Raw genomic sequence first — 72,089 nt, 5'->3', positions numbered from 1 at the left:
TTATGATTGTATGGCTTGCTTTGTCTTGGTTGAGAAGGCCATTTATTTCTTCATATACTTCATCACTGTGTCATCTTTATGGCTTGTGGTTGGCATGTTTCTGTTGGTTTGATAATTTGATGATCATCTGTGCCACTCTATTAGATGTGCTCTTATAGCTTAAGACATTAGCTGTGAGGTCTTTTCTTATGATGAATCCTACTCTAGCGCCAAGCGCCACCCTTTTCTGTGCCTCTGTAGTATATTGTATTCCCGCTTTGAAGATCATATAAAGCTTCTCCTTTTCGTCTTACTTCGATGAGTCCAATGATGTCCCATTTTATGTTGTCTAGTTCGCACAATCGATCATTCATTCATATTTTCATTCATATTTTATTTCCATAAAAATCAAAGACATTACATAAAAAATAATATATATAAACACGATACATATGGAGGAAAAGGCTGGAAGACCAAAAAGGCCTGAAAGTTAGCCTTTCCCTGAAATCAAATGAAATTAACAAAATAAATCAACATTACATAACATAACCAAAAGACAAGGGAAGGGGGGTGCTCACGGAAAAGATTAATTATATTTAGAGATCAGTTTTGTTTTGAATTGATTACGGAAATGTTTAACAGATTTTGAAGCTTTCAGACTTTTATCTAAAGAATTCCAAAGAATGGGACCTCTTGTACGTATGGCATGATCAGAAAAGACTTTCTTATTTTTGGTTAGATTTAGGTTATTTACATATCGTGTCTTGTAGTTATGTATGTCAGAACGTTTGGTAAAATAATTATCAAATGAACAGGGCAGCTCATCACTAAGATCAATTCATTTCAGGTTTAAGGATGCCACAAATAATTGGTTCCACTAATGTAGTAATAGTAATATAAAATCCCAAACCCATAGCGCCATGCACTACTTAAGATTAAAAAATTTAAAATAAAAGTATAATATTCTTTTTTTTATTTCATACCTATTCGTATACGTATTGGATATAACGGGATACATAGAGAAGTTGAAGGTAATATCTTCTGGAGGTACATTGTTGCCACTTAAGTTGAGAGTGACTGTATATATGATATGTCTGGTAACTGACCATGAGCAGGCCTCGTATATCGACTAAAATGCCAAATGTTACGTTAAAAACGGAAATCCGATTTTTATGATCATTGTTTTTTATTTGCGGATTTAGAGTCTCACTAATGGTATTCCTTTGACAACTACGTACCTTGACATAATCCGGGGGGTAAGTTTGGTTTTGGTAGGGACGTGCCGCTGATAATTTGAAAGTGGACCCATAAATATACCAATTTTTCAAGAAATTTGGACCCATTGATATACCAAAAGTCACAATTTTTGGCCGAATTTAACCCAAATTGTCTTAGCTTTTACAAATTTTCCCAAAATTTTGGCTAGATTAAGGAAAAATTGGGCTATTTTCCGAAAAAATTGAGAACATTTTGAAAAAAGGACCCATTCATATACCAAAATAGGCTTTGAAAAAGGGGTCATTGATATACCGAAAGGCTGACAATGCTACCCATATTTGCGAACCCAACAATAAGACCGTCACATAACATTCATGTCACTCCAATGGGGCAATGTGGAACGAATTATAAAACACAGTAGATGTGCGGTACTTAAAATACTAGACCACAAAAGAACTTTTCGTAAAAGCATTGATTATGTGTCTGGCGGGTTACTTTAAGGTTAACAACTATTTTAAACTGTTGCGATTTGGTAGTTCACAGCACACACCGACATCGCCTGGCTAATAATTATTTGGTGCAGCAGTGACATTAAAATGAATACACGGGATCGATACACGTGAATTGCTATGCACGATTTTGATATCAGACGAAAATCTTCGGATACTGAGTTAGAAAATATCTCCCGTAAATGAATTTTTCTCAAGAAACCAGATGTGGTCTCATACACTTTAAAATACGTGTTGAACAGATATTATAGTCGTTAGCGTGCGCTTTGAAAATTGGCCGTGCGCTTTGAACTCAAAATTTGACCAAGACTCTCAATTTTATATTGCGTTGGTCTTGTATGGACTACAGCGCGCAGCAGGCTATAGCGGCACTCACTCAAGTGGAGAGAGTATAACCAATGACCGCAATGTCGTATACAAGCTTGCTCACAGAGCGAGAAATCAATTACCCCGTCTATGTCAGTAGCCTTAGTCAGGTCACTTCGCTAATAATATGCATCTCATAAGGTCCGAATAAAATGGTCATGGGTGGCTGTGGATTCAACCTACCATGGCGATTTCTACTATGAAGATATCGGGGCGATGTCACTGTGCAGCATCTTGCGAATGGCAGTGAGCTTTGGCAAAAATTGCATTGATCATTTCATAGCGAGCGTGCAGAAGAATTTAAATATCACAGATATACTTTTTAGGTCCTGTGGTTCTTGAGTTATGTTGTAAAGAGGGCTGAAATAACAACCCAGCAAACACAAAAACGTTTTTAAAACGTTTTAAATAAGTTATATTTTGGCTTTTGGTTTAGGTAAAAACGTTTTAATAACATTAAAATGTCGGGTTATATACATTTTTGTAAAGGTCATGATAACGTTTTAAAACGTTTTGTATGAAAACACACTACAACAATATTTTTAAATGTTTTCAAAAAATGTTATTGTAAACTATTTTTGCAAACATTTGTGCCAAATATTGTGTCAATACTTAAATAACATTATGATAACATATTTGAACCCCGGAAACACAGAAATGTTCTTAAAATGTTATATTCAAAACCTTTTAATAACATTTAAATGTCGGGTTATATAAAGGTCATGAAAACGTTTTTAAAACGTTATTGAAACTATTTTGGGCAAACATTTTTCGCAAAATATTTTTTCAACCCCAAAATAACATTCTGTTTAGAATGTTTTGTATCAAGTTTTCAAGAATGTTTTTGGAATGTTATTAAAACGTTTTTATACCCTTTATATAACCCGACATTTAAACGTTTTCTGTAAAACATTTTTGTTTGCTGAGCAGTAGATTTTCAAAAAATGTTTTTTAAGTTTATGAAAACGTTTTATACTCTTAATATACCCTTTATATAACCCGACATTTAAACGTTTTCTGACAACCTTTTATAACCATTTGCGAATGATGTCGAAAACGTTTTGTGTTTGCTGGGAACACTATCGTAAAACGCACATAACTCATTAACAATAATAAATCAAGCAGGTTTTCAAACTATTTAATTTGTAGAATGAACTTTTACCAATCATCAAGGTGTTGTTTTTCACTAATATATTGATTTAGATAGTGAAAATGGAATTTTTGTTGTTGCTTCGACCAATAATACCTAGTCTACCTTTAAGGCTACTTTACACAATCTATTTTACCAATGGAGCCGCATTTTTCCCATTGCGGTTCCACTTCCACGTGCATTTTACGCCAGTGTACCTTCAGTAAAATAATATAACCATATATCAAAATAAGGAATACTTGACAGGCCACAGGTTTAAAGTTACTATACACAAGTAGTTATGCGTTACTACAACACACAGGCCTGACTATCAACATAAGATTGTGCAAATATTTAATATGAAAGTGTGTGAATATGATAATATTTCATATCCAGTGCCATATTTCGACTGCTCAACTGCCCTGTGAACATTTGTCATTTCACGCAGTATATTGTACTCATAAACACATGGTAGCTACACATGGCAGCTATAATTGCACTTAACCACTTCTGGCACTGAACAGTCGATTTGTTCGGCACTATAACTATTGAAGGACTTTGTAACAATACCTGCATAAAAGCGTAGAAGGACATAAACACCAATAGCCAAACAGGTTTATTGATTCTTTGCAGACATTCTGGCTTCCATCCACACCATCCATATCGATGATCAACGTTGTCAGTAGTGTCTTCTCCACCAGGTGGCTTCACCGTTCCATTGTCACCAGCTTCAGAAGCTTTGTCCTTTCCAGATACTGTCCGAATCTGTGGATCACCACCATCAGAGTTTTGATTTTGTTTAGAATCCTGGTTAACACGTGTTCCTTCCATAATGTATAGAATGATACAAATTAATGAACATATGTTCTTATTTCCTTGACGACAAGGCTACGGCGGCGAAGTCACGTTTTTCAGATGATGCTCAATATCTACTGCAATAGTGATTGCTACATGCGTGTATAATGTAGGCATAAACATTCCAAATTTCAGTTAATACACTTTCAACCTTGAACACAAAATACCATGTCAATGGCTTCCAAGATTTCAAGAAGTATTAATAATTTTCAAGCCTTTTATTTCACTAGTTCAAAAGAATGTCATGCTTTGTTTGCGCTGACACAGTGCGATCAGCAGACTGAAAACAAACGCAGTACGTAACGTACCCGCATTGCCGTCATTTAGCCGAATGAGTGACTTTTTACCTCGTTTCTCTCAGAGTCAGGACCAGTGACAAAGTAAATGCATATGCAGTTCAAACAAACTTTTTGAGGTTGTATTGTTGTTGTTCAGCGATCTGCAAAAAAATAAGACAGAGTCACCGTGTTGTTGACACTGAACGTATATATAACTTCATTTATATAATAAAAAGACAACATAGGAAAAAAAACCAATAAAATATTATGGTTAGCAGTGATTTGGTAAGAGGTGTAAATGTATACAATTATTGTAGTGCTAGTGGCATGGCCACTGAAAACCAACATCATCATCATAGCGACAAGCTTTGTGCTTTGTTTATTCTAAAGTTTTAAAACTTAAAAAAAAAAAATTATTTTAAATTTTCAGTCGTTTACTGTAGTGTTCTCGACTGTAGCTTATAATAATTAAAGCCAGCATAGATGCATCATCTGACATGCAATGAAATCTGGGGAAATCGTATGACGGGTTTTGAACAATAACTCTAAAAAACACGCACTTGTGCCAATGTAGCTATGCATTTACAAAATTAGGATCTGCAGCACATCTATGGGTTATTTTAAGATTGCCGCCTTGTATCCAACAGATTAGTAGGTCTATTATATAACGCAGGCACACTTGACCTACAAAAAAGTACAATATTATATAACGCAGGCAGGCCGCAGACTTGACCTACAAAAAGTACAAATCATATATTACGGTATAAAAATCATATTCTATTTGTATTGTCTTCAAAAATTTTATAGTATTAATAGAGTGTTGTCTCAGGTCACCGCGCGCGAAGATTCTTTCGGAGGTATTGGAGGCATTTTTTAGTTAATGCGAAATATGGCCGTGAATCATACGAACCGGACGAGAGAAAAGCCGGCTCCAAAATGCAATAAAGAAATAAATTGCTTATTTCGCATAGCCGGATAGCCCTGGAAAAAATCACACTTTTTGGGCGAAAATCGCGAAGCGATTTTCGTCCTTATTGCGATGGGTTTTGGCATACTTATTTCCTCACAGCGTTGCAGAATAAAAATAAAATAATCGTGCTGTCTATGTAATCAGGAAACTACAGAGGCGATAGTGTACATTTAAATTTGTCATTACTACTTCATGTTGATATTCAAACAGTGCTATAAAGTTGTCTTACCAAGGAATGTGTTTGTATTAAAAGAAATAATTGTTTTACAACTTGGATGAACTAGAATTACTTTTATGCAAATCCGAAAATTGCAACAGATATTTTTCATTTCTTTAAGATTTAGCGGTATTGCCAGATTGTACGTACAGTTGGGCTACATAGCCTCATTATAGTTTTATTGATACTGGCAAAATACTTGCCTGTATGTGCTTGTTGTACTGCTATAGCGTATAGAATCTGTTAATGATACCACACAGTCAATTAATTTATGTCAACATGACGTTTTCACGAGGATGTGTTTATATAACTGAATCATTTATACAAACACAACCTTGAGTAAATTAAAGAGAGTACTTAAGGGATCTGGAATGGGCGTTTCGATAGTATTTTTTGTGGGACATGAGAGCACATCAGACATATGGAATTGCATTCCTAATACGAAGAATGCCCGGGAAGAATGTCTTTCTGATATCAAATAATTTTCATTTTTTGAAAATCACGATGTAATAGGCCTACAAAGTTTATGACAAATTATTAAAATTTGATATTTTTCATATTTTGATATATAACAGTCCTCGAAGTAAATTTTATAAATCTAATGACATATTCTTAAAGTGTATGTAGCTGGGAGGAAAAGCCGATCAATTGAAAAATTTTGACCTTTCATATTGAAAATATGGATTTTTTCCCCAAAATGACCTAATTTTTTTTTTTTTTGTTAAAAGATCCATATCTTCAATACGTAAGGTCAACATTTTTAATTGATCGTCGGCTTTTTCATCCCACCTACATACACTTTAAGTAAAAATCATCATTTGCGAATTTCAAAAAATCAAAATTATTTTATATCAAAAGGACATTCTTCGTATTCAGAATGCAATTCAACATGTCTGATGTGCTCTAATGTCCCACAATAAATACTGTCCAAACGTTCATACCCCATCCCTTAAATGGGGAAACTTAGGCAGGCGATAAAGCGAAAATATATTTACTTTAGCACTGAGCCCTGTGCAATACAAATCGCCCGGACTTATTTGCTCAGACCATGAGTGTTTGCTTATTGACCAATTACCAGGAGAAAAGTCAATAACTGGTTGCCCTTTATCTGCTAACTTGGAATGGTTGAACCTGGTATGGTGGTATACAGTTGTATACGTTGAAGTCAATGTTCAATAAATGCCAAATGTTGCTAGCAGTAAAATAATTAAATAGGCCTACTGCCTGCAATGACAATAAAAATGTTTTTATTTATTTATTTATAACATTCGGCCGAAGCCAGGCTAATCCCAATAGTGCTCAGAGGCTACTAAATTTAAGGGACGCCATCCGGATATGACGGGACAGGGATATGGGAAGAGGTCCGATTTTAGGTGCAGGAGGAAAACCGGAGCACCCGGAGAAAAACCTGCGAGGACGAGCATGGACCGGCAACCAAACTCACATGTGGCGCCGCGGGGAATTGAACCCGGGCCACAGTGGTGAGAAGCGAGTGAGAAGACCACTACACTATGTCGTCATGCATAGATCTTAAGGTGGTATTTGCGGCATATTCTAGAAATTAATAAATGGCTGAGACAAAACCGTTTGTCTTTCAGAAGATTTTAAGGTATGTAATTTGAAAATAAATTATTTGAGTTTGATTTGTTATATTAGTATGTCTAATTCGTTTTAGGCCTAAATTTTTCATTAATAGTAAACTCTTTATAATATAGATATTTTATTACTTTCAGAAGATTTTATTTTCATTTTGATTTTGAGTTAATAGTATGATCGCCACATCTCTAACTTAAAAGACGGAAAATAAAGTACTAGTTTTAATAACCAGAGTGACATAAAAAGTAGAAATACAATGCATGGGGAGGTACATTATTGGCATTCAACATGTTCAAAATAAAAGAATTTTATGCAGAGGGTAAACTTGTTCAACTGATAAATAAATTTTGTAGATGTCAGCATGAAATTATTTTTAGGTATAAATACTTTCGTTAACGAATAACCGGAGCAACATGAAAAGTAGAAATATGGGGGAGACTCACTATTGGCATTCAACAGAATGAACTAATGGATGTTTTCATTCAAGTGCAAATTATGTTAGCTTAAGGCGATTTAATACCCTGATTTTTATCAGTACCCATCTTCTTTTTTTTTTGTTGCAAATTTATAAAGTATATAAATATGTTCATCATCTCATGTCCTGAACTTATCAAATATCTCTACATACAAAGTGGTTTTAAACCATTTTAGAAAATCATTTTAGCCCTATATATTTTTTTTGTTTACTGTATCCTGGTAACTGAGATGTGTGTTTCATAACAAACCATAATTTATTCTATTGAACATGTCCAAGTAGAATACATGAATAGAATACATTAAATCCTTTGTTATACTATCTATAGAAATATACTCACTGATTATAACACTGAATAAATTAAATAGGCCTAAATAATCTCTTCCACATAGACAATTTAATACTACACCATGTATGTATCTTCTATAATATGTTGTTAGGAAAAGAGATTAAAAAAGGCTATAAGATCATCAAAGGTCAGGTTATAGGTCAATTGGTTCAGGTCAAATTCAGGCATCAATTTTGAATACATGTGATAGTCTGTGATATCATACATGTCATAATGAGGCATCAATTTTGATATTTTGTCTGTTACTGGATATATAATGGAAATATGTGAGGTGTAGTGGATATACTAAAATACCTTGGGATGTAAATGGTGAGTACAATTTAGATTGCCTAGTTGAGTTGGATTGGGCAAATAAATATAAAATAGTTACCAAAATCACAAAAATGAAGCTTACGGAAAACGACCTAATATGGTGGTATAGGTGACAAAAAATACAATCTTTTTCAACATTGCTGTAGTGTGGTTGTGGTAACCTGTTACCTATGGCTTAATTAAGTTTCAGTGACATAGTGTTGCAAGTTCAAAATACAAAATATAGCTCGACATTGAAAATAGAAGCATTTTAACCGGTTCGTTTTTTGATAGTTGTGGAGCACCAAGTTCATGAAGTCATAAAAGAAATCAGGGACCACTTATTCCCATTTTACATATCAACATTATTTCCCTAATGTGTGAACAACACATATCCAAAATTTTAACGAAATCCGTTGATAGTAAGCTTTCCAAAATGAAGTGAATTTAAATCATCAGTGATGTACCTCCTTTTGGCTTCTATCTTCAAAAGCATGTAAGCTACATTGATACCGATGCCACCAATAAAACGAGAAGATTTTTCTTCACAAAATGCAAAAAAATGCAAAAAAAAATCAATGGGTGTAGTTCCCCCTTAAACTTAATAATTGACAAGAATCTATTCATTTTTTTAATCAAATTTGATTCTTTTCTTGTCATTTTGATGAGAATATCCGATTCATTTTGAAGAGAAATATGTTCATTTTGCAGGGAAATCTGTTATATCCCCACCCGAATAGCTCCTCATGTCAAAAGTTTCTATTCAAAAATAATTAGATCTTTTTAAGAGTGTAGCCATAATATTCATATTATTTTTAACATGCATAGAGCACTTCCAAAATGCCTCAAATACCATCTTAATGCGAGAGCTTTTAAAAAACAACTGGTTTGGAGATTATGGCAGCGAACGAGGAAGGAAAAACAATATTTTTGAAAATGTGATTTTTCACTAATCACACTGATTTAGCCATGTCAAATCGGTATAGACTACATTTACACTTTATTTAGTATTCATTGAAATATTTAAACAGATTTAATGTAACACAAAAAGTCGGGTCAAGTAGGGTATGAAAAGTCGGGTATATGAGAAGTAGGGTCACCAATTGTACCAACCCCATTAAGACATAGATGTAACAAATTGTTATACGTTTATGAACATTAATAAATAGATGTATAGAGGATGTTACGCTTATGAACATGATTTTCAATAACAATGTTGCTAGTATGTCAACAAATGAAAGTTCTGTAATTTGTTGAAATTCTTCAATGCTAAATTATTTTGAATGTCATCAAATTGTAAATCTCTAGTCACATTTTCGATGTATTAACAACTAGCTATGTAGCAAAGACGTTAACTTCATGTACAAAACATTAACGCTCTTATTTTGTAAACATTGCATACCCATAGCTACATTAATCAACAATAAATGTTCTGTAATTGTTCCTTATCCTTCATTTCTATTAGACTTTCAGTGTATTAGCAAGTAGATGGCCCACCTTTTGCCAGTAAATAGGCTGTCATGAATTATCCAGTGTATTTTTATTATACGTGCCCGGTCTTATCACTTGGTACACAATAGCTCACCAATCTGAAAGCCTGCTTTAATCACAATGGTCAGAATTAAATAGCCAAAATGATTAGACAAATAGGCTACACTGTCCATACACTGAGTACAGTCTCATTGCAAGATCATAGGCTAAGTACCGTAGTCCTTGTCATTTGAGGTACGTAAAAACATACTCATTATGATCGATGCGAATTATATAGAAACAGTTCAAACAATAAAATAACTACACCTTTATCTTGACACTTCCTCATTTGTTCGCCCTGTTCCTTTTTAAAGGAATTTTTATTCCATTTGCTCCTGAGAAAAACTTTCAAAAACATTATCTAGCTTTTCCTCGTATAAGTTGTTGAATTGTTCTTGACAGTGTGCATTGTGCACTTTAGTACAGTTTTTGTTTTGACGGCAGCTGACCTGGTCTATTGACAAAAAAACCTGACTTTTTCCAAGACTTTCCAAGGTTTTTCTGGCTTTTCCTCGTAAGAAGTAGTTAAAATTATTCTTGGTGCCTTGTGCACATATTAACTATAGTATTTGGTACGGCTTATTTATTGTGTTTCCCGGTTGTGTTTGTTCTGATGGTGGCTTCTGACCTGGTCTGTTTCATGGCAATTTACCTTTATTATACACAACACAAAAGAAATTTGGGAGAAAAAAACTGTAGCAATTACTTACGCAGCTTTACGCTGTCTGAATTCAGTAGGTGACAGGCCCGTGACCAGGGAGGCGACCCAAAAAGTCCCATTTGCGAGCTCAAATTTTGAAAAAAAGTCCACTTTTTCAAAATCCAACAGTCCACCTTTTCAGCCCCTTTCAGCCCCCATCCTTTATAAATCCTGGTTACGAGCCTGCTAGGTGAAGATGGTATAGCCTACCAATGATATTTCTGGTTTTGTTTTTTTGGAAGGAGTTATACGCATACAGTAAGCCAAAAAATTAAGGTACCAGTTATGTACACCCCTTGTATATCCTAAACAAAGACATACAAATAAATATATGTCATAATTGGAACCAGCAGCCAATAGCTGCATCTTTTAGCTCGAATTTAAGACCTCATTTGTTGAAAATGTTCAAGAAATAAAGATATGACAATCAAAAAACCCAAGGAAGATGCCAATTTAAAAGTTGCAGTTTGCTCCATTGCGTGCCCTATTGATTTGCACACAATGCGTTCACGAACAAGTGCAACTTTTGATTTCGTTTCTTTATTAGGTTTTAGACCACCGATTCTTTAATTCTCAACCAATTTCAACAATGAGGTCTTAAATCAGAGCTTAAGAGTACATGTATTGGCTGCTTGTTTTAATTTTGACACATTTTTCGTTATTTAGGATATATAGGGGGTGAACAAAACTGGTACCTTAATTGTTTGGCTTACTGTAATCTGAGACTAGTGTACGTTTGCTGAAAATACAAGTGATCGAAATTTAGCAATTTATTTTGGATAAATTATGTTGGAGGTTCATCTGCTTTCGGAGTTTCGTAATTCTTCAGCACTTTCATACTTGTTAAATTTTCACATGAATAAACATATATGACAATATTTACAGATTTCTTCGTTCCTTTTTTAGCCATTTCTACTCACTTCAATCATGTCAATACGCTTTATATTAACAGTGCCTTTATTAAATCTACGTTCATGGTTCAATGAAACACAGTTATGCAAATATTATTTCAACTCAAAAGTAATCACTGATTGTATGAATTGAGCTAAACTAACGAAAATATGTTTTAAACAAATTAAAGAAAAACGTCATTACTTAAAAGTGACCTTTCTCTATCCAGGTAACCACTGGCCGCCGAAAGAATTGCAATATCGTTGAAAAAAGAAGACTATTACGCTATTAAACTGTATATTTATCCAATATCTTGCCGATTTCACATTTCGTACTATTATACCCGCTATTATACTATGTCAATGTTCTTTGCATGATACCGTTACATGGGATGGAAGGTGTCACCTGCGACGATATCAAGCGCGTGTTCCAGTGCTTACAATGGCAAAAAGGCGGGAATCCGTATGAGAGGCGAAGAAGCGTTACCACACAGAATGTCCAGATGCCCTTCAAGTGGTCGACTTTAGTTTCATTTTTGCAAGGTATGGGAGAATGATTCATGAAAGCTCATGAATGCGTCTTGTGGAAGAAATTACCAGCCTTTTCAAAAGATAAAGGGCCCTCGGAGTCTGGGGGACACCGGCGAAATAAAGGTCACATTGCAACCCTGGCCCATACTGGCACCGGCTGACCACACCAAAAAGCATTGTACATGTATTGTGTGTTCAATACGTGTATAAATGCCTGTCTTTCATGCAGACCCACGTGACCTTATTTTTGTAATTGAATATATCCTGAGTTCACCAACCCTTGCAAGACAGTTCAAGATGCCGGACATCTTTGACTGTTATTTTCGTCACAGCACCACTCGAAACCTCTCCCGCAACCAGTTTTCCTGATCCCTTGCAGAAACTAATAAAACTACTGCGACCATTTTAAAGCCATAAACATTTTGTGACAAAAAAATCGTCTCTGCGTTCAAACAGATTTCCATTATTCCGCCATTATACATGTTATAGCGGCTACATGTTTGTTTGTTTAACCGGCCGGTCCGGGCGGACACACACTTGGGTCCAGTCCTGATGAGACCAGGCTCAAGCAAAATGTAGTGATACCGGCATGCTATTGATTAGCGGGATCTTACTTACCTATAGTTTGCATGTTTGAAAAATGTCTTCTTTTTCTCAGCGATGTTGCTATACTTTTGGCCAGTGTGTGTACTATACCGCATTAATGCTGTATTCGATTTACATTATGGATATAAATATATCATATTGTTTTTAAATAACATCCAACTTTAAAAATTATGACAGAGAACTGCATGATTGATAACTTTTAGTGTGCGTTTGTCGTGGACGCATGCAAAATGCATGATGCGTCCTACACTTTTCATTCATTCAACATTGTTAAATAGTCATTGTATAATGTAATATGCATATACCGCATTTGCATTAGCGGCAAAACGCAAGTTATTGAACGGACTTTAAAAACAATAAGCTCTTACATCAGTGCAGCATGGGCGTACATAGTTGAGTTATATTGCTTTATTTATCGGTATTTTTCTATACTGCAGGTGGCGTAATACAGTGCGTTTTTACAAATGGACCGTCATTATACAAACAATATAAACCAAATATATAAAGTACATTAAATCCAATCTACTTACCAAGAGAGCCACCATGGAGGAGTCCGTGAAGCTCAAGGTAGAACAATAGCGTTTAATGAAAATGCAATTTTTTTTAAATTTAAGTCAGCAATAATTTAAACCATTTTGCAGCCGAGTGATGTGCAGCTGTATTAGCATCTGCATCTGCTATTCATAGTTTGCTCTCGCATCGCCTGGTATGTTACCATGGTTACTTAACAAATATAGCTAGCAACCGACCTTGAACTTGAAGTTCCTTATATAATCAATGCTGGCAATGTACACATAATGATAGTAAAAAGGACATTTTAAGGACTAAGGAAAGCTAAGGAAAATATCCATAAAGAATAACCATTTCCGTATCAATATTATGACTTGGTGCAGGACTATGTTGATGATAACGATAATGATGAGGATGCACCATACCCCCACAAACACACCCCAACCCACCCCTAAACACACCCCTACACTACACCCACCCACCACACACACGCATGCAATTCACAAGTTAATATACATGTATGGTTTATCGTGTTCGGTATACCTGTAGACGGAAAGACTACCTTGAAATCTAAATTGCCGGTAGTTGGTCCCTATTAGTACATTTTATACTGTCCAACTGCGGATTACACAAGTTTGTGTTTTGAACAGGTCCAGGGTGGTCCAGGGTGCATGATCGACACAATCGGGGTTTTCATTCTTTGTGAGGAATGTGTCATACGCGAATCAAAAATAATTTTGATGCAATATGGAAGAAACTGCAATATTTTGGTGATTTTTTGGTCAAATATTGACCACAATTGATTTTACATGGGATTTTTGTCAAATTTGTAAGATTGAAGATAAAATAAGATTGAAATTTGATTGAAAAAAAGATAGAAAAAAAGTTGAAATTTGTCATAATAATAAAATTTTATTGATTTGAATGTTTGTATCAAGAAGTTTAAGGGACCGTTCACAAACACTTGTTAGGAGGGCCTGGTGCAAAAAGGGGGCCCTGAAAATTTTAGACCCTCCTAAGGGGCCCTGAAAAAAATGACCACAAATTTTCCTAGGAAAATTGAGTTTATATGCATGCTTTCTATGGGTTGACCCATAATTTTCATGTCAAAAAGGGGGGCCCTGAAATTTTTGAGATATGTAAAGGGGGGGGTCGAAAAATTTTCGCGATGAAATTTTTTTGCATCAGGTCCCCCTAACAAGTGTTTTTGAACGGTCCCTAATAACGACACCTTTCTGAGAGCAATGATTTTTGAACTTCAGAAATATGGCCTCTTGATATGAAAGTTCAACAGATTGAAATGCATGTTGTTTACAGTTTTTGCAATTTATAGCTTTATTGGTATTAATTCATCATTTTTATTGTTTTCTCGATTATAAAGGTATAAAATTTATGTTCTTGATATTACATTGTACTACAATATTTTTTTTTATTGTTGCTGTTGTTGAGGGAGTGTTTTATTTGGGGGGGTGGAAACATTCTATGTAAAATGAACTTTTAGGATTATAAATTGTGATAAAATCCCCCAAAAAATGCATTTCTCCCAAAATATTGCATCAAGATATTAAGATGCAATTTTTTCATGTGACATATTGAATATCTGTTTTAATAATTAGCATTTTTGGTAAAAAAAGGGGGGTGGGAATCACAAAAACTGCATGTTCCAACCCAAATATCTCAGCTCACGTCACTTTTCAGAAATGCCAGCCGGGTTAATCAGAAAGATGAGACTCTTATGGTTAATTTTAAATAAAAAAACCGTTAACCGATTCTGTAAAGTAAATTATGAGGTTTTTACTCAGTTTGTAGTCATTCTGAGTTATATCTGTTTTAATGATGCACTTTTAGGTTAAATTGAGCGTTTCTAAAGTGGATGGCATAGTTACCCAGCAAACACAAAAACGTTTTAAAAACGTTTTAAATAAGTTATATTTTGGCTTTTGGTTTAGGTAAAAACGTTTTAATATAAAGGTCATGATAACGTTTTAAAACGTTTTGTATGAAAACACACTACAACAATATTTTTAAATGTTTTCAAAAAATGTTATTGTAAACTATTTTTACAAACATTTTTGCCAAATATTGTGTCAATACTTAAATAACATTATGTTAAAATGCTTGAACCCAGCAAACACAGAAATGTTCTTAAAATGTTTTTTCAAAACCTTTTAATAACATTTAAATGTCGGGTTATACAAAGGTCATGAAGACGTTTTTAAAACGTTATTGAAAATATTTTGGGCAAACATTTTTCGCAAAATATTTCAACCCCAAAATAACATTCTGTTTAGAATGTTTTGTATCAAGTTTTCAAGAATGTTTTGTATCAAGTTTTCAAGAATGATTTTGGAATGTTATTTAAACTTGTTATACCCTTTCTACAACCCCACCTTTCAACCTTTTCTGTAAAACATTTTTGTTTGCTGAGCAGAAAATTAAAAAAAAATGTTTTTTAAGGTTATGAAAACGTTTTAAACTCTTAATATACCCTTTATATAACCCGACATTTAAATGTTTTCAGACAACCTTTTATAACCTTTTGCGAATGATGTCGAAAACGTTTTGTGTTTGCTGGGTAGCTACAGTTTTCTGGCATTAACGCACATATTTTCAAGAAATGTGTGATAATGCCAGAAAATACATTAAAATGTGTTCAGCCAGGCGTTGACAGTGCACAAAGAAACAAATAAACCTCAATAACTCGAAAGCTTGACAGTTCTGAACTTGTCCGACGGCGAACCCGCTAAAAACCCACTAATTGAAACCTCAATGAGTCACAATAAATGGTTTGTGTGGTTTGTCTTTTACGAGGCATTCATTAGAACTTTACTGGAAATGGAATGGGAATAGATTAAATAACGTAGATATGTTACATCAAATATTCTCGTCGAATTAAATATTCCGATTTTGGGCTCTACCGGTTTACTGACCGCGAAACTCCGAAAAAAATCATTTGGGAGCTAGTAAATCTGGTAATACGCTCGTGAATAAAATATTAGTGTTTTCATCGTAGGCCATTTTCCTTCAATAATAATAATCATTAAAACAAAATAATTAAAGATAAAGAAAAATTATATATACGAAAAGATGTTTTTAACAGATTCTGCTGGAGGTATTAATTATTTTCTTTTTTAGCCCTAAATGCTATCTTCAGAAGAAAGCAAGCAAAAAACATGAAAAATAATAATGTTTTAAAAAACATTGCCTAGCACGCGTTGTAGATGATAATTCAGTACGGGAAAAAACCCGGCAAAATAACAAAAATAAGTCATTAAAAATATGAAAAGATGTATTTAAAAGATTCCGCTGGAGGTATTAATTATTTTCTTCGTAGGCCCTAAATGCTATCTTCAGAAGATATCAAGCAAAAAAACATTAAAAAAATAAAGCACGCGTTTTAGATGATGATTCAGTAAGGCGCAAAACGGCAATACGAATTGACCGTGCATGCGCTTTGGAAAAAATAGGCAATAGGCCGAATACAAATTTATAAAGAAATGTTAAAATGACGAAGATGACCAAAATTTCAAACGGCACTTTATAGCAGAGATTATCAGGAACATGAAGGAAAAATATTACAAACAAAAATGCAAAACATGGCTGGTATTTAAAAAAAAAAGAAAAAAAAAAAGGATAATTCAGTACGCAAGAAATTACCCTTTGTCTTAAATAAACCCGCCGTAATTGCTATCTTCAGTAGATAGTCAAAATAACAATCATAAAAATAAATCATTAAAAAAATTAATATGAAAAGATGTATTTAACAGATTCCGCTGGAGGTATTAATTATTTTCTTCATAGGCCCTAAATGCTATGTTCAGAAGATATCAAGCAAAAACATGAAAAATAATAATGTTTTAAAAAACATTGCCTAGCACGCGTTTTAGATGATGATTCAGTAAATGTTTTTAACAGATTCCACTGGAGGTATTAATTATTTTCTTCATATGCCCTAAATGCTATCTTCATGAGGACAGCAAGCAAAAAAAAAACATGAAAAATAATAACGTTCCAAAAACACTGACTACGAAGCTGACCAAAGTTTAAAACGGCACTTTTTAGCATAGAATATCAGGAACATGAAAGAAAAATATAACAAAAATGCAAAACATGGCTGTTATTTAAAAACAAAAGAAATTACCTTTTGTCTTATATAAACCCGCCGTAATTGCTATCTTCAGTAGATAGTCAAAATAACAATCGTAAAAAAAATCATTAAAGATAAAGAAAAATACATATATATATATATATATATGAAAAGATGTTTTTAACAAATTCCGCTGGAAGTATTAATTATTTTATTCGTATGCCCTAAATGCTTTCTTCAGAAGATAGCCAGCAAAAAACATGAACAATAAAATAATGTTCCAAAAAACATTGCCTATAGCACGCGTTGTAGATGATGATTCAGTACGGCGCAAAACGGCAATACGAATTCACCGCGCGCTTAGAAAAAAAAAGGCAATAGGCCGAATGCGAAGCTATAAAGAAATGTTAAAATGACGAAGCTGGACAAAATTTAAACGGCACTAATATAACAGAGATTATCAGGTACATGAAGGAAAAATATATTACTCTGTATATATTATGTAGTTTGTAATTTTATAATATTTATTTGTTTTATATCTTGTATTTACAATTGGTTCAATGACTTTCTAAGTGTATTTTACATTTATTTCCTTGTAAAACATTTGTTTATGTTTTATTGTATCGAGGGCCCCTGTGGAAAGCAGTGCTTGCACTGATCAGGCTTTACCCTCGTTAAAGATGTCATTAAATAAAATAAATAAATAAGAAACAAAAATGCAAAACATGGCTGGTATTGAAAAAACAATGTTGATTCAGTACGCAAGAAATTAGTTTTGTCTTATTTAAACCAGCCGCAATTGCTATCTTCAGTAGATAGTCAAAATAACAATCATAGAAAATCATTAAAGATAAAGAAAAACAAAATATATTATGAAAAGATGTTCTTAAGAGATTCCGCTGGAGGTATGAATTATTTTCTTCGTAGGCCCTATATGCTATCTTCAGAAGATAGCAAATAAAAATCATGAAAAATAATAACGTTCCAAAAACATTGCCTAACACGCGTTGTAGATGATGATTCAGTACGGCGCAAACGGCAATACGAATTGACCGCAGGCTTAGAAAAAAATAGGCAATAGGCCAAATGCAAAGCTATAAAGAAATGTTAAAATGACAAAGCTGACCAAAATTTGAAACGGAACTTATATAACATAGATTTTCAGGAACATGAAGGAAAAATATAAGAAACAAAAATGCAAAACATAGCTTGTATTGATAAAACAATGATGATTCAGTACGCAAGAAATTAATTTTGCATTATATAAACCCGCCGTAATTGCTATCTTCAGTAGATAGTCAAAATAATAATCATAAAAAATCATTATAGGTAAAGAAAAAATATATATTATGAAGAGATATTGTTAACAGATTCCGCTGGAGGTATTAATTATTTTATTCGTATGCCCTAAATGCTTTCTTCAGAAGATAGCAAGCAAAAAACATGAAAAATAATAATGTTCCAAAAAACATTGCCTAACACGCATTGTACAGATGATGATTCAGTACGGCGCAAAACGGCAATACGAATTGACCGCGTGCTTAGAAAAATAATAGGCAATAGGTCGAATGCAAAGCTATAAAGAAATGTTAAAATGACAAAGCTGACTAAAGTTTCAAACGGCACTTTATAGTAGAGATTATCGGGAACATGAAGGGAAAATATAACAAACAGAAATGCAAAACATGGCTGGTATTCATTAAAAAAAAAGATAATTCAGTACGCAAGAAATTACCTTTTGTCTTAAAATAAACCCGCCGTAACTATCTAAAGTAGATAGTCAAAATAACAATCATAAACATAAGTCATTAAAGATAAAGGAACAAAACACATATGAAAAGATGTTTTTAACAGATTCCGCTGGAAGTATTAATTATTTTCTTCGTATGCCATAACAGATTCCGCTGGAAGTATTAATTATTTTCTTCGTAGGCCATAACAGATTCCGCTGGAAGTATTAATTATTTTCTTCGTAGGCCATAACAGATTCCGCTGGAAGTATTAATTATTTTCTTCGTAGGCCATAACAGATTCCGCTGGAAGTATTAATTATTTTCTTCGTAGGCCATAACAGATTCCGCTGGAAGTATTAATTATTTTCTTCGTAGGCCATAACAGATTCCGCTGGAAGTATTAATTATTTTCTTCGTAGGCCATAACAGATTCCGCTGGAAGTATTAATTATTTTCTTCGTAGGCCATAACAGATTCCGCTGGAAGTATTAATTATTTTCTTCGTAGGCCATAACAGATTCCGCTGGAAGTATTAATTATTTTCTTCGTAGGCCATAACAGATTCCGCTGGAAGTATTAATTATTTTCTTCGTAGGCCATAACAGATTCCGCTGGAAGTATTAATTATTTTCTTCGTAGGCCATAACAGATTCCGCTGGATGTATTAATTATTTTCTTCGTAGGCCATAACAGATTCCGCTGGAAGTATTAATTATTTTCTTCGTAGGCCATAACAGATTCCGCTGGAAGTATTAATTATTTTCTTCGTATGCCATAACAGATTCCGCTGGAAGTATTAATTATTTTCTTCGTAGGCCATAACAGATTCCGCTGGAGGTATTAATTATTTTCTTCGTATGCCTATGATGCTATCTTCAGAAGATAGCAAGTAAAAAACATGAAAAATAATAATGTTCCAAAAAACATTGCCTTACACGAATTGTAGGTGATGATTCAGTACGGCTCAAACCGGCAATACGAATTGACCGCTCGCTTAGAAAAATATAGGCAACAGGCCGAATGCACTAAAAACATAAAAAGAACTGTTAAAATGACAAATCTGACCAAAATTTAAAACGACTCTCATATAGCAGAGATTATCAGGAACATGAAGGAAAAAAGTATGAAACAAAAATGCCGGCTGGTACTAAAAAAACAAAAACAATGATGATTCAGTGCGCAAGAAATTGCCATTTGTCTTATATAAACCCGCCGTAATTGCTATCTTCAGTAGATAGTCAAAATAATATTAATCATAAGAAAAATCATTGAAGATAAAGAAAAAAATTTATATACGAAAAGAGGTTTTTAACAGATTACGCTGGAGGTATTAATTATTTAAAAACATGAAAAATAATAATGTTCCAAAAAACATTGCCTAACACGCATTGTATAGATGATGATTCAGTACGGCGCAAAACGGCAATACGAATTGCCCGCGCGCTTAGAAAAAAAACAGCAACAGGTCGAATGCACTAAAAAGCTATAAAGACATGTTAAAATGACGAAACTGACCAAAATTTAAAACGACACTTATATAGCAGAGATTATTAGGAACATAAAGGAAAAAATTAAGAAACAAAAATGCAAAACATGGCTGGTAGTAAAAAAAACCAACAATAATGATTCAGTACGCAAGAAATTGCCACGCGTAATTGCTATCTTCAGAAGAGTCAATAATAATCATAAGAAAAATCATTGAAGATAAAGAAAAAATATTCAAAAAAGAGGTTTTTAACAGATTACGCTGGAGGTATTGATTATTTTCTTCGTAGGCCCTAAATGCATGGCAAGCAATAAACATGAAAAATAATAATGTTCCAAAAACATTGCCTAAGTAATTATGCGCTGTGGATAATGATTCAGTACGGCGCAAAACGGCAATACGAATTGCCCCCGCGCTTGGAAAAAATAGGCAATAGGCCGAATCAAAGCTATAAAGAAATGTTTAAAAATGACGAAGCTGACCAAAATTTAAAACGACACAAGTAGCAGAGATTATCAGGAACATGAAGGAAAAAATAAGAAACAAAAATGCAAAACATGTCTGGTACTGGTAGTAAAAAAACCAATGATGATTCATTACGCAATAAATTGCCATTTGTCTTATATAAACCCGTCGTAATTGCTATCTTCAGTAGATAGTCAAAATAATAATCATAAGAAAAATCATTGAAGATAAAGAAAAAAGTTTAAATACGAAAAGATGTTTTTAACAGGTTACGCTGGAGGTATTAATTATTTTCTTCGTAGGCCCTAAATGCTATCTTCAGAAGATAGGAAGAAAAAAAACATGAAACAAAAATGCAAAACATGGCTGGTATACGGTAGTAAAAAAAACCAAAACAACGATGATTCAGTACGCAAGAAATTGCCCTTTGTCTAATATAGGTCTAAACCCGCCGTACGCGTAATTACTATCTTTAGAAGATAGTCAAAATAATAATCATAAGAAAAATCATTGAAGATAAAGAAAAAAATTATATACGAAAAGAGGGTTTTAACAGATTATGCTGGAGGTATTAATTATTTTCTTCGTAGGCCCTAGCTAAATGCTATCTTCAGAAGATAGCAAGCAAAAAACATGGAAAATAATAATGTTCCAAAAAACATTGCCTAACACGCATTGTATAGATGATGATTCAGTACGGCGCAAAACGGCAATACGAATTGCCCGCGCGCTTAGAAAAAAAACCAGCAACAGGTCGAATGCACTAAAAAGCTATAAAGACATGTTAAAATGACGAAACTGACCAAAATTTAAAACGACACTTATATAGCAGAGATTATTAGGAACATAAAGGAAAAAATTAAGAAACAAAAATGCAAAACATGGCTGGTAGTAAAAACAAAAACAATAATGATTCCACGCAAGAAATTGCCCTTTGTCTAATATAAACCCGCCGTACGCGTAGGCTAATTGCTATCTTCAGAAGATAGTCAATAATAATCATAAGAAAAATCATTGAAGATAAAGAAAAAATATTCAAAAAAGAGGTTTTTAACAGATTACGCTGGAGGTATTGATTATTTTCTTCGTAGGCCCTAAATGCATGGCAAGCAATAAACATGAAAAATAATAATGTTCCAAAAACATTGCCTAAGTAATTATGCGCTGTGGATAATGATTCAGTACGGCGCAAAACGGCAATACGAATTGCCCCCGCGCTTGGAAAAAATAGGCAATAGGCCGAATCAAAGCTATAAAGAAATGTTTAAAATGACGAAGCTGACCAAAATTTAAAACGACACAAGTAGCAGAGATTATCAGGAACATGAAGGAAAAAATAAGAAACAAAAATGCAAAACATGTCTGGTACTGGTAGTAAAAAAAAACAATGATGATTCATTACGCAATAAATTGCCATTTGTCTTATATAAACCCGTCGTAATTGCTATCTTCAGTAGATAGTCAAAATAATAATCATAAGAAAAATCATTGAAGATAAAGAAAAAAGTTTAAATACGAAAAGATGTTTTTAACAGGTTACGCTGGAGGTATTAATTATTTTCTTCGTAGGCCCTAAATGCTATCTTCAGAAGATAGGAAGCAAAAAAACATGAAACAAAAATGCAAAACATGGCTGGTATACGGTAGTAAAAAAAACCAAAACAACGATGATTCAGTACGCAAGAAATTGCCCTTTGTCTAATATAGGTCTAAACCCGCCGTACGCGTAATTACTATCTTTAGAAGATAGTCAAAATAATAATCATAAGAAAAATCATTGAAGATAAAGAAAAAAATTATATACGAAAAGAGGGTTTTAACAGATTATGCTGGAGGTATTAATTATTTTCTTCGTAGGCCCTAGCTAAATGCTATCTTCAGAAGATAGCAAGCATAAAACATGGAAAATAACAATGTTCCCAAAAACATTGGCTAACACGCATTGTAAGTGATGATTCAGTACGGCTCAAAACGGCAATACGAATTGACCGCGCGCTTAGAAAAAAACGGCAATAGGCCGAATGCAAATCTATAACGAAATGTTAAAATGACGAAGCTGACCAAAATTTAAAACGGCACTTTTATAGCAGAGATTATCAGGAACATGAAGGAAAAAAATAAGAAACAAGAATGCAAAACATGGCTGGTAAAAACCAAATGATGATTCAGTACGCCAAAAAATTACCTTTCGACTTATATAAACCCGCCGTAATTGCTGGCTTCATAATCTGGCTTCATATAGTCAAAATGATAATCATAAAAAAAAAATCATTGAAGAAAAAATATAAATGCGAAATGATGTTTTTAACAGATTCCGCTGGATGTATTAATTATTTTCTTCGTAGGACCTAAATGCTATCATCAGAAGATAGCAAGCAAAAACCATGAAAAATAATGATGTTCCAAGACACATTGCCTAATACGCGGTGTAGATGATTATTCAGTACAGCGCAAAATGGCAATACGAATTGACCGCGCGCTTAGAAAAACAAAGGCAATAGGCCGCGCCGAAAGCAAAGCAATAAAGAAATGTTAAAATGACGAAGCTGGCCAATTTCAAAACGGCATTTATATAGCAGAGATTATCAGGAACATGAAGGAAAAACAAGAATGCACAACATGGCTGGTATTAAAAAAAGAAAAAAAAGAAACAGTGATGATCTGAGACCATGATCTCAGGTGATGATTCATTACGCAAGAAATTACCCTTTGTCTTATAAACCCGCCGTGATTGCTATCTTCAGTAGATATTCAAAATAATAATTATAAATAAAAATCATTAAAGATAAGGAAATATATATATATATATATATACGAAAAGATGTTATTAACAGATTCCGCTGGAGGTGTTAATTATTTTCTTCGTATGCCCTAAAAGATAGCAAGAAAAATCATGAAAAATAATAATGTTCAAAAAACATTGCCTAACCATAGACCGTCTATGGCCTAACACACGTTGTAGATTGTGATTCAGTACGGCGCAAAACGGCAATACGAATTGACCGCGCGCTTAGAAAAAAATAGGCAATAGGCCGAATGCAATGCTATAAAGAAATGTTAAAATGACGAAGTTTACCAACCTTTCAAACGGCACTTTATAACAGAGATTGTCAGGAACATGAAGGAAAAATATAACAAACAAAAATGCAAAAATGGCTGGTATTTAAAACAAAATATAAACCTGCCGTAATTCATGTAATTGCTATCTTCAGTAGATAGTCAAAATAAATAATCATAAAAAAAATTACTAAAGATATAGAAAAAATATATTATACGAAAATATGTTATTAACATATTCCGCTGGAGGTATTAATTATTTTCTTCGTAGGTCCTAATGCTATCTTCAGAAGTCTAAGGGACAATTATAAGGAACCATAATTCAGAAGAAAAATAGCATTCCAAGGGAATTATAGACACATGTAGCTACTGAAATCAATTATTCTAATCAACCGAATATACAAGAAACACAATGAAATGTGCCATGCTTTTTTAATGTAGATAATGCAATCAACACATTTTCAAACAAGCTGATGGAATATCACAAGGCCGTATGAAAATTAATGTTTTGGTTCTTGTCCAGAGGAATTTCATGAATTGATGATTTTTTCCAATGTAAAATTAGCATTGTAAGTATTTAGTTTTCGGTCTTTTTCAACGGTGCTCGAGAAAAGGAGGAGAAGTCCCTTTTTGTTTTTGAATGTGAGATTCTGTGGGATAAACCCCGTAGTGTACCAAATGAAGTTTTGGAAGTGATCCATGTTCTCTAATAAACTTACTTACAATGTATAAAGTTTTCCGAAAGTATTCCAAAGTCATAAAAAAATGTGAAAAATCTAAAAAAATAATCTGAAAAATCCCAGAAATTGAGGCGGGAAGCGATGAGAACCAAGACATTAATTTTATACGGCCTGGGATTCTGATGTACTAAACTTGTATTTATTTTTGAAATAAAGATGTTACATTTCATATTAGGCCTATAGTTATAGAATATACCAATCAGGACATCCTAAACAAGTGAAAATATTGAAACACTTTACACTTGAAAAAAAAAAAGCTCATAGTTTGCTAATGTGATATTGTTACCCCAAAATTATAAGTTTTAAGAATAACTCTGTAACGATAGGTCATAGATAGCACAAACTATACATTTTTTAAATCCTTGTGATCAGGTGAATAATTTGATGTATCTGTCGACAATATTAGTTTTAATATTGGAGCATTTTCAAATTTTTACCCCTGTGTGGCACAGTTTCGTGACCTGGGGGTCAAATCCAAAATGCATCCACATCTTAAAATAAACTTTGGATCATGTAGGCCTACTTTATGTGTGGACACTCTACATGCTTTTATCACAAAGTGCACAATGATTCAGCTTTAGCAGCTAGCTGTACTACCAAACTTGTTCAAAAACCCGCTGCAAAATAACTTCAGAAGTTACTAACTTGTGCAATGCCCAAAGTGGCCCAAACTTAATCAACATCCAACATCCAGTTTATGCAATTCTGCACAATTTTTATTATAGGGCCTAACCTTTGCGAAACGTTAAACAAAGTTTACACAATTCGTGCAACTTTAGTAATTTTTTCCGAGTTTGACCAAATTTGGAGTTTTGGTGATATCTCCTTCAGTATAGTTTATTTGGAAAGACTTGCTTTTGAATTTTCTGCAGCTGCAATTTTGGCCAACAATATCAAACAAGGCAGGGAGGTAAATAACATGTTAACTGGGTGGGCATTTGCCCACCCAGTAAATTATTTTGCCCACCCAGTAAATTCAACTTGCCCATTGCCAAGTGCCCACGGTCCCCCAGTAAATTATTTTGCCCACAAAAAACTGGGCACCACCATCTAATTTTAAGTACTGCATTTTTACGTATAGGAGTAATGGTGAGTGACAAATAGTATTAAGATTTCTAAATACCCAAAGTGAAATATAATATGGTATATAATTTTTCTTGAAAGTTGCTACATGAATATGCTATTGGCAGAAGATGTAGGCCTATTTAGAGGGAGGGCAATGTCCATTTTTTACATCAAAACCAAATTGTATGCAAAAACAGGTCTACATTTCCGAAAATCCATACGCCTTGATGTCATTAATTATCACTGCCCACCCAGTAAATTATTTTCCATTATTTGAGGGCAAAAATAAATTAAATTGCCCACCCAGTAAATTATCCTTATTTACCTCCCTGAAACAAGGAAAGAGGTTTTAGTACGCCTAAACATTATGCAAGCTTAAGTGCAATAGGCCTAATTATGTGTACTCAGTCCGGGAGCGGAATACCGGGGGTGAATACTGAAAATGAAAATGGTCCGATGATGAAAGCTCATGAAATGTAATCAAGTTACCACTGGTACCCCATGACAATGCGTTAGAAAGAAAATTGCTGTGCTCTTTTTTACGATAGCCTCATAGCTGAAGTCGAGATACCAATTGCTCGGCGTATTCCTATTGAGTTGATCAAACGTCGTATCATGGGTCGTATGGAGAATGATGATCATTACCGATAACTTGGCACGTCTGATCACGTGACTTCCTTTCCGCAATAAATTTCGCAAGGTATGCCATGTGTGCCGCAATCGTGGAAGAAAAATGCCCATTTTAGGCTTCTTTTGGCTATTAAAATTCTGTCAATTTGTTAACAACTATTTATTAAGAATATAAACTAGATTCCTAAACCACTTGAATAAAAATCAAAATCATTGCTGATCATATGAAATTTTGCGCCTGAATATCGAAGGAAAGAAAAGACGCCCGTCATGTAGAGTAGTAGAATTCGGCAGCCTTGCCAATTCGATTTAGTACATTATTAATCAAACATGAAAAGTCGAGAGGTTTAAAGAAACTAGCAAACATTTGATAACAAAAATTACAAATTAGTATATACAGTTTAAGTAAGGCCAAGTAAAATAAAAAAACATGTTTCACGTCCGGGTTTTTGAAAAAAAAGAGGGGCCTTTTTATTTTTTATTTTATCGCTAAATTGGTGTAAATAAAGTAATATTCAGATTTCCTTTGACAGCAGCATAACCATCGCGTATACGCGCGCGACGTCAAGCGTGTGCATTGGACCTTGTGCAAAATAATACGCGCTGGTGGACGGCTAGCAGTACGTACGCTTAATTTGTAAAAGGAAATCTGAATATTACAATACCCATGGCATAATTAGAGCTGAGTGTTTTAGCGTATACAATATTGCCTGGAAAATAATTTGTTGTTCTAAAAAAGTGTTGTAAGTTCAGCGATCGAATTCGACGGTATCGCATCGCAAAATGCGATGCAATTTCCATCAACTGCTATGCACTTTTCCAAAATGCATCTAGCTAAAAGTGCTACATACTGCTATGCAAACATGTGTAATGTTGGCCGATACCGATCTGTGAATCGGAGATCTGTGCCGATATGGACTGCATCGGCCTTGAATCTGAATCGGCAGATGAGCTATCAGCTGCCGATCTAGCTTACCGATCTCTGAACTTGACAGTAATAAAAGTACACAATTCTTTAAGCTTACCATTAGCATTACTTTCTTATAAAATGTAACATTACTACTATTTAATGCCAATATATTTCCAAAAAACGTTGTTACCACCGCAAGAATCATGTCGTTTCATACTGTATTTTATAATATTATCCACTCAGTGACAACACTCCCGACTGTACAGTGCGTCCCTGAGAAAAATTTGTAAACACTTTAACACTCGACACGTGAAGTCCCTGCGCCCTTCAATGTCGGGTTTCCCAAGGTGAATTTGAGGGCATGTTATTTTTAGAATCGCGCACATTCTCGCTATTCCTCCTCACACGGACGATTTCATCTCTTAATCTCCATTACACGTGAATTCTTTCTGTAAACAACTCTGCACAACCAATCAGGATGGGAATTCCGCGGTATTCCCCAATACGTCATATGCATAAATTATTCCCGGGGTGCCAGTTGAACCGTCAATGAAGTCATCACCGACCAAAATTTCACGGTAAAAGGGTATCTTTTTAAGCATAGGCCACGTCCCGCGCGGGACGCGAAAAGGGTCTCAATTTTGGTGTTTTCTGGAAAAAGGGTACCTTTTTACAATAGATATGTCGGCGTTTTGGGTTCATGAAAAATCAAAGTCCAGCATTTGACGTCAGCCGCTGTTTTCGTTCCTGATTGTAAACAACTTCTTACTTCCGGGTCTGTAAGTGTAATATATTAGTCTTGTGCCCGGTCTTGGGACATGTAAGGTCAGTGATATGGGTACCTTTGTTTGCACCATGGCTGTGGTCAGTGATTTGGGTATCCTTTTTTAATAGCAGGTCAGTGGTAAGGGTTACCTTTCAGCCCTTGGGCATGTCAGTGTTTTGGGTGAAAAATAAAAGTGTCTGGTCAGTGATGACAACATGCAATGGTATATGAGTGGCACCCCCGGGAAATTATTATAATATCGATGGAGCTGATTTAGCTGCAGGGTCATCGAATCAATTCGCGCAGTGATTCGCCTAACTTGGTACACTACACACGCAAATCAAAGTTGATTCGCGGAGAAGAAAGACGAATAAAACAATCAAGAGAAATGGATTAATGATTAAACTTCCGACAATCGGAGGCACTGAGTGAGTAACGCTGGGACTTGGGGTGTAAAATGGTATTTTATTTGGGTTGATATTGACATGAAAAACCTCTAAAAACGGTCATCATATTACATAGTTACAGGTTTGGGGAATTAAGCTTTGACCGTTAACATTACTGGGGCCCGACTTGAATGAACTTGTACTGGTTGTAGAATAACATTTAAGGAATCTGAATAGGGATCGGATCGGCCCGATCTGCTAATTTTCAGATCGGAGATCGGCAGATCCGATCTTGGGTTGGATCGGCCAACACTAAACATGTGTTTTACATAGCACAAACTGCGATGCAAAAAAATTGACTGAATTCGAACCCTGTGTAAGTTGTATATTAACTAGGTATGCTAGGTGAATTCAAATTTGCCATCAAACTGCATCATATCAAATTAAAGCCCTTTTAAAGCCAAAACTGAAAACATTTTTGTCATGGCACTTTCCGTAACAAAGTTACATCTTGTCAAATATTGACTTTCATCAAAAAGATTCTGCTAGCAAAATTTCCCAAAACAGCATTTAGGGGTGTTTCTAGATCTTAGTCTCATGGCGATAGCAGCTTTTTTTTAAGGAACTGCTATCAAAATCCCTCTAAATTTCCATGAGTGCGACTGGCTCATCACCATAAAAAATCATATATTTGGGTCAAGTGAAGTATAGAAAACATTTATATAGGTTTCCTTCACCGACCTGTTCTTGAAAAAAATTCCAATTTCTATGTAAAAAATATGCAGCATTGTGTTTGGGCCCCGGTCTAGGCGAATTTCGCTGACCAGCAAATGTGTTGACTAAGGTTTGCCTGGGATACTTAACAAGGGCAGGGTATAGAAAGCATCTCTACTTCCTAGACATATTTTTTGAAAACATGAAAAGTTATACGGTAACTGAATTTCAAAAAATAAAAATAAAATTGAAGAAACGGGGAGGGGACGTGGCCAGGCCTTCATTTTTAAGGAGCGCGATTGCGCAGGCGCTCCTACCGCGCACCTCAAAGCATAGTCAGGAGCGTTAATAACAGCGCTCCTTATTCATGTTTAATATTGTTTGAAGAGATAATTAATTTTACTGACGCTCATTTCAGACGAAATGTCAAAAATAATACTGATTACTCCCAGAACTGTATCACATCTAGACTGCGCTGCATTCCTTTTTTTTAATTTTTTAATTTTTATAAACAATTCAATGAATTCATACGTTTCCATGCATGAAACCATTTAAAATCTATGACGAAACACATCACATCTCTAGTGACTGCCCTGCCCAGAGAAAAAAGGACTGCGGTAGTTGGATATGACCTGTGTGACCCACCATATCTTAACACATAGACTCAACCTCTTTCATCTCAAATCTGAGATGAATGTTAATGAAGTAAAAATCAATGTGGGTGGTAAATCTTAACCAATAACAGATAGGCAAGCATACATGTTTATGCATTAGCCCAACCCACTGTGTTCACTGAACCCAACCCACGTGGGGTAGCTCTATTCAGATTTCATTTGACAGCTTAACCATCACAGATAATATCGTGCGCTTGTGACGTCAAGCGTACTATACATTGTATTGGACCTTGTGCAAGTAATACTGCGATGGACGGCTATTCAAACGGCTTAATTGGTAAAAACCACAGGATATGTGCATAAACAGCCAAGATTGCATTTTTAATGAGGTAACATCATACCCACTATAGAGTGCATAGTTCATATTCGAAATACAGTAGACCAGTTTTCTCATGGATATCTGAGCTGTTGAATCAGAACAGGAATGATGACTTTTCCATGGTCAGGTCAGAGAGATTAATTTAGGGAATGATAAATTAAACTGGTCTACTACAGTAGACTATATCACATCAGCCAATCTGAATACCGATCTGTTGAAAGAGCATGCTAGTTATTAGTTAAGGTTCTGCGAACGGAATAGCGTGACAATCAACTTGAGACCCAAATCATATCGGGTCATTGGGTCATCTCATTATTGTTCCGAAAATACTAGTGCGAAGTTCGTTTCTCCATTAGAACGATACGCAGTGCTCGGAAGCATGGTTCGGAGATCGCACATACGGCCATTTTCTTTTCAATCTGTGGCGTGCTTTGAAGATCGGTCAATGTAATAATAATGGCTGGGGCTGGGCACAGATATTGCTGTGGAAATTCTGAATTGCACAGTAAATATTGTTAAAACAAGTGAGATTTAAACTTAAAAAGGACTGATTTTTGGTGATGTTAAAAACCACCGGTACGTAATATTATCGCCGGTCTGTTGGCCCTGTTGGATTCCATTGGCTATTTGTATTTTTTAGCACCTTTCATCATGTTCATCAAATTGAGCTCCTCGAAAATCGCAGGAGAGTGAGTTTGAGGAGCTCGATCGAGCTCCTCAACAAAACCAGGAGTGTGATTGATCGAGCTCCACCAAATTTTAAACGTGAAGGCCTGCGTGGCGCGTGAAACATGACACACATGTGGTCATGTGTCATATGGTGGGGCACATTAACCTATATTAGCAAGGGCAGGGTATAGAAAGCATCTCTACTTCCTAGACATATTTTTTGAAAACATGAAAAGTTAAAACTGAATTTCAAAAAATAAAAATAAAATTGAAGAAACGGGGAGGGGACGTGAAACACGACACACGTTTATTTTTTTTATTTGGCCTAATGTCACCAAATATGCAGATATCGCTATAATATTCAGCGCAGCGATCGCCCATCCATGATCCGATTGATCACTTTTAGCCTTTTGCCCTTGGCTTTATTCCCCGCGCCAGGCCTGACCATCCATCATGCCAACTGTATATTTTTGTACCAAATTCATGAATTTCAGCAGACAGCACTGCCAACATTGCCAAGTTGTCCATACGTATTCTCATGTTTTTAGTCCAGCCTGATCGATATAGTAGTGTCCAAATTTATTCGTTGACAAACATCGTTGTGATTCTATAATTCATAGCTATAGGCCTGCACAACTAAATTGCCAATACCCTCACTGTCGTGACTATTTTGGTGATAATCGCGACTACTACATCACATCATCACATGTCATTGCCATTTGAATTGGCGACTATTCAGCGAAAGTTCAACAAGCAACAAAATAGGTTTTCATTAATAATAATCATGATAAAATAAGTAAAGACAGGGTCTAAAAGTGCTAAAAATTGTCCAAGAACTTGTGCTATCGCCTAAAATCTTTGTGAAAGTTTAACCTATTACTTTTATTGGCAGTTAGAATTAAGTAAAGGAATAGCATTGATTAGTGTGCTTGAACTTCCAAGTAAATTTTGACCTTTGATGCTATAGTCACCAATAAATCGTAGTTGACTAAAAAAGCCTATGTCGTGCAGCTCTAAATTCAACATGCTAAAATTAAAAATGTGGTGCGTCATTGTTTTCTGTCAAAGTGTAATGAAAACGGAGAAAGAAAAGTGCGAAGCAAAATATGTTAAGGGTACTACACCCCTGGCCAATTTTGTGCCTATTATTGCATTTTTCTCAAAAATTATAGCGCATAGGTGACAAGTAAGATATGTATATTCAATGTGCTATAATTTTTGAGAAAAATGCACAAATAGGCACAAAATTGGCCAGGGGTGTAGTACCCCCTTAAAGAGATTGTGATTTCCAAACGCATCAAACGTACGTGGACTGGAATCTATTCAAAATCCCATCACAGGAGAGTGGTTTTGAAATGATTCCATGTATGTTCGATATGTACATTTGGAAATCACAATCTCTCTATTGACATTGTGTCTTGGAAAAACAATGAGAGAGAGAGCAAGATTAATGAATCACTCGGAGAGAAAAGTTTAAATATTTCTGTTCCCTCACCCATTTGAATAGCAGAGGCAGAACAAATAATTATTGCTGGACCCATGATGTGCAAATTATAAACATTTTAATTTTGTTTGTTTTTCTTGCTATCTTTCAGCTTTTGTCTTTAAATTGTCAGTAACGACTATCCTTGTGCTACCAAGATGCCCAGGGAAGACAAAGCAACCTGGAAGTCCAACTACTTCCTCAAGATCATCGTAAGTCATAACATTGTGAAAATTTTGTGAATAAGAAAAAGTAGAGCCAGTCGATTGGATTTTGTAAGAACCAGGAATTGTAAGTTCTTTTCAAATTCTGGCATGTAATATGAGATAATTGAATTTCAGATAATTCTGCCATGAGACCTCCAGTCAGTGGCACTAGCTTTGAAGTTCAGCGTGTGCTGCATTGGCTTAGAGTTGTTTATTGCGTGTACATATATGTGCCACAAGTATAAGTAACGCTAAACTAACACAATAGAACACACTATCATCAAAGCTAATGCTGCTGACTGGAGTGGAGATAAAGACTGTTAAAGCTTCCTGTCATTACATGTTACTAGAACCAGGAGCTGTTTTATGGTAACCAGTGGTGGGCATAGCATACATAGAGTCGAGAGCCAGCCTGCTTATTTTGCCTCTGATTATGAAAGAAAACTGGGAGAGGGGGGCTTGGAGAGCATTTTCTTATCAAATTGAAGTGGATAATGATGATTATTATTAAAAGCATGCCACAGGAGTTCAAGATTGTTGCAGTTTCTGGGTGATGATTTTGCAATTGTAGGTTTCTTAGCAAACACATTCGAATGGTGTTGAATTTGCGGGCCTATGTCAAACTGTGAAATGTGTGAAAATATTTTTTAGCAACGCTGTAAATTAATTTGATCCAAATTGATTTGTCTCTAGAGATGAAACTCATTCATACTACAAGCTGCAATTGGATGTAAGATCTAAAATTCAGTGTGCAGGTAATTTGATGTAATTTGTTTTATTTCTCCTTTCCAGCAACTCTTTGATGAGTTTCCAAAATGTTTCATCGTCAACGTAGACAATGTCGGCTCCAAACAGATGCAGTCCATCAGAATGGCTCTTCGTGGCCATGGAAGTAAGCATTTTATAGTTCTGCTTATAATTAAGCGAAAAAACGTAACATTGTGTATTGATTAACGGCTTGCATGCACTTGGCTCATTGCTTAAATGCAAACTGGCACATCTTAACCAGGGCGTAAATCAGTTTCCCGAATAATTTTTGCCAGTTATATAAGCTGAGTAAACTTTATTAGCCAAGTCAAGTCAGTTAGTACCTGCAATCCTGCATCAGATTTTCAACAAAAGTCTCATTTGAATGAATTTTATTTTATTTTCCCTGAACTAGGCGGAATTAAAAACATATCAATATTGGAGACTTTAACTTTGAATCGACCAAATCTGTTGACAATAGTTTATGATGTGACTAAGAATTGATTTGCGGTTTCTAATCCCGCTCTGCTTCATACATTCTTGTCAGCTATGGCACTAGTTAGTGGTGATGATGATAATTGATGTGTGCGATTTCAGTGTATTACAATGCTATTGCCAGAAATGGCAGAACCCAGTAGTGTTGACATTGGTCATGTGCAAAATATTGCCTTTGTAGGCTGTCTGAACCACAAAAGAGATGTATTTATAATTAGGTAGGTCCAATAGCCAGCTATGATTTTGTTTATAAATAATGCTTGTTCAAAGTAAAATAAGCAACCTGCCAAACATTTATTGTAATTCACTTTTTGTTAAATATCAGTTCCTGAATATTTAGTAGTCCAGTAGAGTATGAAATACTTGGGTGAAAATTTCCAATGATCTGTAAAATGTTCAAACATGTGATTCAAATATATTAATATTTAATTTTGTAATGGGTGTTCATACAAGGTCTATGAATAATTGGAAAATATTGTGTTCCCCAATCCTGGGAAACTTATCACTTTCAGGTCACAACAGTACAGTGCCTTACAGTGCATTTTACTTAATTTGACCAGTGACTGGCCTACTTTGAGTTCCAGTAAAAGTAACTATAGTTTATATTTGATATCTGATGGTCTCTTTTTGTTCATTTACTTCAGCTCTGCTGATGGGTAAGAACACCATGATGCGCAAGGCCATCCGTGGACATCTGGACAGCAACCCTCATCTTGAAAAGTAAGAATTTATTTTAAAAGAATAACTTGCATGCAACTTAATTGAAACAAATTTCAGATGAAAAAAACAATGACCAAATAGTGGGATTAAGTTTGGATGCATGTGTTACTGAATCACCAATTACAATTCGCCAGCGAAGTGTTACGTGTAATCCGATTATCACTGTGTCAACTGGATCACGCTTTTGAGTTCTGCACCATGATCGGAATGATCGCAACACAGTCTATGGCATGTACTATCAATTACAAAAGGTGCATGATCCAGTTACCAGGGAGTTGTGTAATCACTTCGCTGGCGAATAAGCATCTAGGTAAAATTACAAAATATTGTTGTTCAAAAGAAATTGAGAACCGGCACTATAATCTCAAAATCAACAATAGTTGAGTCAACTTTATGGATGATCCTCAAGTGGTTATGAAGAAGAATTTTATGTGTGATTCCAATATTGTAACAATGCTATTGCCAGAAATGGCAGAACCCAGTAGCATTAATATTGGTTGTGTGTACAAACAATGGCCTCATTTGAGGCAGTCTGAACCACTGGTCAGCTTGGCAAAATTCTTACTTTCAAATGTCATACATTTTTGTGTATGTTAAAACACAAACTTAAAGGTACGGTACCAGAAAAACTTTGATTGCAATGTAGTTTGACTTAGATAATACTAGTTTATCTAATCCACCATACGACAAGAGGAATTCTTGCCGAAGTTGTGCTTGATTTTTACAACACTTTGAGCATTTCGGAAATTACATTATCCCTGTGTAAACTTTAAGGGCTATAAACTTACGTTTGAGCAAATTTAATTGATTTCGAACACGCAAATCTGTACAAAAGGATGCACTTATCGGCTGCTACATTGTCTCAATCAATCTTGATTCTTGCCAATCAACTTCTGGGTAAAGTACAAAAGTTTGCGAGAATCAACTTTGATTCACGCAAATCTGTTGGCAAGAATCGATTCTCGGATTCTCCCTGAAACTCTGACCCTGCGCATGCTTATTGCAGACAAACAGACACGGCATGTAAGTTGATATGTGCTGCTTTTTAGCATTTTGATGTGATCATGTGTAGGCTCGCTTGATTAGATCAGATGAAACTTTTCACTCTGTATTTACTTTCTTTACACCTCAGGTTGTTGCCTCACATCAAGGGTAATGTTGGTTTTGTGTTCACCAAAGAAGAGCTGACTGACGTCAGAGGCATGATCCTTGAAAACAGGGTAAGTTGATATTCCCCGGATGATCTAATCTTTTGAAATGGTGTAGAGAGTATTTGAAAGCTTCCCTAATTGCCCTCAAGAAAAGCTTTTAGGTGAATTGTTCAGACAAATGAGCAAGTCAAATCAATAAGAAATGATAGATAGAAATTATAAAATTTACTCCCATTCATGGTGAAGACCTGTCGATGAGCGGAGCGATAGTTACTCTCGTTCTTTTAAATGACGAACGGACCTTGCATTGTGTGGCAAACCAGTTGGATAACCCAAAATGCAGCTAATATCACCACTGGGGTCTATGATGTATCGTGTATTATACATCGTGTGCAGGGAACTTGAGCTAGAATGTAAGAAAAAAATCTTTAAGTGTATAATCTGTATGGTTACTGTATATCTAACAAGAAACTTTATTCAAGATTAACAACTCCTTAAGGAGTACAAGGTACACAGCAAAGCAAATTAAATAAGATGTCAATTGTTTTTGGTGGCACCACCCACATCAAAATCACTGCATCATTTTGCAATACATGTTTTTAAAAAAGTTCACATTTTCTGTTGTTACCGTACCACGTTTCAAGTTGATTAATTTCAAACATTGTGTTTCGTCAGGTTGCTGCTCCTGCTAAGGCCGGTGCCATCGCCCCTGTTGATGTGTTCATTGACGCTCAGAACACTGGTCTTGGTCCAGAGAAGACGTCCTTCTTCCAGGCTCTGTCCATTCCAACTAAGATTGCCAGAGGCACCATTGAAATCTTGGTAAGCTCGTCTGCTTAATTGTTATTATTCTCTTGATTGATTCATGTTCAATACATCAACTTATTGCGCAGTTTACCATTGCCATAATTAATTCTCGGACACATGCGTACACTTTGCAGATGCTTGGACTGTTGCGACCGGCTGCTTAGTTAGAACATTGTGTAGCGTTATTGGTTTAATTTTTTGCAAGTTGTGCATAGTTTACTTATCATATGCTTTGGAATGCTTGAAGCCATTCTGAAGCGAGTTACCCAAGTGAACCTGTATTTTCATATTACGCTTAATATTTGTATCTTTTGTCTTCAAACAGAACAAAGTGCATTTGATCAAGTTGAATGAGAAAGTAGGTGCCTCAGAAGCGACGCTCCTTAACATGTTGAAAATCTCCCCCTTCTCATATGGTCTCAAAATCCTTCAAGGTGAGTAGTATTCTGCACTGACTTGGTTGAGTTTGATCCGTCAGAAATGCATTGTGTTTGACAGTCGGTTTCATTGACGGGGAGGAAGCTCTTGCATGGTGTGAAAAATGTTATATTGTTGGAAATTAAGCAAAAATGTGATCCGAGAATTACATCTTGTTGTAGTAAAGAGGACCTTGTGATAGTGGTGATGAAAGTTGAATTTGCCAGACCAGTGTGTTTCCAGTGCTATTGCCAGAAATGGCAGAACCCAGTAGTGCTGACATTGGTGCTGCGCATAAACTTGCCTTTAATGGGCTGTCTGAACCATCTCAATCATCCTCGATGATCATCAAGATATAAAAAGAGTAAGCAAACGTCTAAGGCAATCATGTTTACATCAATGGTGATGCGGATCTGACAACTTGCTTGGGTTTCAAACTACATGTAATTATATATTCACATAAATTGTCAGCCTCGTCACATACAGATCTGTTTAATACAGTACCATTACCAACTTTCAAGTGTCTTCCTCGTAAATACCCTGTGGAGGAAATTTACTTGAGCAATTTTGTAACATGTTAGTTAACTTATAGCTCTGTATGTGAAACGATTGTGTTGTGTCAAATAGATCAGTATGTGATGTGACGGACAAAATAAAATAACATTTTAAAGGTGACCAACTCCATCCCCATCTGTATTGAATGAGAAGAGGGTCAAAATATATTGATGTAGAATCGTAATCAGAAAGTTTGAAAATACCCATTGAAAATGTCCATGGCTCCATCAATCTGAACCCCTGGGCCCGAACACAGATGACTTCCACTGCACCTCTGCCCAAGATAGTGTTAAAACGAGCACTTGCCCCATTACCCTGTTACAATCCTGTAACTTTTTTCATTCAAACCTCGCAACCAAAGTGCAGGAAATAGTGGCAGTACATCTGGTCATTATCGCTTGATATATTAATGGAACTCATTCGTAGGTCCTCCAGTTAATTTTTGTGTGAATGTTGCTCATTTATTTTGCAGTGTTTGACCAAGGCACCGTCTTTGAGCCATCTATCTTGGACATCACAGATGCGGATCTGTTGAAAACGGTTATGGAAGTAAGTATACAGTATCCGCGGGTGACAAAGTCCCCAAATTTGGTGTAAAAATTAAGCAAAAATGTGATCCAAAATCTTTGTCCACATAACTGTCTTGTTGTAGTAAAGAGGACCTTGTGATGGTGGTGATGAAAGATTGAATTTGCCAGACCAGTGTGTTTCCAGTGCTATTGCCAGAAATGGCAGAACCCAGTAGTGCTGACATTGGTGCTGCGCATAAACTTGCCTTTAATGGGCTGTCTGAACCATCTCAAGGGGACCCACACCTCACATCTTTATTGAACGAGAAGAGAAGTGCTGACTAACTGTTTCATATGACGTCTCATGTCGCCTCATCTGTACACTTCCTCCATCCGGCTACCTTTTTATACTGGTCTGACTTTCATCCAGCCTAAGTGCGATGTGAATTGTGAATGATCTTGAAAGGAAGTTTTTTTAATCCCTTTAGTTTTCATGCTCAGAAGCATTGGAAGGACATGGGTTTTTACAGCACCAAGTTAATTCTCTATATCATCTTTTAAGATGTATTTTGTATGAATATGGTTTTCCGAATCAGAAAAGTAGCATCCTTGGATGATGGCCCAGTCCATTAAAGACGACAAACGATGTCCTTAAACAATTTCGGAAATGGTGAAATAGGCTGTGGATGTGGCTTATTATGTATTTTGTTGTTCATCAAGCAAAAAACATTGTTTCTGGTCCTCTATCACAGATAATGATTGGTACCGGTAGCCTATTACACAGTTAACCTTAATGTACTTTTTACTTTTCTCTTTCAGGCTATTCGTAACCTTGCTAGTGTGAGTCTTCAAATTGGCTACCCAACATCCGCTAGTGTGCCTCATTCCATCATGAATGGATTCAAGAATGTCCTCGCCATAGCTGTAGCAACCGAGATTGACTTCAAGGAAGCTGAGCAGGTACGGCAACAATACCAACATTATATAGTACCAAAAAAGGAAATTTTGTTGGGATGTTTAAATAAAACAAAACATTAATACAAAAATAGATAGCAATTAAAATTGAAAATCAAAATGTGAAAATCAAAATAATTGATGGGACTTTGGGAAATCTGAAAAATTGGGTGGGATCTTAGTAAAATATCATGTAGTTTGTTTGTAGGAAGATGTATTCTGATAAAAAATGTAGTCTGGAAAGTTATCTTTGAAAAATGTAACAAAAAACATTGAAAATGTGGAAAAGGTTGGACTGTAATGCTTAATAATTATATTTTCTATTGTTTTTAAGGGGGGTGCTACACCCCTGTGGTAAATTTGTGACTATTTTTGCATTTTTCTCAAAAAATAATAACACACCGGTAACAAAATTTATGTATATTATTGGGGCAAGGAATATAATTACTACACTGAAATTTCAGTGACTCAAGACAAACGATTCAGTATATATGACAGGAAATGAGGTACATCCTAGCGGTACCTCTTTTCTTATCATAAATAACAAACCGCTTGTTGAGTCACTGAAATTCCAGTATAGTAATTGGATTCCTTGCCCCTATAATATACATAACTTTTGTTACCACTGTGTTATTAGTTTTTGAGAAAAATGCAAAAATAGACACAAATTTATCGAGGGGTGTAGTACCCCTTAACAGCAATATATTCAAAGCTTAGAAATTTATCACCAGCTCTCAGTAAATTTATCACCAGCTCTCAGTAAATTTATCTATGCTTCTCATTTTGTACTCCCAACAGGCTAAAGCCATTCTTTCCGATCCAGAAGCTTTTGCAGCGGCTGCAGCAGCAGCTGCGGCAGCCGCCCCAGCAGCGGAAGAGAAGAAGGAGGAGGAAGCGGCTAAGAAGGAGGAGTCTGAAGAAGAATCAGATGATGATATGGGCTTTGGTCTCTTTGACTAAAAATCGTCTCATCTTGGCTGTGCATCTTGTAGATGAATAATGCTCAAGTTTTCAGTGGACTTATACTGCATAGACACATCTCTATGTTTGTCAACTATTAAATATATTGACTGGCTAGGATTACAGCAAGCCTAATAATAAGTATCTACTCTGTGTGTGGCATCTTGATGCCTATACATAATTATGGCAAACCAAGAATATCATACCATTGATGTTGGCTTGAAGCATTCATTTTTCATCATTGGCTTGAAGCGTTAATTTTGCTGTAACATTGACGAAGGCTAGGCTTTTTGATTCTTGGTGCAGTGTTTGCATTGTAAAACAATCCTGAAGGAACATCTTATTTATTAAAATTAATTTCAGGTTTTAGTTTATATTCTACAAGATGCATTTAACATAATTATGCCAACAATATGAAACATCAAACATATTGTAAGCTCATCAAAGGGGTGGTATGCAAATAAAATGATGATGACACATCAATTATGATACATGTAATTAGCGTTTTATTTGGTTGTCTTAATATTGTGCTGATTTTACCTCCTATTTGAACATCCAGAGATGAATGAAAATTAGTATTTTGACCCATGACCATCAAGAGACCCTCAAAATAACCACATTATAGTTTGATTAGCTCGTAATTGGCGGGAATTGTTAGGTTTTGATCACTACGCCTAAAAGTAGACCCAGTGATTTTGTTGACCTGTCTGGTCTATATTGTGTGTGTTAAATAAAGTACAGGGCTTAAATAATAATTTGTGATACTGGTACTTCTGGCGAGTTGTCACAAGACAGTTTTCAAATTAAAATATATCAATATTAACCTGCCGATTACGAGCTGATCAAACTATAGATTGTACAGGGTTTGTTCCAATTTTATAGTCACAAACAGACGGATCAGTCAAGTGTGCATGTGTATGCGACCTTTGAACCTAGTGCAATACTAGGTTCACTGCCATCCAAAGAACACTGGTCATGATTCAAAGGGCCGGTTCATCTTTATACATGTTTCGACCCCAAGCAATATAAAACAATTGAAATGCCAGCCATGCTAGTGGACAGTGCTAAGATAAAATCTGCACAAAAAGTAACGCGGTCAGCTGTTACGAATACGCCTATAGATTCAGAACTAATAATTGTTTTCACAATATTTCGACATAAAAGAAGGATGATTTATCATGTTTATTTACGCGCATTTTTATACCCCAATTGTCCAATATTGTTCATTATAATTTTATATCAATATTGACAATACAGCAGTGTTTTGAAAGAAAAAAATACCCCAATTTAAAAGTTGCAGTTATTTGTATTGATTTGAAGTAAGTGCAAAGATAATGGCGGGCTTTACATGTTTACAGTGCTGGCATTATAACCATTGATCGCTGTAAACTGCAACTTTTAAATTAAGGTATTTTTCTGTAAAAGAACTACTGTGTTGGGAATATTGAACGACATTTGACGAATGGGGTATCAAAATGCGTGTAAATAAATCATCCTTTTCGCTATGTTGAAATATTGTGAAAACAATTATTAGTTCTGAATCTATAGGCGTATTTATAACAGCAGAGTTACTTTTTGTGCAGACTTTAGTTTAAGATGAGAGGGCAGGTCCCTGGATTGATTCCACTACCAATTCATACCTATCGCATGTTTTATTGTATTATCATGCGTGAGGACTCTTGTCATGAGTGACTTGGTATTACATGACCTTTATTAAAGCTTGAATAATCTATGCACCAAGTGTGTGTTATTCAATCAATTTCTGTTCTGGAAATAGATTATTTCCAGTTATTTTTGAATGCGTCAACTGTCAAGAACTGAGACACAAAATAGGAAAAATATTGGGGGCGTCCTCATTCATATGAATGGTCAAAATAGTGATTGTCGGCTTTCATCCCAGCTATAAACACTTTAAGAACATATCATTTGATTTATAAAGTTTACTTCGAGGACTGTTAAATATGAAAACTTTAAAATATCAAATTTTAATAATTTTTAATAAAATTTGTAATATATCCCGAATTTAAAGGACATTCCTCGTATTCAGGTGTGGTGTACTCTCAGCTAGCTCCCACAAAAAATACTTTGCAAACGCGTAAAATGCTAATATCCGATCCCTTAAGTGTTTTCTTCTGTAGAGAGCAAATCTTTGACGTGCATTAAAAGTGCTATCTTCAGTAGAAAGCACGTCATGCATTAAAAGTGCTATCTTCAGTAGAAAGCAAGTTGTGCATTCAGTGTTATCTTCAGTAAAAACCTAAAACTTTGATGTGTATTAAAAGTGCTCTTCAGTAGAAAGCAAGTCGTGCATTAAGTGTTATCTTCAGTAAAAACCTAAAACTTTGATGTGTAATAAAAGTGCTATCTTCAGTAACTAAGCAAATCTTTGATGTACATTAAAAGTGTTATTTTAAGTAGAAAGCATATCTTTGACGTGCATCAAAAGTGCTATCTTCAGTAGATAGTAAATCTTTGACGTGCATGAAAAGTGCTATCTTCAGTAGAAAGCAAGTCGCGCATTAACCCTAACAGGACCAAGTACTACAAAATACTACTTGATAATGATATGTGCTGTTCGTGCGTGCATCCCATGTGGTGTGATGACACAATCGCCCAAAGTGATATATAGGCACAGTTTCGCTGGCCAGCGAAGCCTGTGGCAAGGTGTCGCCGACCCAGTGCTTGGTATGCGAGGGGTCTCGGGTTCGAATCCCACCCAGAGCAAACAATTCCTTTCTTCTTTCCCTGCCCATCGTGAAAAAGCCCGGTGGGGGTTAGGGTTAGGTTACCACTATCGAAACTCAATATATAGGCTCAATTAACCCTAACAGGACCAAGTACTACAAAATACTACTTGATATATGCGATGTTTGTGCGTGCATCCCACGTGGTGTGATGACACAATCGCCCTAAGTGATATATAGGCACGGTTTCGCTGGCCAGCGAAGCCCAAGACCAGTGGCAAGGTGTCGCCGACCCAGTGCTTGGCGAGCGAGGGGTCTCTGGTTTGAATCCCACCCAGAGCAAACAACTTCTTTCTTTCTTTTCTCTCTTCTTTATTCCTTCCTTCTTTCCCTTCCCATCACGAAAAAGCCCGGTGGGGGTTAGGGTTAGAAGTGCTATCTTTCGTAGAAAGTTGTCGTCAGTAAAAAGCAAATCTTTGACGTGGATGAAAAGTGTTCTTTTCAGTAGAAAGTAAATCTCTGACATGCATTAAAAATGGTAACTTCAGTAGAAAGCTGAATCTTTAATGAGAAAAAAAAATGCTATCTTCAGTAGAAAGATAATCTTTGACGTGCATTAAAAGTGCTATCTTCAGTAGAAAGCAAGTTGAGGATTAAAAGTGCTATCTTCAGTAGAAAGCAAATCTTTGACATGCATTAAGTCGTTTCGTCAGTAGAAAGCAAATCTTTGACGTGGATGAAAGTGTTATCTTCAGTAGAGAGAAAATCTTTGACGTGTATTAAAAGTGTTATCTTCAGAAGGAAGTAAATCTTTGATATGCAATAAAAGTGCTCAGTAGAAAGCTAAATCTGTAACATGCATTAAAAATGCTATCTTCAGTAGAAAGCTAAATCTTTGACGTGCATTAAAAATACTATCTTCAATAGAAAGCAAATCTTTGACGTGCATTAAAAGTGTTATCTTCAGTAGATTAAATCTTTGACGAGCATTAAAAGTGCTATCTTCAGTAGAAAGCTAATCTGACGTACATTAAAAATGCTATCTTCAGTAGAAAGCTAATCTTTGACATGCATTAAAAATGCTATCTTCAGTAGAAAGCAAATCTTTGACGTACATTAAAAGTTTTCTTTTCAGTAGAAAGTAAATCTCTGACGTGCATTAAAAATGCTATCTTCAGTAGAAAGCCGATCTTTGACGTGCATTAAAAATGATATCTTCAGTAGAAAGCTAAATCTTTGACGTGCATTAAAAGTACTATCTTCAGTAGAAAGCAAATCTTTGACGTGCATTAAAAGTGCTATCTTCAGTAGAAAGCAAATCTTTGATGTATATGTGCACTAAAAGTTCTTTTCAGTAGAAAGTAAATCTTTGACGTACATTAAAAGTGTTATCTTCAGTAGAAAGCTAATCTTTGACATACATTAAAAATGCTATCTTCAGTAGAAAGCTAATCTTTGGCATGCATTAAAAATGCTATCTTCAGTAGAAAGCAAATCTTTGACGTACATTAAAAATGCTATCTTCAGTAGAAAGCTAAATCTTTGACGTGCATTAAAAGTGCTATCTTCAGTAGAAAGCAAATCTTTGATGTGCATTAAAAGTGTTATCTTCAGTAGATTATCTCTTTGACGTACATTAAAAGTGCTATCTTCAGTAGAAAGCTAATCTTTGACGTAGGGGAGAGTGGGGTAAGTTGAGCCACTTTTTACATTTACTTTCACTACGCTCAAATAAATAAAGCAGGACCCAAATGCAATGTTACAAATGAAACATGTGGGGTAAGTTGAGCCAGTCTCGGGGGGAAAGTTGAGCCACCATAGAAATGCACAGTATATGCCATAGCTGTGAAATTCAATTTTGCCTTTTTTTAATTGTTGTTTTCAGGTATTTATTTCGAAAAATAAATTAGTTTGATATAGAAGTAGTTTGCTAAATATTGCATATAAGTAATTTCTGACAAGATATTACTTTGAATACAAAAATTGGGGAAATTTCTGCAGGTTTTTCCTATGCTCAACTTGTCCCATGGCTTTTGGCTCAACTCACCCCATCTGACCCTTTTTGCCTCCCACCTGACTAAAACTTGTTACAGTTGTAAATAGTTTTCTAAAATAGTGTTCATATATCACATCCTCAATACCCAGAATGCTATCATTTTAGCCTTTTTCTTTCTGGGTGAATCATGAAAAAAATTGTTTTTTTCCAAAAGTTCAACAAAAGTGTGAAAAATGAACTTTCTAATGCAGCTTTCTTACCCTATGTGCAAGTGATTCCATATTACACTTGAGAAGCCTTTGTTATGTCATATACAAATAAGTGGAACTGCAAAGTAAGATAAGTTTTTAATTTTCTTTCTAGAGGGGGTGGCTCAACTTACCCCCTGGCTCAACTTAACCCCACTCTCCCCTACATTAAAAATGCTATCTTCAGTAGAAAGCTAATCTTTGACATGCATTAAAAATGCTATCTTCAGTAGAAAGCTAATCTTTGACGTACATTAAAAGTGCTATCTTCAGTAGAAAGCTAATCTTTGAAGTGCATTAAAAGTGCTATAAATCTTTGTACTAAAGGTGTTATCAGTAGAAAGCAAATCTTTGACGTGCATTAAAAGTGCTATCAGTTACTAAGCAAATCTGTGACGTGCATTTATTAACTAGTGCTATCTTCAGTAGAAAGCAAATCTTTGACGTGCATTAAAAGTTATTTCATCAATTCAGTAGACTGAAGCAAATCTTTGGTTGTATCAGTAATCACCCATGCTTACTAAAGACGGATCGCATCGTGTATGTAAAATCGCCCAACACTTTGAAAGAGGAGTGACTTCCGTAAACATTGATTTTCAGTTTTTTGTCTGAGATTTTTTACTATAATGGAATTCGAAGACGTAACTTAATTTCAATAACAAGTGTATTTATTCATTGTAGTCTACGCAAGGTGGGTTTTTCGACAAACTCTTTGATTAGTAATTTTTACTGTAGATTGAAAAATGAGTTCAAAATTCGGAAACCGAGACGTCAGGAATTTTAAGCTTACTCGAATTTCGATGTTGTTGACAAACATGTAAACTCAGAAAGTGTGTTACACAAAGTGCATTTGTTATGATTGATTACACAAGCTACACATGTAAGAACCTCCTGAATTCTGATCCATGTCTAGTCAAGATTAAGTTTTTGTTGATGAAATGAAATGATTGCGCAATAATTATAATTATACTGTAAAGTTGTTTTCTTTAAACTTCCGTGGTCGGGGTACGCGCTGGTAAATTGCGATCGCGTAAAAGTGACAAGGTCGCCTACTACGCGCCGAACAGACAACCAATGGGTCAACCGACTTGTTGTCAAGTGCATTGATCAGCCAATCAGCGTGATTGCTTATTTTTTCTGTGTGTACGCTCATAGACGCTTGGCGCACAGCTCGGACCACGGAAGTTTAAAGAAATTAACTTTAGGCCTATACACTTTCTTACAGACTGTCATGAGTTTGCAAGACAGGGTCTATAGTCATGATAGTGCACACCCAACTCTGGCTGTGCCTCTTTGAAATAAAGAGTAAAATACGCATGTTCGAAGAATGTAGGTAACCTAGGCAAACCTTAGTTAACACATTTACTAGTCAGCGAATTCGCCGAGACCGGGGCCCCAACACAATGCATATTTACATAGAAATTTGAATTTTTTTCGAGAATAGGTGGGTGAAGGAAACCTACATAAATATGTTTTCTATACTTCACTTGACCCAAATATATGATTTTTTATGGTGATAATCAAGTCGCACATGGAATTTTAGAGGGATTTTGATAGCAGTTCCATTAAAAAAAGCTGCTATCGCCATGAGACTAAGATCTAGAAACACCCCCGAAATGCCGTTTTAGGGAATTTTGCTAGCTGAATCTTTTTGATGAAAGTCAATCTTTGACAAGATGTAACTTTGCTACGGAAAGTGCTATGAAAAAAAGGTTTTCAGTTTTGGCTTAGTTTACTCAAGGGCTTTAATTTGATATATAAGCGATGCAATTTGATGTCAAATTTGAATTCACCTAGTATACCTAAAGAATGGATAGGTACCGGTACAATTTAAGGCGTGTGAAAGCCGAGTTACCGTCCCCTGCCCGGCCTTGTCACTTTTTGGAAACCAAAAATACCTGCGTCAAATTTTTGTCAGTTTTTGCCATTGTTGCCGGTTTAAACCAGGCAAAAACAGGTTTTTGCCACTTTTCCGGCAAAAACAGGTTTTTGCCAGCAAAACCGAACCCTTTGCAAAACAAAATGGCATATAGTCTCATGATAGAGCAGCTTTTCTTCTTCTTCATCTTCCTTGGTTGTGCACTGTGCAGTCCTCATATAGATGAGTATCAAACGCACTGCGAGGGTGGTCATGCGTGGTACAAGCATGACATAAACAAAACAAATTGTGCGCGAAATAAACAGGTGCGAGTAAAAACAGGTAGTAAGATGATTACTGCCAGCAGGCCCACAACGCAGTCTTGAATGCGTTGAGGGAACAGGATGCAGCTGGGACGGTTGACACGCTGTTCCAGTTATGGATAGTGCATGGAAAGTATGAGTTTGAGTAAGCTGTCGAACTGCACCACAGATATTGAAAGTGGGAACCATGGCCTCTGGTGTTTGAAGCTAGTGGAGTCATGTACTGGGACCACCTGATGTCGATGAGGTCAAACCAAATGCGATACATCATCTCTAGCCTGCTTTGGAGACGCCTTTTCTGTTTGGAACCGCTATTAAAATCCCTCTAAAATTCCATGTGCGATTATCTCATCACAACAATAAATGATATATTTGAGTCAAGTGAAGTATACATGTAGACAACATATTTATGGTGGTTTCCTTGACCTATCTTTTCTTTTAATTTTCTATGTAAAATATAATTGTGTTTGCTGTTTGGGCCAAAGTTTAGCTGACAGTTTATTACCAATGGCCACGCTAACAAGCAAATGTAAAACTTAGGTTTGCCTTTTACAATCATGCATACCTACATCATGGCCCTAGTTGTTCCTATGTCTGGCTCACACAGCAATATGCAATAAGAAGTACTTGGCAGTAAATGTATTATGTGCCATGCATCAAGCATCCACAAGCCTGAGTGGCTGAGTGCAGAAATAATAAAGAATTAGCTGAATGGTTGATTTAAAAACAACATTAACAAGGCAGTTGGCCCACAGGCATGACAGGTTATCAATTACTCGAGAACTCTAGCTTCAAATTTGCACACAAATCGGTGAGCAAATTCTTGGCTAAACTTCTCGAGCAAGTTATCACGTGATAGAAGGGTCATATACTCTTCCTCCTGTACAAGTGTACATGCCCAATGATCGTCATTGTGTATCCAGAACTCTGAACAATTAGGAACTTTTAAGGGGGTACTACCAGTGATCGAATTTAGGAAAAATAAATGGTTGTCCCACGGACAACCAGATTACAATTTCTGGTTGTCCTTCTCAGTTTTTGGTTGTCCGTAGGCCTACAAATGTGACTTTTGGCTAGATTTATGGTTGTCCGGTGGACAACCGAATCAGTATTTTTGGTTGTCCGGCGACTTTTTTAGTTGTCCCGGGCAACCGGACAACCAAAATTTCGAACGCTGGGTACTACACCCCTGGTCAATTTTGTGCCTATTTTTGCAGTTTTCTCAAAAATTATAGCACCTTGGTAACAAGTAAGATATGTATATTATAGGGGCAAGGACTACAACTACTGGTGGAGTTAAAATCAAAAATGAGGGAAAACCAATATTTGATCAATAAATCAATAACTACTTGCTTTGAGTTGCTGAATTTTCAGTACAGTAGTTGTAGTCATTGCCCCTATAATATACACACCGTATCTTATTTGTCACCAATGTGCTATAATTTTTGAGAAAAATGCAAAAATAGGCACAAAATTGACCAGGGGTGTAGTATCCCCTTAAGGGAAGGGGTATGAACGTTTGGACAGTATTTATTGTGGGACATTAGAGCACATCAGACATATCGAATTACATTCTGAATACGAAGAATGTCCTTCTGATATCAAATAATTTTGATTTTTTGAAATTCGCAATGTAATACACATTTTATGGCAAATCATTAAAAATTGATATTTTTGATATTTAACAGTACTCGAAGTAAACTTTATAAATCTGATGATTTATACTTAAAGTGTATGTAGGTGGGATGAAAAGCCGATGATCAATTGAAAATTTTGACCTTTCGTATTGAAGATATGGATTTTTTCCCCCATAACACCAAAAAAAAATCCCCCATTTGTATTTTAAGATTAGTAATTTTAATTACGGTACTCGTAGGTTCTCTACATGTACTACATGCCTCTTTTACATGTACATGTATGTATAGTAATTCTTTTCTCCCATTTTGATCATGTATAGGTGCTTTAATTATTCAAGATGCCAGCGCTAGTGGCTTTCAACCGCAAGTGGCGAGTAGGCAGTGATGACTTTGTCTTCCCAGGAGTAATTTCTGTCTTCATACGAATTGCCTGGTAAAGAAAAATAAAATAAACTTTTACTTTTTCTCTCCAATTTTTATATCTCACGTTTTCCACAAGTTTTGTCAATTTATCAAATAATATTTTGGTTAAAGTTCCTCGCTGCACAAAAAGTATGGTCAGTTGCAAAAATATTACATTTTTTTATTTTGATGTCCACCACTGTTAGTGCACCATCAATTGACAAAATCGCATTAATTACTCAATTATTTCTTGGAAAACAGCAACCACAAACGTGGGTCAGAAGTTGATTTTGATGCAAAGTTGCAATGTTATATGCATGCAGACATGAAAATCTGTATATCAAATGTGATGTTATTAAACTGCAAGAATTCTTCTGAAATTTTTGTTCATATTTAGTATTGTTTGTTTTCTTATAATTGAGAGAAAAGTCATAAATCAGAATATGTTCTAAAAGTAACCATTGTATAAGTTTTGAGTTTGTATTGGTCCAGTAATCCAGTAAAAATGTTTGAAAGAAAATCATGTATCTTTGACTGTTCATCATTGTCAATATCCCGTCTCTTTCAGGCTAGGAGCAGCAGCCATTGTGTATGGTACACAACGTAAGCTACTCAAATGCCCTGGCGGAGATGTGCTAGAGATCTATCATATTGGTCTGTTATCATGGCTTGTTATTACTATCCTACTTGAAAGTTATATGGTAAGGAATGTGTTGTAACAAGACAGAGCCTAAAATCATGCTAACCCAAAAGGGGTTTCCCAACATTTGACTGGAATTATTTTTTTCAACACCTGATGACTGGAATTATTCAAAATGAAAAAAAAAAATGGACATTTTTTCTTCATAATTAGTATTTGCAACTTACAAGTGCAGCAGTTTTGGAAACAAGACTGTTATTAAAAAAGAAAAGAAAAAGGATACCTTAAAAATTGTGTTCCGGATATTAATGGGAGTTACATTATACATTTGACTGGCAATGTTATATAAACTCAAGGTGTATAATTTAAAGCCTGGTAGTTAGGGCTCATATTGATATACATGTACCCTACCACGCTTTCACACAGAAAGAAGGCAGGATTCCCCTCGCTAAGTGCGAGCCTCAGGAAAGCTTGGTCATAAAACGGATAGATTATATGCATCAGTGATACACCCTGCCTTTTGAAGTGGTCTGGTGACAAGGATTATAATAAAAGTTTATCAAAGACTCACTGGCAATTTTATTGATTGTTGAACTAATTGAACTAATCGGCTCATCGCACAACCGAGGAAAGCGCGCTCCTAATTTAAGTGGCTAATTGCAGTGTTATAATCACACAGGATTTTAACAAAAGAAGGCTAGCACAGGAAAGCTGCAGGATGGCACACACCTTCCTGTGTAAGGGAATTTCAATATGAGCCCTTAAACAGCTCATCATGATGGAACCTTGAGGACGATGAGTTAGTGCATGTAGTATTTTGAACCCAAGCTGCTCTGAAAGAGCAAAATTTATGACACAAACATCCAGGCTCAGAATTCATATCTTTTCCTTCTTTATTTTGTAATTTTACCTTTGTTATAATAGGTACGAGTAAGTGCAAAAGGTTCCATTGCCAACGTGGAGCCACGGCGATACTTTCCAAAGCTGCTGTATCTCAGACTGTTCATCTTTATTCTGGAGATGGGATGGAGTGCTTTAGGAGCATACTGGGTGTTTCGTGAGATTGAGACAAACGATGAGATGGAGACGTGTGATGAGTCTGTTATTCTTTTGGTAGGTAATAAATAATGCAATATTTTGTGTGAATCAAGCACCAAAACCAATTCGTACAAATACAGAGCATGTGTAAAAATGTGTAGATTAACAAGATGCAAATGGTTGCAGGATTGTGCAATTAAGCATTCAGGCATTCAAAATCTAGTATTTGCTGTTGTTCATTTAGGGATTCAATCATATTTCACCGTTGTTCATCACCGTTTATCGCCGCGTCGTCTGCATAGTTTACTTCGTGAGGGCAGCTTTAGCTGCCCGAGCTAAGTAAACCATGCAGACGCTACCGGACGTGAGTTGTTAAACGGTGATGAACAACGTGAAACATGATTGAATCCTTTCAACAACGAAAAGAAGCTAAAGAACTTAGATCGGATAGGCCTAATTCACATGATTATTTCATGAGCAATGTCAGTTAATCATTGCCACTCAGCCTTACAAAAACTTCGGTGATTTCTCTGTTGATATCAGCAATAAAACTACAGAATAAAACGGCAATGTTTAGCCGCTACCTGAAAATACTGAATTCAACTTGTAAACTTGTATACGCACACAGGTTCCAGGTATGACGAATTTTACGCGCTCTCGCATAACACGTAGTCTCGCTCTCGCATTCGCGTATACGCTACAGTAAAAGTGTGGATTCATCACAGATTAACAACGGTTGGCTCCTGTACAAAGGTATAGGAAGAGTTGTTGAAATACATATAAAGTTAATGTAACTTTTAAATGCAAGTAGCAAACATGTCTACCAATTTACAGGTCCGTGCAACAGTTGTGTGCAGCTGGGTACTACTCCTACTGGTGCTGTTGGGTGGATTATTATTGCTGAGTCCTTGGAAGAAACCAGGACAAAGAGATACTCATCAAGATACTCATCAGGGGGATGTGGATGATGCCCTCATGAAGAGTACACAGCTTAGATGGGAAAGAAGGTGAGAATTAGAGAAGTAATAGGTGCTGTTGGATGGGTTATTAATGCTGCATGAGTCTTTGGAAGAAACCAGGACAAGAGGATATTCATTAGGGAGATGTGGGTGATACCGTCATGAAGAGTTCACAGATTAGGTGGGAAAGAATGTATGAATTATAGTAACAATGGTGCTGTAAATAAAGAAGTTAAAACCAAAAAACGGGCTATGTGGCACAGTAAAAAAGGCACCCACAAGCAAACTGTGTTTATTCTGTGTCTGATGGTTGCGCCATTCTCAAAAGAAATGAGGTTAGACCGGGATGGTGTACCATTACGGCGGGCGTTAAGTATTTCAAGTGCTCTGGAAACAAAAAAAGTTACCTTAAAGGCTTTGTGCATGAGGCCCTTGTGTTGGCTAAGAAATAAGTTGACAAAACAACAGCACAGATTGATATTAGATCATAGTATGTGCTTTGCTGACCGCAATAGCCAAAGACATACTATACAAGTAATTTAGAATACAGCCTCAGTATCCTAGTCAGCTTGCCTCTAGAATAACCATTACAACCTGCTCACTAAGTTTGGTAGGTGTAATTGGCAGTTAGGAGTAAGTTTGTCCAGGAGAATTTCAGGCTAGCCTAACTTTTCTACAAAAACAAGGATAATGACACTCTAGTGCCTTGACAAATGAGCTAACGTGACTGCCAAGTGCTCAGAGCATGAATAGGAAAGATTGATTACCCCATTTTGTAATATTATTATACCATGATTTATTTGGTGCTTATATTTGTTGTTATTTTTGCCAGATGTAAATGGCTCTGCTGTTGTGTTGGGAGTGATGAGAACACACAGGCTGCCTACACAGATATTGCTAACCTATTGGCATCACTCTTTTATGTAAGTATTCAAACTTTTGAAGCTGTAATGTAAGTTGTTAGACTTTTTTAGACACTGAGTTTTAAGATGAATGAAATTGGTAATGTTACGATACTTTGTTCAACTCGTAATAGGTTATTAAGTTTTTGTTGGTGTGCACAACATAAGTCCCAACATCTGTAAAGTGTGCTGAGGCTTGTGGATCAATATCTAGGCATTGTGCCTGTGCGTAGCACACTATAAATCACTGTGCTTTTTTTTCTTATGTGTAAATTCACAAAGTGCATGCCAGTCAATGAGTAGCGCATCATTCAAAGTAATAGGGAAGGTGCTATGCATCACACTGTGTGTGACTGTGGGGATACTTTATACCATATAACAGGGGTGTGAGAGTTCCACCTTACAGATGATTTCCTCTTTTTTTGTTGCCAAAATTTATGTATTTTCTTTTATTTTCAGCTCATATTTGGTGTTTTATACTGATTTTATGGTGTTTTTTCGTGTTTTTTTTAAATTTTTAATTTTTGGTCTGTGGCCTCTCACGCCCCTGATATATGCAACTCTAACATGGTTTAGTGCAACTCATCAACACAATAAATAGTAGTGGGATGGTAGGGTGGTACCCTACCCTACCACCCTTTCAGATTAAGAAATCTTTAAAGTTCATTTTTGAGAAAACTGCCATGTTTCATGGTCACACATGAAGGGCTATTTAGAACCAGAACTGGTTATGTTCACTTACTGGGTACTGGTTCTGGTTTCTTTACTCCAAGAAAGCAGAGTTCCCACATGAGGTTGTGGCAATTTTGCTCACCATTTAATCTGAACCTGGACATGGTCTCTGTGCCAGAGGTGTCTACATCTATTTTAACATTGTGTCAAGGTGAACTGAATTACATGTAGAAAAGCAATGTTTTAGTTCTGATTTCTGATATATTTCTGAATGAAGTTTTAAACAGCGAAGTATTAATTTTTGGACATAGCCAGTTTTGGTTTTAAGCCCTCCATATGATATAATGAGCACAAATTTGTGGCATAATTTGCAGGGTTTAGACGTGGTCATATCAGACATCGCAGCAGGTTTAATTCTCCTAAGATCAGAGCAGCAGCAGCAGTGTGCAAGTATTACAAGTAGTGCAGCAAGCACCCCTGGTCACCAAGCACCAACAGCGCCACCGTGTCTTCGTAAGCCAACAGAGCCAGCTTCCTCTCATGTAGCCGATGCTGCGCATTTCCTGAAATATGCGGGCAGCGCGTACGGATACCTGTTTTACTTGTTTGAGAACTTATGCTGTGGGAGTTGTAAGCTGTGTGGCTTTTACAGGTGAGAGATTGGACATTCTTTCCCCATACATCAGGTAACCAACAATAATTGACAAAAAATGTCAACTTCTTAGGGTAAAAACATTAATATGTACACAGGAAGGTTGAATTTAAATTGAAGCATTAAAATAAGTGACCAGTTTTCCGTGTTAAAATGTTCAAAATAGCCTCCAAAGTCAATATTTAGGGGGGATAAGTCCAAAATCTAATTTTTGTTGGGGGTAAGGCTACATTTTTTAAATCCCCCCACCTCGCAAAAAAACTAATCGTGGCTGTGGGCCTGCCATACATATTTTTCTTCGTATGAAATCTCAAACTGAATCTAAAAAATTTGGAGTCCATAATAATATATAGTGTGTCTCGTCTCAAGTTGAGAACATAGCCATGTTGGATTTTGCAGTGGCAGATTCAAATTTGAGTGTTTATACGGTTGCGTCACCACTTTTACATGTTATACGCCCGCGGCATTAGGGTAGCACACACAATTCGAATCCAACATGACGTTCAACTTGAGATAAAACAGACTGTATCCCTCTCAGTTGCTTCTCTATTTTCTCACTATTTCTCCTTCACCAGTTCTCTCACTTTTGCCCCTCCTTACACCCACTCTGGCTCTCTTTCTCTTATTTCCACTCTCTTCACTCTCTCTCTCTCTCTCTCTCCATGATACATGTACAGAATTGTGTTTCAAATGTATTTCCACCCATTATTTGGATGTTAGTCACATACTTAGGCAATAGAAACAAATTAGTTTGATCTTTCGATCGACCATCGATGCTTGGTCGATCCTTATTATTTATGAAATCAATTAATTTACTATTGTGATAAAATAGTAATCTGTATCTGTAGTGATATTGGCCAATATAAATATAGCGTTAATTCTGATTAATTAGTTGGTAATTCATTAATAACAAGTATCGAAGCAGCATCGACGGTCAATCCAAAGATCAAACTTATTTGTTCCTGGTCCCTTACTGAGATAAGGAAAAGAGACAGAAGAACAAGAACAAAATATTCAGAAAATTTCAGTACCAACAGACAACGGACAATCCGCTGTCAGTAGTTAAAGTATCCTCCTAAACTAACAAAATGTTTAGCTCTACTTAAAATAACAGTTATACAAAACAGCTCAAACCAATTTAAATGCTAAATTTGTTTTTATTTTGTGCGTTTATTTAACATGCTATCAGGATACGACCATTGTAAGTATGACATACCCTAGCTAGATTGGTTCTTGATGGAAAATAATGTTTCACTTTAAACATTGTTGATGGTCATTGACCAAATTCTTTGTAGAAATAGTAGTGGTGCCCACTGCCCAGTGATAAAAATGCCAATGATGATGTATTGTGTTTTTGTGAAATGTACAGGTTTATGGGTTTTGATAGATTTAGACTTGGTATTTCAAGTGCCCTCCCCTACCCTCTAGTTGGTACACATTTTTGTGACACTAATATCAAAATGTGTAGTTGAATAGCTGTTGTTTGTTTGGGAGAAATCAATCCAAACTCTTTTCAAGATTCTTGACATTCTTGAAGAAGTTCCATAGTTTTGTAGAAATTTAACATTTTGAAATTTAACTGAATAAAAATTTAATATGATCTGACAATTTCATATTAATTCATAAAATTGTGTATAAATGTGCCTTGCCTTGAGTGGTGGGTGAACCTCTGAGTCAGTTGTTGATAGATCTGGACTGACAGTCCCAGGTACCCCTATGGCCTTTTAAACAATGACTAGTTTTCCTAATTGGCTATTTGCCTTCTTAATAACAACATTTTCCAGTTAAGGTCATTCATCTGTGACACACTGGCCTTCCAGTCATAGCTATTGCTCCATTCTGGCTATCACTTGCTGGATCTTGCCTACTTTTTGAATGTAATCTTTTTTGTGGGGAGACAGGTCCGATATACCCTTGGGCAATACTTTAGTGGAAGCCTGACAAGAGCTTTGTAGGTGATGTTCTGTGTTTCTTTGGTACATTATGTAAGATGTCTACCGATAAATGTCATTATTATGTTTTCAGGGTTATTAGGAGTTAAGAAAACCTAATAATGATAATATTGGATGGCTTATTTCGCATGATACCATAACATATCGGATTCCTCATACAAATATCGAACTCGCCGTTGGCTCGTCCGATATTTTTATGACTCATCCGATATGTTATGGTATCATGCTCAGCCATCCAATATTATATCAAACTCTTATGAATCTGGAAAAAAAGCTGTCTTCATTGATTTAAAATTGTATGTTTGCCATTTATTATTTAGGAAGGTTTCCCACTGCAACTACAACTATAAAACAAGTGTTTTTAATCCTTCATTTTCAGATGTTGTGGTGGCTGTCGTGGTGGCAAGTTAGATCGTCATGACAACTGCTGTGAATGCAACATGGCTGTCATTAAAAAAGTCAACAAGTTGGATAAAGAGGATGTTGTGTATTTTAGCTATCATAATAGGGTGAGTAATACCAGAGTTGTATTTTCATTTTCAAGTTACTGATGTAGGAAATTTAGAGAATAAACGATATGAAGTTTTGTTTTTGCCATCCTTGACCATGTCATAGACGATAGGCAGGTCCAATATCGCAGGCAGTATCCACTATGATAAACTGTCATCTATCACATGGCAGAGAAAAGTAAAACAAATATTTATATCGTTTATTCTCATCTCATTCTTAAGTCGGTTAAATATTATTTTAATAATTAAATACTATTTTATTTAGCTAAAATTAAACTATCATAAAAACTCCCCTTATTCTGAAATGAATGAAACTTGTTTAAAAAAAAGGAAGGTACTACGATCTTGATCGCGTATAACACTCTACCATGCACTACATAAACACACTTCGAAAAGTGTGTTCCGGGACGATTCAGCTGATGCTGTCTACCGTGTGATAGGAACCAATGAAATTCAGTGCTTACAAGCCACTAACTAGGAATTGGAAATATGTGTTGAGCCAGTTCATGTTTGGAAAGTTAAATCATGAATCATGAGTCGTAACTTGTTTGGATGAGTTTCAGAATGATTTATGTATTTTTTTCTTACAAGCTTAAATTCTAATTTTTATGTTTCTTTTCAGATTTACGAGATTCCATTTTTCGTGGCAATTGATGATCACACCAAATCAGTTGTTGTGTCAATAAGGGGAACATTGTCATTCAAGGTATGTTAACATTGCAGACATCATTGACTCTTCTAATAGCCCATTCACACTATACAATTTCCCATGCTTGCAGACAACCCCATAGCACTGTGCAAAGACTGTTTGGTATGATTTGGAGATTTGCAATAGCCCACTCACACTTTATAATTTTCCATTATCCGCAAAGAAAACAAAACATTAGTTGGCTATATCTGTGGAGTCTTATCTATTTTTATGACCTATGAACTGTCAAGGTTACATACTCTATAGGGTCATTGAACTTATTCTTGGATAAGATGTCTTTTCCCATAGCAAATTATACATTGTTTGTATTCATCATAATCATTTGTTAAGATGAATTATTTGATACTATTGTTACTCAGTTTGTTAGCATTTTGAAAATTTGACCTATGACATTATTATCGTACCCTTTGACCTATATTTGCCTCATTAATTAGATATCTTGGAGATACATGACCATCGATTTTCAAATTTAATCCCCTGTGTTATGATCTCAATAACTCAATTTGCCCAAGGTACCCAGCCGGTTTTGAATCCACATATGCTCCTCTAATACTGTAAGCAGAATGTTATAAGTGTGCAATTTCACGATTATACTGGATCTTCAATGATCTCTATCCTCAACTATTTACCTGTTCCAAAAACACAAATCTACATGAGTAATAAACCCAATGGTTATCTTGTTTGCCAGGATGCCTTAACAGATGCTGTAGCAGAAGCAGAGAAGATAGAGGTCGAAGGTCAAGAAATGTATGCACATAAAGGAATTTTGCAGTCTGCAAGATATATTAAACGGACATTAGAAGAAAACCAAGTGTTGGAGAAAGCTTTTCACAAAGTGCCTGTAAGTATGAAAAATTGGCAAAGATCAAAGTTGGAGGGTTCAATGAAACCGGCAGTTCCTTCTTTTTTGCAGATCTAGATTTCAGTATGTTCAGGAGGTTTGTAATTCTCTTCAAGCATTGTTCCATACACATGGGAAATTATGAGTATGTTTACTGTGTGTTACAATGGCTTATAATTGGTGGAAATTATTTGAATTGTGATACTGCGCGTCAACAAAGTCTTAACTTGCGCTTGCGTAAATCAATATAAGCATGCACCAGTCATGCATTACAACATTAGTGAAAAACATGAATGGGCTCAATAATGAAGCTTAAAAGGGCATTTTGTGATCCATAGCCTCATCCCCCCGCATTTCTCTAAAAAAGTTGAGATTTTTATACCACTGGAATCATGTTGCTATATAATGTTTATTTTCAAAAAGATTTTTTGCAGATTACTTTGTTTAGCAAAAGTATCAATTTGAATTTCGTTCTGGTGTACCAGAACGTAATACAACAGAGTGGCCTATGGAGCAGTGTAATACACATATATCATACATAACTCGCAAACGCAAACTCGGAATCAACTGAAATTTTGGGAATAAGCTTTTTTCATGGATATCTATTGAAAAATGTCATAAAAAGAGGATGCTATCATGATCATGAAATTCTCCTTTAAGTACTCAGAAATCAACATTTACTGCAAAACGTTCACCTCACAGAAGCTTGCAACTACCAAAATATCTATAGGTGACAATATTGGCTTATACAGCAAGTAGTTGAAATTCGCCACTTGCACGGTTCCGCCATTATGCACTATATGCGGGGAGAGCCTCGAACTGGCAGCATACATGAAAGGAAGAATTACGTAACCTTACACAGAATGTTATATGACTGGTTCAATTCCCATTCATGTATGCTGCCAGTTCGAGGCTCTCCCCAATACATAGTGCATAATGGCGGAACCGCAAGTGGCTTAATAGGCTATGTGAAATGGACTATCAATTGAGCACAGTGCTTTTTATAGTCCACTTGGCTTCCTCGAGAGAGTGACATCAGTACTGTGACATCAGTACTGTGCGTGTACAGATGTACCGCCTTTGATCAGGTGTATAAACAGATACATTCTTCGAGTCAGTCTGTTCGATGCGCACTGGAGCATACACTGACATCACGTATAAAGAAGTCAAATGGACTATAGTAGGAAAATATCACTGAACCTTTGCATGTTTATAATGACATTGCAACTTTTATTTTGTTTTCTTTTTACAGGATTATAAGCTAGTTATCGTTGGCCACAGTCTTGGTGCTGGGGCAGCAGCTTTGTTATCTGTATTAATGCATTCCAAATGGCCCAAATTAAAATGCTATGCATTTGCACCTCCAGGAGGACTAATAAGGTAAGGGAATTAGATTATATTTCTCCTCTTCTCTGTTCATGATGGGGATTGTAGCAAATTTATTGTGACATTGTCAATTGTTCAGAAATTAAACTTTCATGTGTTGTAATGTATTATTTTAGTAAAATGAGAATTATCAAATTATGAAAGTAATGAAATGACTCATGATGTAATTGATGCATTGCTGGACCATTATATTCTTGAAATGACTTCTGGTTAGACAAAAAAAAGCTTTGTATCAAAGCTCGCGCGCGCATTTGTAAAATCGAGAGATTTGGAAAAAAAGTAATGCGGGATTTTTTTTTTATTTAAAAATAAATTAATTTTTTAGTTTTTCCAGAAAAATTCGGCGAAAATCTGATTTTTTCCTCCAAATACCATGAAAAAAGTCGGGAATAAAAAAAAAAAAAAAAAAAAATCGCATTTTGCATTTGTTTTCAAACCACTTGTGAGCTTTGAGACAAACCATTATTTTTTTTTTTGCCTTATTAGTTATTGCATCAATATTAGTAATAATAGGCAGCATTTGAAATAAGCCGTATCGCAGTGCAAATTGCAATACCACATTGTACTGACTTTATGTGTTGATTGTCTGAGATTGCACTTCAAGTTGCTCTGCGTTAGATAAAATTGCACCACAACTTTCAATAGGGTGCAAAAGTGTACCCCATGGTAAAAAAAATTAATTAGAAGACTGGTAATAGGTAATGCAGGAAGCAGGTGGTGGCCACATTGCATTCTCTAAATTCAGTAAATTTTCATCGTCAACCGTGTAATTGAATGGGATTATTTTGAAATTTTAAAACGCTTGAAATATCACAAACAAATAGGCCTATGTTGATAAATAATATAAATGCAAGCTTAAACCGTTGGGGTTCGATAATGAACCCCACAAAACTAACCGACTATATTGGAAAATGCCATATGGCCGGGCGGTTTCACAAGTTGCCGGCTCGATCATGTCATCCGCCGCCTGGCAGGAAGAGAAAGAAAAACAAGAAATGATCACAGAAATAAAGCTAGTATGAAGAAAGTAAGAGTTCAAGCAAGAGGAATGAGTCAAAAGAGTGTAGGAATCATAGAAATACGGAGAGTGTCATCATCAGGCATTTTTTTCTCGCAATGTTTTGTTGTAGGCCTATATATTATTCATTATATTAATTCTTTCAATGTTTTTCTTTCAGCCATGAGGGGGTCTTATTCACTTCATCTTTTGTACTCTCAGTTTTATATGGTGAAGATCTTGTTCCAAGGTAAATTGTTATAACAGATTCAGGCTACCGGGCGATCATGCATATCACGCTATGCATGACTGGCAGATGATTGACCAGCAGCCTGGATCTGTTGGAAAAACATCCCACGATGGGTTGAATCTGCTATAAACAAGATGGATATGTAATTAAACAAGCTGTAGACCCTTACATAAAGAATGGAGAGGTATTCCACTGTAATAGATTCTGTATTACATTTAAAATGGAGTGTTGGGTTAAAGGTTAAAGAGACCTCAACCATTGTCCGAAATAGGTTACAGAATTGAGTATTTGTGTAACCTTTACTTTGTATGTAAACTTCCTATTTGTCTTTGACCCTTGAACATGTTTAAAACAAAACTGCAGATAGGTTACTTAGGAGTTTATGCTTTAAACATGTTCAGGGGCCAAAGACACATAGGATTTTCTTGCCCATGGATGACTCTTTTTAGCCTCAAACCTAACCAATGGATAACATGTCTTGTGTGCAAAAACCGTGATTCTGCTTGTCTACATAGAATCTCCATCACATAAGTTGCCCATTTTACAGAGAAGAATTGAATTAATAGAGTCAATGTTTTAAAACTGCATGAAATAAATTTCCTGAAATAATGAAAATTTACATCTTGAAAATATCCACATTTGCAATTTGTATCAATTTCTCATCACGCATGTGTCGTTTCTTTTTCTTTGATACATAGACTTGGATTAGGCACCTTGGAAACAATAAAAGAACAGTTACTAGATGTTGTAAGACGAAGCAATACACCAAAGGTAAACATTCTTATATATAGACAAATCTCATTCCACACATTCCTACACCTCAATGGCAGCAATTGATGGGGGGCATCCAAACTGAAATGTGAAATGATGCAGGCTTTGCGGGGATTTTAAACTGTGTTCCATCACCCGTGTGACAAAAGGATGCTGAAAGTTTACAATGCAATACTATATAAAATTGATTTTGAAGCAGCACTTTTCCACCCAATTGGGCAGTTACAACACCAGTTTGGTGCGGATGGCTCCCAGTAATGGCGGAATGAATTCTGACCATCATTTGGCTCGTCGGATTAGTGTATACAATGTAGACTACAACTAGTGGGTTGTGAGCTCAAAACCATCTAGAACTAGATTTGTCGCATGACATAAATTTGACATGTTTCAGCAAGTGGGGAAAGATCTAGAACTGTGAGACATAAATACAACAAGATTTGCTCAAACAAATTTACTTCTCAATAAAATTGAGTGAGTGATTTATGGGATATGCAAGATATCACATTGAGGTAAAGTAGCTTCCATAAGGGGACAAACCACAAGGTCGATGAAGCTGTCAAACCCCCTCCTATCTTCTTAAGAAACTAGTTTTGTTCATAGGACTTCATCAATCTTTTGGTCTGTCCCCCAAGTGTTCTAACACAATTACCCTACCGGGTCACCCCAGTGTGTCACTTACAACAATTATTGACATGTATCACAAAACTAAACACCCTTGTTTTTCATTTCTCCTGACAGCATCAAATTTTAGCTGGAGCCTGTAGGCGTGCATGTTGTTGTGTACCTGATAGGCTTCCAGTCCATGTACCAGAAGACCGATACACAGTACGAGATCATATTGAGAGCAGTGATACCAGCTCAACGGAATTAGTCAACAAAAATGATCCTGTGACGCAGGATCGCACCAGTTACACTGATGAAAGAATAGATATAGAAGGGGTAAGTATCATAGCACTTAATGGGTTAAAATGATGTGCATTGACACTATCACTGTAAGTGTGCAAAGTACGCTACCAGATGTTGACCCTCCAGATCAGCAGTTAGGTCTGGGCCATTCCAGGGGGTGTAGACGGATAGGGTGCTATACCATTTTTCACCCTGACGAGGTAGTGATGTCAGTGTGCATTGGGCTATTCCATTTAAAATCCACACTCCCCCTGTGAAAGATTTAGCTATAATCTTCCACAGAGGGAGTATGCGTAACAAATAGAATAGACAGTTGGGTATCTTTCATTTTAAATACTCACTCCAGTTGTGGAAGATATAGGTAAAGCCATAATACAGAGGGAGTATGGGTTTTAAAATGATTAACCCTGACCAATTACATTTTGAAAAACATACTCCCCCCATGGAAGATATTTCGAAAATCTTCCACAGGGGTAGTGTGGATTTCAACTGGAATAGCTCATTTCATTCGGCGCAGCTTCAAATAGCTAGCGTTCGCTCAAAGCGCTGGCATATGCACATACACGCTTAAAGACGCCATGTAGATAGATGCGCGAGCGAAACAGCTGCATCGACACGTTGACATCACTGCCACATCAAGGTGTAAAATGGTATAATCACTGGTAGTAATTGTGCAAACATTACCAGATTTTTCCTCCCAGATCAAATGTTGCTAACAAGGGAGCAGCGTGGCACACTGGTTAAGGTCTTTGCCTTTGGTGCGAGAGGTCCCGGGTTCAATTCCCCGCAGGACCAAAATAAAATCTTATCCGCTCTCCCTGTGGCTCATCTAGTAAAGGCGGGGCAGATGACCCATCAGGGTACTAAGCCCGATTGTTGGCTACATTTGACTCCTGTAAAAATTCCCGACCAGCTATCTACGGCGACCAACTTCGTTCACCAGGTCACTCGTGCCTGGCCGAAGTTCCGTCAGCGTTATCTCCTAGATTTCAGCTGTTAATGCCTAGATATGCTCGACATAAAAAAAAATTGCAATCAGGTCTTGGGTCATTCCAGGGGTTGTGGACGGACAGGGTGCTAGCCCCCTGCCAAATGTGCAAATTTGTCCAAACTCTAGACACTAACAGCCAATTTTAACATCTCAGTCTTGAGGTGTTTGACCATTTGCCAATTATGTAACACTAGCAATATGTAACACATAGGAATGGACTATTTCAGTTAAAACCGATACATCTCCTTTGGAAGATATGACCTTAATCTCCCACACAGGTGTAAATTTCAAAGGGAGTCACCCATTCAGGTAATCCCATATGAAATTCATACTCCCTGTGTGGTGATGTTTTCCATATAGTGGGTGTGTATGGATTTCAACCGGAATACCCAATCTGTGTGGTATACCCAATCTATGTGGAGTCATGCTGTAATGATGACCTGGATCAGTTAAATTTTAATGTCAAATTTTAATTTGCATTTACCTTGTATTTTGTGTACCCAGACTGAGAGAAATCTTCAAGAGGTAACAAGACAGTTATATCCACCAGGCCATATCTTATGGGTAGTAGAGTCAGATGTCATAGAAAGGTATTGTATGAGTAACAAAGAATGTGCAATCAAATATTTTAACCAAGAATACTGTGTCCTTTAGCATGGTACTTACAGCCATATTGTAGCATTTCCATACAAAATAGATTAGTATTTCTTTTCCATAAAATGTTAACTTTGATTGTCAGATATGTCCCCTTTTTATTTTGAGCTGAACAACTGAGGTAAAGCAAAGAAAATTGGAATTTATTACCAGCCCAGATGTCGCCAATGCGTGTCACTCCATCAGTTGTGCTACATTATGATCCTTTGATGTGTGTATTGATTGTCCCGCACATTGTATGTACTGTGTTATGAACATCGTGTACATGTTTGACTAATATTTCCATCGTAATAATTAAACAACGGTTCCTGCGTTTTATTCAAAATCTCGGATTTTGACAAAGCTACAGCACCTAGAGTCTTGATTTTTGCAGGGTATGTTAGTTTAATAAAATACCATATAGTCGTGTAAAAAATACAATTTTGAAAAATATTAACTGCTAAATTGTTGGTCTAAAGTATACAAACGTATACATATTTAGAATGGCAAAAACTTGATGAATCCACCTGTGCGGTCATATTTGGGCAAAAATGCTCAGTTTTGGAGAAAATATAAAAGTTGTGTGTTAAGGGTTGACGAGGTATTGTTGGTCGAAACAACCTAAAAATCGATTTTCATTATCTAGATCAATATATTATTGAAAATTAACACCTTGATGCTTTGCAAAAGTTCATTCTATAAATCGTATACTTTGCAAACTTGCTTAATTTATTGTTGTTAATGAGTTATGTACGTTTTACAAAAGTGTTGTTGTTTCAGACCTCTTTACAACGTAACTCAAGAACCGAAGCACCTATAAAAGTATATCTGTGATATTTTAATTCTTCTACACGCTCGTATGAATTAAGCAATGCAGTTTTTGCCAAAGCTCGCTAGTATTCGTAGGATGCTGTGAACTACCAAATCACAACAGTTTAAAATAATTAATAACCTTAACAGTAAAATAAGTTTGTGAATTTAAAATGGAACAGTTCAAAATTGGCATGAAAATCAATCACTTAAAAATTTTGACTTTACCTGTCTATTATTGTTAATCCATTCCAGTGGGTGCTGCCGTGGCGGTGAACCAATCTATCAAATCAAGTGGGCTAGCTGCCGCGAGTTCAGCCAAATTCTCATCGGACCACGCATGGTCGCCGATCACCTCCCCGGTAAGCTTCAGCGTGCACTAGATCAACTAACAGAAAACATGCCGCAGGTAGGCGGGCCCGGCCATGAAACGATGAATCCTCACGCATGACAGTGCATCCCAAAGTGTCCTCCGATGTATTCATATATATTACAAGATGTTCTGCAGCCTCCTGGGTGTCAGAGTGTGATGAAAAAGATGCGTAGTCTTGGAGGAGGCTTTGGGTGGTTTGTAAGAAATTGGCGTAAAGATGCCTAATAATTTGTACGGGATAACAGTTTGGTCCTCTAATGCTATAAGGAGCCCACTGGCACTGATAGTATTCCAATATACTGATAGAAGTACCGTATTCATTCCAATAAGCGCCCAGGGCGCTTAACAAAGTCATTATGGGTGGGCGCTTATTTTTTACATGGTTTACCCAATTTTTTTCTAACAGGCGTTTATTAGAGACAAATTTACATACGTTATAAAAGGGTCCTGACTCCTGAGACGTTCCAGTAGCTTTTCTGATGCAGAAAATATATTGCATGTTTACACAGGACTTCTAATCCCCCAGCTATTTCACTGTATCGACGTCTATCCGTCACTTCAACATTAATGGTACCCTTTAGCAAATTGAAAATACCCTGGGTGGGCGCTTATTGGGGCATGGGCGCTTATTGGAACGAATACGGTACCCATATTTCTTGGGTGCACAAAATAAAGAGCCAAAAGTGTCATTTGGGTTGCTGATATCATTATATGACCAAACTAAATGTTATACCTAAATCGTCGGTCGCAACACATAGTGGCGTAGAGTGAGTTTCCAAATTTTCCGTTTCACATAGTGGCGTATAGGTTTAGAGCTAGCTATTATCCAATAATAGTTCTTCCTTGTTAACTAGTAAAGATACAGCTTAATAGTTTGAACCTTAAACTTCAATTTCAAATGGAATCGGGCCACTGAGAGATAACAGTGGAGGAGTATTCACTCCTTTACTAGTAGCATATCCTTCAAAAATGTTTTGCTCGGAGCCGTATTTTGTCCTTCACGTACGCCACTATGTGTTGCGGCCGACGAAATGATCTGGTTTCACCAAGGTACTGATATATATTGTAAGCCTTAATAGCAACTCAAAATAAGATTTATGAATGGTTCAGACGTAAATGCAATTTTTCAGTCCACAGTGACCTCTAGGCAGGGATGTACTTATACAAACAGCTAACCAGACAGCTATTGGCTGGTACGTTTGTTGTTGGGCTGGTCAAATTGTGACCATGTACTTGTACATCAGCCCACCAGCCTATGGCTGGTAACTTTGTTGTTGGACTGGTCAAATTGTGACCTCTAGGCAGTGATGTACTTGTACATCAGCCCTACTTTGTTGGTGGCCTTGTGAAATTGAACAATTACATGCCTGTCTTGGTGATAGCAATTTAACCTGGCCATATGAAGATGAAGGATCCTGTCAAGTTGGTTGCCTTTATTTAGTGGTTGACTGGCTATGCGGGCTCACACACACCCACACAAAAGTACACCCTGCTTCTCAGTGATGTTCGTGAAGCTTAGTTCTGATAATATACTGATTAATAAGACAACTGATATGATTGAAAGACGAAATAATGCTTCAAATTATCCAATGGTTTCAATTTAGAAGCACGACGGCCATTGTATAATCAGACATGCTTTGTGGGCATGTTTCTGTTGTGGTATCTGCTGGTCAACAGTAAATGCTGTACAGCTTACAGCAATAAAAGTACTTTCAATTTTATACATTTTTTTATCTGGTTACAATCTTGCCTATTATAAGAATATGCTGTACTTTGCCTGGTTACTAAGTGTGTAATAGAAACTGTATGTAAATGAGCAGTAATATTTTATATTTTGATTGCATGTGTGATTGTATTGATTGCGGTGCTTTTGAAAGAGTTTGGGTGTGAAGATTCGATTCAGGGCTTTTAATTATTTTTGGAAGCACATGTAACACATGAACGTGTTATAGAGTTTCCACCATTTATAAAATAAACCAATCAAAAATGACTAAAACATTAAAAACTTTCATGTTTGTGAAGTAAACTTAGTGTTCCATTAATTCATCAAATTACCAAATATTCTTTGTTGATGCAACTGATGTGATGTGCTGAAACAAGTACTTAATATATTTTATAAGTATGTGTTGTATATATTTAAATGGAAATTGAGACATGTAATTTACATGAGAGTTTTATAAATGTAGAAATATGATATAATTTGCCCAATTGTACACAGATCTGTAATCATACCACCTGTTCTAAATATTATGTAATATATCGAGGTTTGAGAACCAGAAAGCCTTTTAAAGTAACTCACAGTGGTTACGACTTTCTGGTTCTTAACCGTCGATGTGTATAAGTAGATTTAAAAAACATATAGACTTTGTTTATTTTTAGTCAACATTGAAACAACAAATGTAATCGATGTTAGGTCATATTAACCATGAAAACTTTAAGTGCAAGAATATGAATGCTAATTAGTCACTGCATGTCACATTAGTCAAATTTAAATAGAACCCAATACATTATTAACAGAGCCTGATGTACCTGTATTAACATATTTCATACCAAGTATTTGAGTGTTAAAAATGTGAATATAACTACTTGTTATTATTACAATTACATGCATCATAAAATTATATTTTGGACTGATAGTCCATTATGATAATAATATTTTGCTGTAAACCTTTGACAAGCACATAATGTGATGTTGCAAATTTGGAGCTAGCAATGCGTCCAGCCAAGATTTATTCATACATTTCCATTTTGTAACAGCAGATCGCCTCAGCATCCAATCAGAGACAAGTGTGTTTCAACACAGTAAATATGCGATTCGCCAAAGTTTACAGGAAAGATTATAATGTACTGCCATACTACTTGCATTTAGGTACTCGCTTCAACTCATATATAATTTAAGTGCAATGTAAAAAAATGTAAACAATACTACAACATTACATGCTGATGGCATCTAATATTGTTTTTTTGTTTTTTTAATGACAATCACCTTCCAGTATTGGAAATTCAATATTGTGAGAAATAAGAAACCTTAACCAAAAACAACCTAGCCAGAATTTGGAAACAGTAAAAATTATTATCTTCCTCTGGAGAGAACTTCCACTGCTATTGGGGTTCAAAAGCAAGAATATACCAAGACCGGGTGACTTTGTAAGAGAGATAATTTAAATCTGAGACATAAATAAATAAAAATTGTATTATACCTGGTACCAAATCACCTTAGAACAACTTCCACTTTTTAGCAAAAATAAAAAGTAGATTGTGTCACTGAGATGCTTCCACTATGAAATAACAGATATATCAAACTATAATTCACCCTACAACTCAATTCAAGAATTAACATAAAATATGAGATGTCTTATTCTAATATTATGTATGGTATGACACCAGGTACAAGTACCTATGTGTAAATTCTTTTCCCTGGCAAATACAAACAATATAGTCGTCAGTTGATGATTAATTGTTTATGCATGTTATATTACTCACTAGCTGATTTTATTTCAAAATGTTTGAATAGATGGATAAAGGTAAATCCCTCATGTAAAATTTGAGAAAGCAAAGTATGTGAAACAGTGAATCCAGAGAATCTTGTTTTTCCAAACAAAATTTAGAAATATTCAATCTACTGCCTTCTCCAATTAAAAAAACCAGAGGGCATCCTTTGATGTACTCCCTCATTTAGCCTAGGCCAAAAAAAAAGATTGTTTGCTTGTCCTCCACTGACCGACCCTAATCTGGAAAAAAAATTTTTTTGTTTTACTGTACAAATGAACCCTAATTTTGGAAATTCCAGAAAGTTTTTTTTTCTTTCAACATTTTTGACATCCAGAAAAGTTTATTTTTACAGTTTCTACATACTTCTAAACTGTTTTAAAAACATGAATGAGTGGTAACCAGTAGAGAAATATCTCAATTCACAACTATTTGGGCTATTTATTAAGCTATTTAAAGGCATACAGTCATGTTTTGGCTATGACCTTTAAATTTTTTTTTTTTTAAATCCCGACCGACCGACCCAAGACAAAGTCTGAAAAAGTTGTGGAGGACAAGCAAACAATCTTTTCTCTTGCCTAATTGTGCTGCTTGTTACTATTTCTTTCAATAGGTCACTATACTTTTGGATTACTATACTTTTGGATTCCAATTGAAGCTGTTCATAAGCTGTAGTGTGTCTCATCTCAAGTTGAGACTAACGCCATGTTGGATTTCACAGTGGCAGATTTGAACCAGTGCGGTTACACGGTTGAGTTGAGAGCTTATGGACAAATCTCTCTTCTATTATGTGTATACACACCACAGGATTAGGTAAGCCACATGATTCAAATCTGCAACTGTGAAATCCAACATGGCCTTACTCTCAACTTGAGACAGATGACAGTTTGTGCTTCTTTGTGCATAATTGTCCATGCACTCGCCGTTATGTGAGGTTTAGGTAGTGGTGGATGGGGAGTGCTATACTGGGAATTTCAATTGAATGATCACAGCCTGACTATTTTTTGTGCGATGTACGCCAGCATGTGCGACTGCGTGCTTAACGCGGAAGTAAATCCAACCATGCCAACACATTCATTATTGGTTAATATTGTATCCAAGGTTCGCATTGTAGTTTGAAATATGCGATATATGATCGTGGTTGGATTGTGTACAGCTGTTGAAAGCTGTGTTCATTCAATTGAAATTCCCAGTATAGGTGGTTATCATGCACAGATTGTGGTTGCTATAGAACGAGTAGACCTTTGACTCACTTGTACACATGGGTTGAAATGTTCTGTCTATGACAACGACATAGTAAACATCTCAAAAAAAGTAACTAACCCCCCTTAAATAATGGCCATTATTCAAAAACGGGTGATTGTATTACAAATCTGTAAAATGTGTTGAAAGCAGAATTTATTTCTGCACATTTTGACACCTCATATGCATCAATTGACTAAATATTGACGTCACAGCGTACATTTAAATCAATGTAACCCAAGATTTGAAAGTTGCAGTAAATTGTATTGATTTTGAATTCAGTGTAATGGAAGGAAATCTGTGTAATGATATCTGAGTGTTTTTGTATTGTTAAAATTTGTATGTAAGTGCAAGTTTCAAATCTGGACCTCACTACATTAAATTGACCGGTGATTTATTGTTTTCTAAGCTATCGTATCAAATGAGGTGTCAAAATGCGCAGATATAAATTCTGTTTCCAACGCATTTTACAGATTTGTAATACAATAGCCCCTTTTTGAATAATGGCCATTATTTAAGGGGGGTTAGTTACTTTTTGGAGATGTTTACTTTGCAATCATCTCTTACCTAAACTTGTTGCTCTCAATTCTGTATGGGAGGATGCATAGCAGCAACATAACTTCCAACAACAAGCAAACAGTTTTTTTTTTTTCATATTTGTACATGGCACTTGACTCAAATCAGTACTCATATTTAGAAAAAGCATCACTTTTTGTGCACAAAATTGAGGCATGTGTGCTTTTGTTAGTTTTGAGGCATGTGTGCTTTGTGTATGTTTTGTGAACCTTTCCCTGTTTACGATAGAAGATCAGTATTGCCATTAACTTGTGGTTTTAACAGATGAAACCTCTTTAATAAACATGACTGTTCAAAAATATTCAAACTTGCCATGCAGAAATCTCAACTTAAAACAAAATTTAACAGATTTCTGCTCATCTGATTGATTCATTCATTTTTGTTGGATAATTAGAAATGTCAATAGACAGAACATTGCTGATGCACACTACAAAATGAATTTCAATCACTGTGGTTACCAGCAGAGATGAAAAAAAATGTTGCATCTGTTGACATCGGGTCAATCGGCACGGCAGCCAAAAAGGTGATATCAGATGCAACATCTCTTTTCTGCCGGTGACTTGCACCATCGTAAATTAAACTTGGTTTAAGGTGGTACTACACCCCTTTATAAATTTGTGACTATTTTGCATTTTTCTCGAAAAATAATAACACACTGGTAACAAAAGATACCGTATATTATAGGGGCAAGGAATCTAGTTACTACAGTGGAATTTCAGTGACTCATGACAAGCGGTACGTTATTTATGATAAGAGGTACCGCTAGAATGTACTTCATTTCTTAACATATATAATGAACCACTTGTCTTGAATCACTGAAATTTCAGTGAAGTAATTGGATTCCTTGCCCCTATAATATACGTTAACTTTTGTTACCATTTGAGAAAAATGCAAAATTAGCCACAAATTTATCAGGGGGTATAGTACCACCTTAACTTTGCCCCTCATAATCCTATGACAGTGAGTGAGGAAATTGATACCCAATATACTAATTATTAAATTGCTGATCTGGAGGCTCAAAGTTTGTTTTTAATACACCCAGCAATGAATGTATTATCAATTAAATTATGATTGTGTGTGTAAGTGTTGTGTATATTTTTGTAATTTATTTACCAGATGTGAAGAAATATTTATAGATTTTTTTAAAATTGTATATTATGCACAATAAGTTGAAATTGAATGCATAATAAAAAGAGTATTGAAACAAGCTACATGTAGTATGAGTCTTATTTCAGTAATGTGCTATTCCAGTTAAAATCCATACACCCACTATGGAATACACAACCTTAATCATCCATACAGGGAGTGTGAATTTTAAATGGGATTATGTGAATGGGCGACTCCATTTGAAATCTATGCATGTGGCAGAGTAAAGTCATGTCTTCTGTAGGGGGCATATGGATTTCAACTGTAACAGCCTAATAAATGAAGCAAACAATGGCAACTTGTTTTGGAAAAGCTGTATGGTATGCAAATTAATTGCATTTTTTATTTATTTTTCTCAAAATAATTATTGTCCAATACAAAATTCATTTTTCAAAATTGCAAACTAAGTCAAGGTCAATGATTCATTTGTTAGAAAATGAAAGACAACACATCTTAATTCAATCTCAAAGTTCAACCACCATTGGTACAGCTGACCTTAATACCCCCTCTTTTATACACATTTGTACAAAGTTTCCTTTTATACTCATTTTACAAAATTTTCTCTCTGGAATTTCCATGATCAAAACACAATATTGTTACATCATCATGTGACTGAAAGAACAATGTGTGGGAAAGTTTTCGCTGATTGTGTAATACAAGGTGGTCTTTGTACAAATTGAAGCTCAATGAAGGAAAAATGGGGGGGGGGGGTCACTCATATACTATCATGTGTTACCATCCTTGAGCAGGCTCTCACATGTGCAACCTAAAACACAGACCTATTTCAGGTGAA

The 72,089-nt window shown here is 35.8% G+C and overlaps 3 protein-coding genes across 3 annotated transcripts in view; 2 read left to right on the top strand and 1 right to left on the bottom strand.

The window, feature by feature from the left end:
* The window catches only part of LOC140150745 (solute carrier organic anion transporter family member 4A1-like), a 27,403-nt gene extending 22,993 nt beyond the window's left edge, over positions 1-4,410 (bottom strand). The window contains exon 1 of the mRNA XM_072172844.1: positions 3,772-4,410. Within this exon, the coding sequence (XP_072028945.1) occupies positions 3,772-4,032 (261 nt within the window). The 5' untranslated portion in view covers positions 4,033-4,410. The remainder of the gene's footprint in view (positions 1-3,771) is intronic.
* A 21,870-nt stretch (positions 4,411-26,280) lies between these two features.
* LOC140150744 (large ribosomal subunit protein uL10-like) lies at positions 26,281-40,202 on the top strand. Its single transcript, XM_072172843.1, has 10 exons — positions 26,281-26,332; positions 32,296-32,395; positions 33,182-33,281; positions 34,276-34,351; positions 35,484-35,571; positions 36,178-36,324; positions 36,635-36,743; positions 37,754-37,830; positions 38,610-38,750; positions 39,543-40,202. Exons 2-10 carry the CDS (start codon positions 32,342-32,344, stop codon positions 39,702-39,704), a joined length of 954 nt encoding a protein of 317 aa, XP_072028944.1. The 5' UTR covers positions 26,281-26,332; positions 32,296-32,341; the 3' UTR covers positions 39,705-40,202.
* Positions 40,203-45,198: 4,996 nt separating this feature from the next.
* Positions 45,199-71,352, top strand: LOC140150743 (diacylglycerol lipase-beta-like). Its single transcript, XM_072172842.1, has 16 exons — positions 45,199-45,323; positions 48,771-48,883; positions 49,421-49,553; positions 50,417-50,605; positions 51,365-51,537; positions 52,322-52,412; positions 53,438-53,715; positions 56,047-56,176; positions 56,799-56,882; positions 57,574-57,726; positions 58,979-59,106; positions 60,291-60,359; positions 61,058-61,130; positions 61,869-62,069; positions 63,532-63,617; positions 64,726-71,352. Exons 2-16 carry the CDS (start codon positions 48,789-48,791, stop codon positions 64,919-64,921), a joined length of 2,079 nt encoding a protein of 692 aa, XP_072028943.1. The 5' UTR covers positions 45,199-45,323; positions 48,771-48,788; the 3' UTR covers positions 64,922-71,352.
* The last annotated feature ends 737 nt before the right edge of the window (positions 71,353-72,089 follow it).

This window comes from Amphiura filiformis, chromosome 4 (genome assembly GCF_039555335.1).
Source record: "Amphiura filiformis chromosome 4, Afil_fr2py, whole genome shotgun sequence".
NCBI classification, from domain to species: domain Eukaryota; kingdom Metazoa; phylum Echinodermata; class Ophiuroidea; order Amphilepidida; family Amphiuridae; genus Amphiura; species Amphiura filiformis.
Note: the sequence above shows the minus strand (reverse complement) of the source record. Positions and strands in the feature narration are given on the sequence as shown.

Excerpts from the sequence above, each read along its gene's own strand:
- LOC140150744 (XM_072172843.1), top strand. The coding sequence starts at position 32,342 with ATGCCCAGGGAAGACAAAGCAACCTGGAAGTCCAACTACTTCCTCAAG. Across the intron at positions 32,396-33,181 it reads ACTACTTCCTCAAGATCATC|CAACTCTTTGATGAGTTTCC; the intron begins GTAAGTCATAAC and ends TCTCCTTTCCAG. Across the intron at positions 36,744-37,753 it reads TGGTCTCAAAATCCTTCAAG|TGTTTGACCAAGGCACCGTC; the intron begins GTGAGTAGTATT and ends TTTATTTTGCAG.
- LOC140150743 (XM_072172842.1), top strand. The coding sequence starts at position 48,789 with ATGCCAGCGCTAGTGGCTTTCAACCGCAAGTGGCGAGTAGGCAGTGAT. Across the intron at positions 52,413-53,437 it reads TATTGGCATCACTCTTTTAT|GGTTTAGACGTGGTCATATC; the intron begins GTAAGTATTCAA and ends CATAATTTGCAG. Across the intron at positions 60,360-61,057 it reads GGTGAAGATCTTGTTCCAAG|ACTTGGATTAGGCACCTTGG; the intron begins GTAAATTGTTAT and ends TTTGATACATAG.